Source organism: Cyprinus carpio, chromosome B7 (assembly GCF_018340385.1).
Source record: "Cyprinus carpio isolate SPL01 chromosome B7, ASM1834038v1, whole genome shotgun sequence".
In the NCBI taxonomy this organism is placed as follows: Eukaryota; Metazoa; Chordata; class Actinopteri; order Cypriniformes; family Cyprinidae; genus Cyprinus; species Cyprinus carpio.
The window spans coordinates 6,102,058-6,174,146 of NC_056603.1; the positions used below are offsets into that span (position 1 = coordinate 6,102,058).

The window sequence follows — 72,089 nt, forward strand, 5'->3', positions numbered from 1 at the left end:
AATTCAGAAAAACCGAGTTAGAGATATTTTAATTAGCCTACCTTACCTTACATTTGGTAACGATGGATGTCAAAGTGTCCACAGGCATATGATATCGTGTTCCTGCTGTGGACTAAGTGAGGTTCGTGAATTAATGGCCTATTCATCTTTTTAAAAGCATTTTATATTGTTAAAGCATGTTTTAGTTACCTAAAGTCTAAGTTTCTCTCATCTGACCTGTCTATCATCTAACGGTCGTTCTCTTTTCGCGCGCTTTGCCTCTCTCTCTTTCTCCTCTAGCGACATCCAGCGGATATGACGTGAAACGCAGCCGCTGTCATGTGGGCTGTGTCTTCAACTCTTTCTGTCTCACTTACGAGCTAAGTGACATATTTCAGTGTTTGCAAGTTCGTGTGTTTCTTTTTATATATATAAAAAACTCAGTTAATTTTATTGTAGCCGACTATTCCATTAACAGCGACAAAGAATGATCGTGACAAACGACTTAAAATATTTATATTCTATTTGATTTTAGTAAGAAATATTCGTGCGTTATCGTATTATTTTAACTTGGTTGAGACATTATTCTTTTTTTTTTTTTTTTGTATCTGCGTACGCAGTGACACGAGAGTTTGTGTCGCGTGGGTAAAGTTGCGCGAGGAGCTCCAGTGCTCATGAATCACGATGTGATGAACACGGAGGATCGTTTAATGATATCAAACTCATCATATCACATGAACAAGGATCATCTCATCAGCTCAAACACATCATCACAAGCCCCGGTGCCGCCGAACGGATCAAACGATGCTCAACCGTGAGCTGAATTCACCAACACGATGATGATGATGATGATGGACGCAGAGGTGAAGAATTATTAACGGAGAAGGTAAAGTTATTCACTCATCTAGAGTCTTTTTCTGTCATCATTTGACACTAGTTAAAAATAATTACCATGATTTGGGCGTGTACCATGGTAATACCTTGTTTTAAGATAAAATGTGTCATGGTATTATTTGAAGCATCTATAGTCTTATATCTGGTATTTTTGGAGTACCATGTTGGTCATAATTTAATACCATGGTATCTCCACAGTACTTTCAGGACAGGTAGGTGAATGGATAAAAAGTACTTAAGTATTACCATGCGTTTTTGTTTGGATGTGTACCAGAGATATTCTTTGAATTACTGTAGTACTGTATATAAATATGATCATCATTCAGTACCGTGGTATTACAATCTGATACCATCAGTGTCACATGATACTGTATTTTTAGGAATAGGTGGATATTGCTAAGAAATCACAAGCAAAAGTACTTATCTGCACATGTACCATGGTAATATCATGTTATACTTTGAAGCAACCTGAGGTACCATATTAATACCATGGTAGCCTATATGGTATCCATTCAGTACCATGCTATTATTGTATGATACATTACTGTACTGATGCATTTGCCACCACAGTAATGTCAAGAGATGCAGGACAGGTAAGTGAATGGATAAAAGGACTAACAAAAAGTACTTAAGTATTACTATGCTTTATTTTGAATGTGTACCATGATATTCTTTGAATTGCTATGGTACATAATATAGCCATCATTCAGGATTAAGGTATTACTGTCAGATACCATCAGTTTTACATGGTACTGTCACCTGAAAGTATTACCATGCTTTTTTGCACATGTACCATGGTAATACCATGTTATTCTTTAAGGCATCTTGGGGTACCACATAAATACCATGTTATTTAAGGTAAGATATTTTCCATGTGAAGCCATAATGTACCGTATATAATTACATCAAACACAGTGAATCACAATATAGGTAGAATTTTGATTCAAACCAGCCTGTGAAGTTGTAAATAGGATATTTAATGCAGACTGTCAGAACATAGCTATTAAGTATAATCAGTGATTATAGTCTGTGTTTTGGTTTGATGCAGGTGGCAAAAATTGTTTGTTTCTCTACAGTGATTCTGGGTGGTCCGTCTGCTTGTTTTTTATAGACTATTTCTACAACGATTCAGATTTCTTTTTAACTGAAGAGTTTGGATGAGAGCACTCTCTAAAATGTCTTAAGTATGTATTCTTTTGGTTTGGAAAACATCCTTTTTTAGCATGTACAGTAAAGGTTTGTTGCCTGGTGGTAGTTAGACACAAAAACCACCGCGGCTCTGAGCATCTTTGGCTGCGGGGGTGGCAGTGTGAAAAGTGTGGTGGTGAGCCTCCTGGGAGAAACACACACACACACATATACAAGCAGTCTGTTCACACTTGCAGTTGCTTTGTTCGCAGCACATTGACTGATGGATGAAACTCTTGTTTTTCCAGTGCTATAATGATCAGTCTATTAGAATGATGTAATTTGTGCTGTCATGTCATAATCACTCATTGTGGAAACAATATATATATATATATATATATATATATATATATATATATATATATATATATATATATATATATATATATATCCTGTTTTGTCACTGATATGCATGCATAACGCCCTCACCATTATTAGTTTAGGAAGAACTCAAACCCATTTGCCTTTCTTTCCCTTTTTTCATTAAATGCAATTTCCTCCTCACATGACAAATTAGCAAGCACAGACAGTAGCGCATGGTGCTTGCAATGCCGGGATTTATAGGGAATGCATTTGATTTAAAAGAATAGTTCATCCAAGAATGGGAAATTGCAGAAAATTGTATTCACCCCTAGGTTATCAAAGATGTAGATGAGTTTGTTTCTTCATCAGGACAGATTTGGAGAAATTTAGCATTACATCACTTTCTCAGCAATGGATGCTCTGCAGTGAATGGGTGCCGTCAGAATGAGAGTCCAAACAGCTGATAAAAACATCACAATAATCCACAAGTAATCCACACCACTCCAGTCCATCAGTTAACGTCTTGTGAAGTGAAGATGCATGTTTGTAAGAAACAAATATGTTATAAAGATGTTTTAACTTCAAACTGTCCCTTTTGGTTAAAATACGAGTCTGTAATCCATAATAACACTTCCTCCAGTGAAAAAGTCTCCTATTGTCCTCACACATCAAAATCCATCCTCTTATTTGGTTAGAACAGTTTTTGTTTGTAAACGGTGCTTAATCAGTGCATATTTCTCTCCTGATTCAGACGTTTTTCCCTGGAGGAAAAAATGTTATGGATTGAGAACTTGTGTTTTAGCTGGAAGCAACAATTTAAAGTCAAAACGTCTTAATGGTGGATTTGTTTCTTATATACACATTGCTTTTCACTTCTCAAGACATTAACTGATGGACTGGAGTGGTGTGGATTACTTGTGGATTATTGTGATGTTTTTATCTGCTGTTTGGACTCTCATTCTGACGGCACCCATTCACTGCAGAGCATCCATTTGCTGAACAAGTCATGTAATGTTACATTTGTCCAAATCTGATGAAGAAACAAACTCATCTACATCTTGGACAGGACTGGTCCAAATACCATTTTTTGAGCTTCGAAGCTTCGGTAGTAATCAACGGCAATTATTCAGAGCTTCGGAGGGAGGGGGCCAAATATATTCTTCTTTCAGCACCGTGTCTACACCGGACGCCGCGCTGCGCCAAAATACAATAGAACCTATTATGCTGTCTACACTGGCGTGGCGGGATAAATTCCGGACAGTAAACTGCTGCTGCATTCTATTTATGACGTACTGAAACAAATCTCAAATGATTTTCAACAGTCGCTTTGTCGCGTCCAGTGCAGACAGACTTTAGCTGTTGCAGCGCGGCACAACATGACAACTGTAGCGTCCGGTGACACGTGACACGTTCCGAATTAATAATGCGAATTAATAACGAAAGCGGCGCGCCTCACGCGGGTAGGGCTTTTATGCGCCGAGAACGGACACTGAACTAGTGATTCAAAACAGGTCTGTTAAGAGCAATCCTTTTAACATATGCAAATTATTATTAGGCTGGGCTACTTTACGTTTTTTATGGCTGCCGTATTCGCAAGTATTTTCCAAGCAAATTATCTGCACGGTTTTATCATGTGTAAAATTAACTTTACTGATTAACATGGCGTATAAAAGCAAGTCGTTTTTTTTTTACACCAATACACTATAGGCATACTTCTTATAGAAATAAGCTGATTTTCCGGACTTGATGTGCTGTTGTGGTAGGCCAGTTTCAAATCGCATATTTGGCACACTGCCTTTCTTGTCCTCACTCAATTTAAAGTGCTCCCACACAGCTGAGGTCTTCGGCATGTTTGTTTTCTCTTCCAGATGAACTGAATCATGACGTTCACTCATGGGCGATTCATATTCCAGCACGAATGAGAACCGTTTCGCGGGGGATGCCAGGGGTTGGGGGGAAAAAAGAATATTCAAATCTCAAAATTGAAAATCGAATGCCAGCCCACCGAACGAATATCAGAATAATCGAATATTCTGGTCCAGCCCTAATCTTGGATGACCCGAGGGTGCATAAAAATGAGTGAAAATAAGACTATTTGGTGGAGGGAAAGATTTTCAGTACTGACTTAAGTTTCGATCTATTCTTCGATCTATTCTTCACACAAAATATGGTTTCAGAAACGTTTCTAAACTTCTGCTCGATGTGTTCAGACGTGGCGAGAGCTCCTGTGGCAGAATGATTACACGTCTGAATGAGCTCGCAGTCACCAGCTCCCTGCTTTAGGACAATATAAACTGCCCTCATCCAACTGTGTTTCTGCATGTGGAGAGCCCTTCACCAGCCACCCGTGTGTGCTTACATGAGTCATTCACTCCATCACACCACAGCAGAACTTTCCATTGCTGTGAGCTCCTCAACTTTATTGTATGGAAGCATAGTTTGTTTTTCCACTGTGAATTAAAAAAAATTACTCATGTTTTTCTTTCCTATTTTCTTTTTTTTTTTTTTTTTTTACAAATAAAAACATTATTATTATTATGTTTATATTTTGTATTATGTGTTATTATTATTATTATTATTATTATTATTAGTTATTATTTTTCTATTTATTTTACTATAGCATTGCAATAGAATATTGTGAAAGTATGTTATCTTGTTTATTACAAAGATAAATAAAAATAAAGTATATTAAATATGATAAATTAATATATAATTTTATTAACTAATACTAATTCAATGTCATTTTGTTAAATATAAACAACTATTATTATTATCATTATTCATTAATCATTTATGTCTGTTTAACAAGATCAAATTAAATTTTTAATTTTAAAATATTGTGAAATTACATGATATCATACATGATATGAAATATAAATAAATATTTAGTATAATAAATATAACAAATAAATAAATATTTTGTCATATATTATTATATTTATTTTGTTTTATATTATTATTTTGATTTTTTTTTACAAATATATTATTATATATTGTTTATTTTTAAATTAAAAGGTGTTTCATGCCTTTTAGTGCCAAGAGATGTGTAAATAAATGTACTTTGTTTTGTATATATTTTTTCACCATATTCAAATAACTATAATTAACCAGTTCAAATATTTTACTGTAGAATTTATTTGTTGTTGATTTTTTTTCATTAACTTTACTAAAACATTTCAAGGAACTGCAAAGTTATTGCTCAGAGCTTGTATGTTTTGAGATTTAACTGAATTTAAGTTCATGTTTGAGTTCATATTGATCTCTCTGATGTTTAATTGCATAATGTGGTCTTGATAGGGTTGAGATTTCCTCTGAATCTCTGTGAGACACGCGTGAGAAAGACTGAGGTCTTTTTCTCTTGAGAAAACACGTGATACTCAATATACTCAAATGACTGGGTCTTCGTCCTAATCATGGTCATTTTAATAGCCCTTCATCTGTGTGTCATTTTTGTTTGCGTGCATCTGACTGTAAACTCCATTTCTCTTCTCTCACTTCCGTCATCCTGTTTAATAAAGGCTAGCTTTATATTCAAGCTCCTCAGTGGGCAGCTGGCATTAGGACCCCTGATTTCACACATCCCACCTCATCTTATCCGTCACTTTAGGCCTGTTTTAGACACAAGCTCAATCCGCTTCGGCTGCGCTGTGTCATCATTCATCAGCCGCTTAAATAGAATATGACAGCATCGCTGCGCTAATAATGACAGTCACATTCAGACACATTTCACTCAAATGACATGTGAACATTGACAGATTTTAACGGTTAATAGTACTCTCTAACAACTGAATCAGACTGAATGAGATGAGTTTAATTGAGTTAAGTTGAGGTGAGATTAATTATATTGAAGGGATAGTTCACCCAAACAACTTTGGACCCATTTGACTTTCATTATATTGAAAAGAAACACCTAAACTTTTTTTTTCAAAATATTTCAAAACATTTCTATTAGAAGAAGTCAGATGAATTTGGAAATGAACATGAAGGTTTATTTTTGGGGGTGAACTATCCCTTTAAATGATTGAGTTTAATTTCATTTAAAGGGGTCATATGATGCTGCTCAAAAGAACATTATTTTGTGTATTTGGTGTAATGAAATGTGTTTATGCAGTTTTAGGTCAAAAAATGCATTATTTTCCACGTACTGTACATTATTGTTTCTCCTCTATGCCCCGCCTTCTGAAACGTGTCGATTTTCACAAGGCTTATCTCTCTGAAAAGCGAGGGGTGCTGTGATTGGCCAGCTATCCAGCATGTTGTGATTGGCCGAATGCCTCAAGCGTGAGACGGAAATGTTATGCCTCTTAACATATTGTGAAGCCTTGTCCAGTCGGAGCGACGAGACATAAACATAAAACCCATTATAAACGTGATATAAACATGATTTCTAGTCGTGTTTTCTTTTGGGAGGCAAAAACAGTAGTTTTGCTTTCTCAACGAAACATCGTCACACACCGCGGCCTTGAGTGAGCAGAGGCCGGAGGTCTAGAGTGAGCCGTGGCTGGCTTGAGGCGGATTCTAAGAAGCAACGTACCTTGGTCTTGCAGCAACCACATGTGACGTGGACATCTGGGCAGCGTTATGCAAATCTTACCACATACTGACGTAGATATGTGGGGATGTGGACGAGTCTCAACTTTTATAAAGAATATCTCTTTGGTTTTGAGACTCTAGTCTTTGCAACTTCACAGATCTTCTTTATTCACCAAGAGCTTGTAACACTCCAAAGAGAAAGGACAATTTGAAATCGCATCATATGACCCCTTTAAAGTTGCTGAAATGAATTTAATGAACATTTCAAATGAACATTTAATTGAGCTGACTGAATTAAAATGAACTGAATTCAGATTAAATTAATGAACTATTTCCTTTTTTATAAGAAAATGTTTCAACTTAAAAACTTAAGTTTAGTTGCTGCCTTAAAAATGTTTAAGTATAATCAGTTTAGTTGTAAACTTAAATTTATAAACTTAAATTATTCCAGACTGATTTATATGTATAAATTTGATTTGATTATATAGCAGCAGCATGAGTCTGTTATATATTTATATTGTATACATTTGCGTTACAAAAATTAATTCGAAAAATATAATTTAACTTTAAAGTGTTTTTTGCAATATGCATTGTTTAAAAGCTTTGCAGAAAGTCACACACACACACACACATAAAATTATGTATTATATATATAATATATTGATATTTTTAAGCAACATATTATGTATAACGTAAGACATCACAATTCAGATTAAATTATTTTCTTGATATTAGCAGTGGTGTATATATATATATATATATATATATATATATATATATATATATATATATATATATATATATATATATATATATATATAATTTTTGTTTTAATAATATGCATTGTTTTTACGGCAAACACTTTTCTGGTGGCAGATGAGATTGTGGATGATTCAGTATGACGTCTGTGCTCTGCATGCTCCACATTTCCTTCTCAAAATCTTCCCCTCCACCATCATAGGTGGCTGGATCTCATCTGAAACGTTCTCCGTTTGAGCTCCTTTATTCTGACAGCTGCTGCTGCTCATTTTCCAGCTGAAGATGCAGCACTCTCCTCCTCTGCAGGGCTTCCTGTCTCTCTCCCTCCATCTCTCCTCACTTCCTCCAGTCGTTCTCTCTCTCGTTTCTGTCCCTGGAGATGTTTCTCAACAGGCTTTTGCTGCGACTCGTGTTTGGTCTCCCACACGCTTCTGCTTCATGAAACCACCTCTCTGAGTCTCTCCAAGTCCTCATCCTCTCTTTCTCTTCATCTCTGTGCTTGTTACTGGAATTGTTGAGAGCTGTCTTGCAGAAGTGCAGCAGTCTGTCTGACAGACTGTCCTCATGTCACTGAAGTTCAGTTCTTCATCTACGCAGAGCAGCTGAAATGACCACCTGCTCCACGGCTCGCTCATTTCATGTTTTTTCCCCAGTGGCCTTGGATATTTAATTTGAGGAATGTATTAATTTCATTGGATTCCAAAAACTCAATCTGACCTGTTCTCAGAATTTTTATTTTGCTGTAACTCTCAAATCTCATTTACAGTCAAACTTCTTTAAAGAGACAGTACATTTTTTTTTAAATAAAAATCTGTATTTTACTCACCCTCGGGTCATCCAAGATGTAGATGAGTTTGTTCTTCATCAGATTTGGAGAAATTTAGCATAGCTGTCTCAGCAATGGATGCTCTGCAGTGAATGGGTGCCGTCAGAATGAGAGTCTAAACAGCTGATAAAAACAACACAATAATCCACAAGTAATCCACACCACTCCAGTCCATCAGTTAACGTCTTGAGAAGACAAAAGCTGTGTGTTTGTAAGAAACAAATCCATCATTAAAGAGTTTTTAAATTTAAACCATTACTTCTGGCCAAAATAGAGGATCCACTGGTCAGCAAGTGATGTAATGCTACATTTCTCCAAATCTGAGAAGATTTTCAGCAATTTTTCTTTTTTGGGTGAACTATTCCTTTGAAAAAAGCTAATGTTTTGTAGTAAATCAACAATTCTTCTATTTAATGCACTTAATGAGCTTTTGCATATACTGTAAGTATTATAAACTCGTGAACAGTTCAGATCTATTTAATATCTTTCCTAAGAACCCCGGTAATCTCACGTCCATTCGCCGTAGATATCTAAACAATGTCTCAGACGATGAGCAATAAAAACCCTCTGCGTATTCAAAAGACAGTGATTCTTAAAACTGCTTTTTTATGTGCTCATTTAAAACTTCCTTGATTCGTAATTATAATCTTCCTGAACTCAGACTCAAAAATAGCATCAAGAAAAAAAAAAGGTTCTTCATGAGGAGAAAGCGACTCACTGCTGAAATCGAACTCACCTCCCTCATCTCCTATTCTTTCTCTGCTTCTCTTCCTGTGTTTCTCCCTGTGTGACGCTTAATTGCATAACTCTGTGTGTAGGCTGCTCTGGGCTTTATGTAAGGAGGCCTACGCTGCAATCGGACATCATCTGTCTCTCCTTGGATGTTATCTGGTTAGGGTTTGCAGTTTGGAGGTTACTGACCTATCAGTTTTGTGTGCTGATGGCACTCGCTCTCAGATTCTCTTGCAGTGGGTTAGTGCTTGTGTCTGTGGGTGGTAAAGTCATGATGTGATGTTTATGTAATAAACCCTCTCCATAAACCTCAGATGGGTGTTAGAGGTCTACAACATACACATGGAATAAACAAAGCAGGACTGAGATATAATAGCTGGCATTGTGCTGCTGAATGGAGCGTCTGGTATGTTCGGATACCGTTCACACCATTGAGCCGTTTTCGTCACAATTTCCAGTCAAGGCTGCGTTTAGCCAGAGGAGAATGTGATTTATTGTACACTCTTAAAAATAAAGGTGCTTAAAGGTTCTTCACAGCGATGCCATAGAAGAACCATTCAGTCAAAGATTCCTTAAAGAACCATCTCTTTCTCATCTTTTAAAATCTGAAGAACCTTCTTTCGCCACAAAGAACATTTTGTGAAACAGAAAGGTTCTTCAGATGTTAAAGGTTCTTTATGGAACCATTTAGACTAAAAGGTTCTTCTGTGGCATCTTGAAGCACCTTTATTTTTAAAGGGGTCATATGATGCTGCTAAAAAGAACATTATTTTGTGTATTTGGTGTAATGAACTGTGTTTATGTGATTTAAGGTTAAAAAAAAAAACATTATTTTCCACATACTGTACATTATTGTTTCTCCTCTATGCCCCGCCCTCTGAAACGCATGGATTTTAACAAGGCTCATCGCTCTGAAAAGTAAGGTGTGCTGTGATTGGCCAGCTATCCAGCGCGTTGTGATTGGCCGAATGCCTTAAGCGTGAGACAACATATTGTGAAGCCTTGTCCGGCCAGAGCGACGAAACATAAACATAAAACCCATTATAAACGTGATATAAACATGATTTCTAGTCGTGTTTTCTTTTGGAAGTCAAAAACAAAGTAGTTTTGCTTTCTCAACGGAACAACGTCACACACCGCGGCCTTGAGTGAGCAGAGGCCGGAGGCCTAGAGTGAGCCGCGGGCGGCTTGAGAACGGTGCGGCAGGCGGATTCTACGAAGGAGCATACCTTGGTCTTGCAGCAACCACATATGACGACCCCGGGCTGGACGCAGATTCGTCCACAGGTGAAAGCCGATTCAGCAATCCACAGTGCAAAGTTGATGTATTTCCTCAGCGACCAGCACGGATCTTTTGGAAGGCCAAACAAAGTAGTTTTGCCTTCACAGTGAAACACACAGCGTCTATACGACATGGCGGCGACGGCAACAACAATACTACAACAAGAATAAAAGGGACACCTTCTTTCTTTGCGTGAACATCTGGGCGGCGTTGTGCAAATCTTCCCACATACTGACGTATGATATGTGGGGGCGTGTTAGAACGAGCCGTTTCAGTGGGGTGTTAACTTTTATAAAGAATATCTCTTTGGATTTGAGACTTTAGTCTTTGCAACTTCACAAATCTTCTTTATTCACCAAGAGCTTGTAACACTCCATAGAGAAAGGAAAATTCACTCGTGTCTGTGAAAGAAAACTCTTCTGCTCACCAAGGCTACATTCATTTGATCAAAAATACAATAAAAACAGTTAAATTTAGATTAAGAAATTTAGATTAAATTTAGATTAGATTTCTAAATTTAGATTAAATTTAGTTAGAATTAAAAAAAGCTGCTTTCTATTTGAATATATTGTAGAATGTAATTTATTCCTGTGATCAAAGCTGAATTTTCAGCATCATTACTCCAGTCTTTAGTGTCACATGTTCCCTCAGTAATAATTCTAATATGCTGATTTGCTGCTCAGGAACCATTTCTGATTATTATCAATGTTGAAAACAGTTGTGCTGCTTCATAATTTTGTAGAAACAGTGATGCATTTTTTCAGGATTTTTCGATGAATATGAGGTTAAATAAGAAACATAATTTATTAGTAATATAATTTTTTTAGGTCAATTTAATTAATCCTTGCTGAATATTGGCTTGTGACACACTATTTCCCTGTTTAATACTGTTGTCACGAGTGCTGCTACTGTGAGGGAACACGGAGCGTGGAACGAAGAGGCCAGGTGAACATCAAGGAATTTATTCACATCACGGGGAAATCACACGTAGCACAAGGAGTAGACATCAACAATACCGGACAAAGGAATTGGGAACTGAACACTCTTTAAATACACAGACAAATGGGACTACAGCCTAGACAAACCTGGGATCAATGGAATAACATAGGAAACACCTGGAATTAAATCAATCAACACAATGGGGACAGGAACACACACAAAACACGGGACAGAGTCTGACATCACGACCCCCTCCGGAAGCTGTGACCTCACGCCACATAACATCCAATGACGAGGGGGGCTGGGCACTCTGGAGGTCCCTCAGGACATACACGGGACAGTGAACTGTACCCATTCAGGGCACCATGCCAGATTTGGGGACTCGGGAGGCCATGGCGGAGCAGCCTCCTAGGCCACGGCCCCAGCCCCCACATCGGCCTCTACGGCTGGCAGCCTCCTGGGCCACGGCCCACCCCCCACCCACCCCCCCCCCCCCCCGAAAAAAAAATAATTGTAGAAATTAACTGGGCAGTTCTCGGGGCCTGGAGCCCTCCCTGGGCTTAACGGGGGATCAGGAACCCTCCCTGGGCTCAACTCAGGAACAGGAGCCCCTCCTGGGCTTAACTCGGGATCTGAAGCCCCTCCTGAGCTTAACTCGGGATTGGGAGTCCTTCCTGGGCTTGACTGGGGATCGGGAGCCCTTCCTGGGCTTTGCTCTGGGGCTGGACCGACACTGGAGCGAACTCTGGGTCCTGGTCTGACACCCTTCTCCTCACCCCTAGTCTTCTGGATCTTGGGGGGGGATGGGGGGGGGCGTGGTCTGGGCCAACACTGGAGCAAACTCTAGGGCCTGGGCCGACACTGGAGCGAACTCTGGAAGGCGCTTACGAGGAGTAGGCACTGGAGGGAGCTCTGGAAGGTGTTTTTGAGGAGCAGGCGCTGGAGTGAGCTTTGGGACTTGCAGGCTTGCCATATTAACGTCTTTTTGGCTTGCCACATGAACAACTGGCATGCTTGGGTGAGCCGCAGACGGCGGGCTTGACTTGGGAACGACCGGCGAATTTGACTTGGAAACTACCGGCTGACTAGACTCAGGAACTGCCGGCGGAGGGGTTCCAGATCGGGATCAGAGTCTCTCCAGACACCAGATGACTGTCTCCTTCCAGTTGAGGTTGCTGTTGTCTGGGAGCTCCTTGGGATGATGGAACATCGTCCCAACACCGATCTGGAATAAGGTCGCAAGGGTTTCCCCCTCGAGGGAGCTGGCCAGGGTGAGGGGCACAAACGCCCTCGCGAAGACGACAGGGTCTGGGCTCGCTTGTGCCACTGTGATAAATAAGGCTCGTTCCTCCATTTGGGGATGTGGAGGAACTCATGGAACAAACGGGGAAAACAAAACACTTGAAAAAACGGGGAAAAAAAGATGCAGAGAAAAAGGTGCTGCTTACTTTTGGTCCGGTATTCTGTCACAAGTGCTGCTACTGTGAGGGAACACGGAGCATGGAACAAGGTGACCAGGAGATCAGGAGAACCTAAACAAGGAATTTATTCACATCATGGGGAATCACACATAGCACGAGGAGTAGACATCAACAATACTGGACAAAGGAATTGGGAACTGAACACTCTTTAAATACACAGACAAATGGGACTAAAGACTAGACACACCTATATATATATATATAACATTTTAAATATTTAGATATTTTCTATAATTTACTGTACAATAGAATATGTCATTCTGAGACTAAATATTAATAAATAAATATTTTACTGTAAAAAATGTTTTTCTTGGCACAAAGAACAAGAATTTGGACAGTAGATTATGATGCAGTGATATTTGCTTGGCCGTCAGATTTTTTCTTTGCCAGAACGTTCAAGCCCAGTACATTTTCACTGTAATAAAGCTCAATTAAAGCACAAAGCCAGTTTTGAAAGATAAATGGTATACATGTTAATTAATTAATTAATTTACTGTGATACTATCAGTCTTCTATTCAAGCTGATATGATGATTTGATGTGATAATTAATTCCTGACAGTTTCAGGCACAAATAGCACCATTTGCTGAGAATGACCGATAAAGAAAACCAACACATTGAATTTGTTAATGTAACACTGTCAAACTATGTGTGTTTGTGTGCTTAGCAAACCTCTCTGTATTGAGATTCTTGATGCACGAATGCAATTACATGCACATTTCTGCTTTTGAAAGCTGCAAAACCAGTGTATGTAGATTGTGCTCGTGCCATTTACAGAAGCAGATCATATTACTAAACCTAAACCTCACAGTTTCAGCAGTTGCACACTGTTGCATGGTTACTTTTATGTCATCGCTGGCCTTTATTCATTGTGAAGCGAATAAAACACCGACGGCAGCTGAATCTACCTGTCTGATGGTGTTTGAGGAGGGGACGTGGGCTTCAAAAACGAGATAAAAATATCGCAAAGAGCCCTGATTGTGCCAGAGAGCTCTCTGACACCGCTAGAGAGGGAAAGGGCAAGAGGATCAGGAATTAAAAAACATCCTCTCTACTTTGCCAACAGTTCCTCGCCGTTTTAAGCGCAGTCTGTCTTGTGCGCGAGCGTGTTTGGGGTGAGTAGGTGTCTGTGGATGAGTGGGACTGCCTGGTAGGACGTGTAGGCATCTGTTGCCATGACAACCATCTGCTGTTATGCATAAGCATCCTCTCGGGCTGCCCACACAGTGTCATCGCAACGATATTTAGAGAGAGCGAGCGTTTGAAGCAGTGACTGCCGCACGGCTCATTGTCTGTGTGTTTCATGTAGGCCCAGACAGAACCTGCAGAGTTTTTCCACAGTTTCTCTGCAGGTAGAAAGTGTTAAACTGTGCAGAGAGAACTGCAGAGCACATTTGCATTAGTGTTATAGTGTTTGGTGTAATGCATTACTAAGCAATTGAGGACTGTAATTTAATCACTTTTCCCTTTAAAAAGTAATTGGATTACTCATATTTTTACTCATACTGTAATTTAACTACAGTTACTTCTGATGTAATTGCATTAAATAAGTGACCCTGGAGCACAAAACAAGTCTTAAATAGCACCAGTATATTTGTAGCAATAGCCAACAATACATTGTATGGGTCAAAATTATAGATTTTTATTTTTGGCCAAAAATCATTAGGATATTAAGTAAAGATCGTGTTCATTGAAGATATTTAGTGAATTTCCTCTCGTAAATATATCAAAATGTAATTTTTGATTAGTAAAATGCATGGCTAAGAACTTCAGTTTCAAAATTTAATTTAATGTAACCTTCTCCCTTTAAATTCTCTGGTCCGTTCACTAATAATGTATGCAGTTTTATTGGCCTTAACTACTATGTACTTACATAAAAAAATAAGTACAGTGTACTTATTGTGTTAATATTGTATTACAAAACACTTTTGCTGCCATTGAGGTGGGATACGGGTAAAGTTAGGGACAGGTTTGGTGGTGTGGGTAGGTTTAAGAGTGGGTTTAGGTGTAAGGGTTTAGTAGTGTAAGTTATAAATGTAATTACAGAAATTAGTTACAGATGTATTCACATGCAGGTATTTTTAAAATTATAAGTACAATGTAAAAACATGTATGTACACAATAAGTGCATATTAAATAATTCATTTAAATGTAAGTACATAATAGTTAAGGCCACCCAATATAAAGTGGGACCTACATAATTTATTTGAGAGAATTAAAAGACCAGTTTCATGTCTATCGTTGCATCTGAGGCTGATATGGAGTTTAGAAATAATTAGTAGAAAGGAATGCGATACTTTTTAGAGAGAGTAATTAGTAATCTAATTGCAATGTTAAAGATGTAATTAGTAGCTAGTAAATAATTACTTTTTAGAGTAACTTACTCAACACTGATTATAAGTATAATATGTTGGTCACATTTTACAGTACAGTCCCTTTAGTTAATGATATTGACGTGAACTAATAATGAACATTTTTTTCTACAGTATTTATCAATCTTTGTGAACATAAGTTAAAAAAAACTTAATAAATTAATAAAAATTACAACTGTTCATTGATTGTTCATATTTGCTCAGGTCCATTAAATAATATTAAAAGATACAACTTTTAATGGAAGACAAAAAAAGTTCATTAATAATTTAAAATAAATTTTAAATATACATTTTTCACTGTTCATGATAACTAATGTATTGAACAAATAGAGCCAATATATTAAATAAACAGAATTTTGTGAATGAAGGACTTTCCGTGAAGTTTTTGCGTGTTTGTTGACCCCTGTCCCCTGTGTTATAGATGGACGCGAGGAGTTTGAGTGTTTTGGATCGTCTTCTCCTCACACACTCCATATGGTTGCAGCTGTCAATCAACCCTGACTCCGCCCACCAGATCCTGCAACGAGAGATAGTTGGGGTGAGGGAATTTCAACTGCCTCAATCAAATCATCATGTTTTATCACTGTTATTCACAACCTAAAGTCATAATTACAGTAATCATTCAGTGATGTACCTCAGTATAACCTTTGACTGCATAACAATGTCCAGTATGATGGGTGTAATTTGCAACAATCAACTAATTACACTTCAGATAAACACTGAACTACAGACAGCCTGCTGCATTACCTTCATATATAGTCATTTTATTTTAAGTGTTGTTTTCTTGTACTTGGTGCTGAATTTTCAATACTGTTTTATTCCATTATATATCAACTGTATTGTTATATAAAGTATAGTAATTGAACATATGTACAACATCATCTAATGAGAGTTAATAAATGCTGTATATCCCCTATTCGTCCACAGACGTTTCTGGTGTGTAAGTGTAGTGCCTCCCACAGGAAGGTTTTGTGTGTGCGGCTGCAGGAGGGAGGAGTGTCACAGTATCCTATCCGTGAGGAAGACTCCAGTGAGTTCAACATGTCACAGCTTTTAAACTAAGCTAATGGTATTTTCTATCCCCTGAACCTAGCAAACAATCATTTGGTCTCCCATACTGTTTATTTGTTGTTGTATTGTGCTGTGAAGCTTCTATTATCGTTAAGCAAATTATAGACTACTTAAAATCCACAACTGGTACTTTAACTTGCAATATAAGAGATTATTTTGTCTATGCATGATTATCTGACATGCATTTTATTTACTATTTCCCAATAAGACAAGCATGCACAATTTCAATATCCAAAAAAAAGGGTTTTATGCCTTGTAGCAATTTTCTATCTTAAATATTTGCATCTTCTTTTACACTGTTTAGCATTTTCTCTTGAAAGTTCTGCCCTAAGCTTCCCTGATCTCTGCAGACTAGTGGCATTTTACACCATCAGCAGGTAACACACATCAAACATTATAGGAAAATGATTCATGTAAATTAAACAAGTGTTTTATCTATAATGTAATTTCTGCTCTTTATTTATGTGCTCAACAGAGATGTATTGCCTTTCCCACTTGAGCTCCCAGATGCAATTATACAGGCCACAACACACACCCAGCTGGAAAGCATTTCGCATTTGGGTTTAGGTAAGAATGCATGTTTATCACGACCATTTCCACCCCTCTTTCTGACCTTTAAAACTAAACCTGCCATTTTTTCTGATGTACCTTTAACACTTATATGTAAACACCCACTTAGCATCCTTAACACCCTCTTGCAACCAGCTGCAGCGCTTTTCTGTGTTTATGCCCACCTGCGGGTGTGCAGTTTTGTCCTCTATAGTTTTTAATTTTCCCATCCATGTTTCAGTAACAGCCTCTTTGCAGAGTTAGTGTTTCCTTTTGACACCATCACAAAATCTGTTGAGATGTACTGCTCAAACTCAGGGATAATTGTTTGGTACTGGGAGCAAGAGTGACTCGACAACATTTGGCAAACTTTCCCAACAACTTACCCTTACTTTTAGTTACCAACTGACAAATACCACATGCCTAAGCAATTCCAACAAGCATGCCAAATAGCATCCTTATTACCATACCAAAACAGGGCAGGTCACGTTTCACAAAACAGATATAGCAAAAGGATGTTATGTTTTCATGATACATTGAAGGCTTTAGTTTTGATAGATACTAAAATATGACACATATGCTTTGAAATACTGTCTTTTCTTTCTAAATTCCACTCTTTGCAATCTTCCATGGCTTTTTCAGAGTTCTGGAGCTCTCAGACGTCTCCTGGCCTTCCTAATGGCCCCCCTCCGCCCTCAGCGCCCCACCGGACATTCAGATTGATCAGTCCATGTTTTGTAAACCCCCTGTTCCTTCAGCCTCCCCAACCCAGCAGAACCGCCTCACACAAACGCCACCGCTTTAAACGCAGCCTCAGGGTCCGTGTGTCCAATGAAACCTCTCTCAGCTTGTCGGGTGGAGAATCAGACCTAACCCAAGGGGAGACACATGGACAGAATTCCAACCAGGGTGGCCCAAGACGAACGGGAGGGTTAAGTGTGCTTAGGAGGACCCCTGCACTTACTCCCACTTCAGAAGAGGAAGATGAACAGATGTTGGGACAGATACCACCTGTAAGTTTATGTACCCTTGGCTGACTGAAATTTTGCAGAGTGACTCATGTTTCGCTTTCAACATTCCTGTTGGTCTTGGGACAACGTTAACGGTTACTGTTGCTCAAGGCTGGGTTTCAGACACGGTTGCCCAACCCTTTGTCTTTGAGGTCCATTTTCTAGTTTTGTTAAAATACACCTGCCAGGAAGTTTCTAGTGCTTCTCAAACCTGTCCTGGGGGCCCCCAGCCACTGAATATTTGTATTTAAAGACCTTGATTAGCTGGATAGAGTGTCTAATTAGAGCTAGAGCTAAACTCTCCTTAAGCCCAAAACACACTGCACAATTTTAGCAATCCTATAAGATCCCTGCATGTCACACTGTGTGACATGGATCTAATAAACTTGGCTACGAGTGTATAGACTGTACGATGATGACACTCGTACAATGAAATGCACATTTCTATAGAAGAAGAAAACGTCATCAGCATGCGCTAGTGGTAAACAAAAAGAGCATGATAAGTCAAACTTAATGATTGAGTTTCGATTACGCGTATACGCGTTTTGGGGTATTTCCCTCCTGATAACCCCGAAAAGAACTTAAATTACACTTTCAGTTTTGATCGTACAGAGAAGAGCAATACATCAATCGAATCTGTAAAGGGTCTACTTTTTTTTGTATACAGACATAATAACAACAAAACTTGGTGCACTTATAAAATAAAGATAACAAACAAGGAGTGCTGTCTGCAGCCTTTGTCTGCGCTGATCTTCAGTTACAAATGCGTCATTAAAAGGAACTGTAACTCAGTGAATACTCAACGAAGAGACATGAAGAGATATCTATAGAAAGCCTGACATGTCTACTTTTAAACGAAACAGAGTGCTGCTGAAAACAAATATTCTGTGATAAAGTAATCCATATGAAAACAACCCGATGTCCGTTTTTCACGTCTTCCTTCATTATCTTCTAATGCGACCACGCCTCCGCGCCGAGCGCGCCTTTGAGATTCAAATGTTTCACTGAAGCGCGCGGCTTTTGAATACGCCCCACACCACAGAAGACAACAACGCAGCGAGATTTGGTTCTTCAAGTTTTTTTTTTATTTTACTGTTTGCTTTGCGATGAGAGAATAAAGACATAATTCACCCCAAAAAGATGTGATGTGGTTGCGGATTTGAGATTTGGATTTCCTCAGAAAAAAGAATGAAGCACTTTATTCAGCAGAGATCATAAACATGAGTAAGTCTCCTTTTATTGATTTATATACTTGTACTAGTTTTCACATAACGTGTAAACATTTTACTAGTTAGACTTTTTTCCAAAGACTTTTTCCAAACTATAATTCCTGACTAAAGTATAATCAAGTGAAATATATGAAGTTTCATAACAATATACACTACTATACCATTCAAAAGCTTGATGTACATAATATAAATGTAACAATAAATGTAACTGTAACAAATGTAACAATCATTGCTGTTCTTTCAATTTATCCCCCCTAAAAAACCTAAAAAAAATATTCTCAGCTCGTTTTCAACATAAAATAACATTAATAATAATAATAATAATAATAATAATAATAATAATAATAATAATGATAATAATAACAATAAATGTTTTTTAGTAGAAAATAAGATTGTTAAAAGGATTTCTGAAGGATTGTGTGACTGGAGTAATGATGCAAAAAATTAAGTTTGAAAGTCAGCTTTGATTGTTCCTAATAAACTGTTTAACTGCACTCACAAGTGAATATTAAATTATGTTGTGGGATATTAAATATATTCTAAATAAACTACAAACATAAAAGTATATACATTTATTTTGTCCTCACATTCTTTCTTGTAACTCATCCCTCTCAGTGACCACAGCTGACTGAATGGCTCATTATGCAGCTCATTATGCAGGCCGTTTGTCTTCTCAGGTGTGAATTCATGATAGTTTGACGCCTACTCGCATATGACTTTTACCACAAAAAGTGTCTTAGAAAATTAAATCAATATATTGTTTTCTGTAAGTGAGTAAACAAGATGATTTCACATCATTTAGAAAAAAAAAATTCTAGGCTACAAGCTCCATTCTCTCCAAATTCCTGGGAACCAATTTTCTATATGTGTTTTATTGCCTTATTCAAGTGATTTAACATTTTTAGTTTTTTCACTAACCACGCATAACATTTTTTTTCTCAAAAACACAATCATGTACATACATGCTGCTCACATATTATTATAGCCCAGTGTGTGCTGATTACAGTGAGATTAGACTTTAGCCATTTAGATATTTATAAGAAACTGAAAAAAAGCACAAATGTCAGGGCATGACAAAACTTCTCCAGGCCCCAAAATACCCTTAGACTCCAGAGGGAGTCAAAGTTGTATTTTTATGTGTGCTGAAAAATAAAGTGGAAGCGGTGAAAGAGGAAGGTTTAAGAGCTTGAGGTAACCAATTTTATGTTTTTAGTGCCATGTCGCATTGATTTCATGTCACAATTTTATTGGCTGGTCAGTAAACGTGGATCATACCAGCAAACACACTGTGCGATGATCATGCTATATCGTAGGCTGTCTTTGGTCGCAAGACCGTGAAAACGGCCATTTTTGAACCTCTCTCACTGTACGATACAGGACCACCGATTAGGAACCACAATCACAGAAATCATCATGATTGTTTCACGATGCCAATCTTTCATCTGGGACAGCCAAAAACCGTGCAGTGTGTTTATGGCTTTAGCTCTAGAATCTTTAATCCTGCCCTTGGCCCTCCCAGGATTACACACACCTGGATAAATAAGAGTGATGGGTCCCCAGGACCAGGAGTGAAAAACCACTGGATTAAATCACAGTCCCCATGCAACTGTGCAGTAGTTAGCGCGGGTGGAAAGAGGCTTGCACAAATATAACCGTTACTGCTTAACTGCCTCCTACAAACAATATAATGATATTCCACATACTGTGCCTACACTGCACTTATGGTTCTGGAAGGTCATGATCATGATGTGTGTTTGAAACTGTTTCCCTAGTGCCAAGTTCTAAAAATAACATTGTTTTTTTTTACCTTACCCCCCCCCCACATCATGTGGTTCTATAGAGTAATTCCTTACCCCAGCAAGGCAACACTGACCTCAACAAAGATACTGAAGATGGTGAGGTGTGTCTGGCTTTGGAAAGGACTCGAGCTCCTTCCCTTGCTGAACTGGACAGCAATAGTTCCTTCAGCAGTCTGGAGGAGGAGGAAGCACAGGCAGACCTTGCCCACCAATGGCCACCTGCCGCACGTGGTACCCGGTTTCCCTCAGCAAACCCCACATCAACTCTGCGCCGCATGACTGCCGCCTTTGTTTGCGTGTTCGCTCCTGAGCGCCGAGTTGCCAGATTGGTGGACGAACTCTCGTGTGACAAGCGCTCCACATTTGGGTCACTGGTGCAGGACTTTTTAGAGAAGCAGAGGCAGGAGATGGAGGCCTCAAAACATAGTTCTGCTGTGGAGCTGCTTCAGGGGATGAGAAGATTTCTGTCCCAAGCCAAAAGTCTCCTTCTGGAAGCAGGAGAAATAGAACCTCCAATTGAGACACTGGTGCCTGAGAACGAGAAAGGTAAGGAGACATCACTTGAGGTTTAATCAGTGACCCAGTGTTGATGCATTACTTCCTGTAGCTCAGATAGCAGAACAGATGCTTACAATGCCAAGGTCACGAGTTAAATTTCCAGTGAACTTTACTAGCTGGTAAGAGCTGCACAAGTAAACCTCACTCCCCTCATTTTAAAAGGCGCACTAGCGAGTGACGCTAGACGCTGTGGTCTGTAACATACTTGTTAACATGCCTGCCTCCCATGCCAGCTACCTGGGTTCAAGTCCCACTCAGAGAAAGGCTGTTAGGACCAGAGTGGTTACATTGGTGCCGTGACCCGGATGAGGTTTAGGGGGTCAGTGTAAAGATGGCTATAGACTGTGGCCTGTAATGTCCTTGTTAGCGCGCCCGCCTCCCATATCGGTGTTCTGGGTTTGAGTCCTGGTGACCTAGGTTCGAGTCCTGCTCGGAGTAAGGTGGTTAAGACCAGAGGGATTACATTGGTGCCCTGACCCGGATGGAAGTGAGGTTTAGGGGGTCAGGGTAAAGATGGCTTTAGACTGTGGCCTTTAACGTCCTTGTTAGCATGCCTGCCTCCCATATCGGCGACCTGGGTTCGAGTCCTGGTGACCTAGGTTTGAGTCCTGTTTAGAGTAAGGTGGTTAGGACCGGAGGGGCTCCATTGGTGCCGTGACCCGGATGGGAGTGAGGTTTAAGGGTCTGAGTGTAAAGACCGCTATAGGCTGCGGTCTTTAACATCCTTGTTAGCGTGCCTGCCTGCCATACCAACGACCTAGGATCGAGTCCAGCTTGGAGCGGGGTGGTTAGGACTGAAGGGGTTACACTTGTGTGCAATATTAGTCAAACCTCCAAGTTTTCGGTTACCAGACCAGCAACCACTAGGCCAGGGGTTCTCAACTCTGGCCCTCGAGGACTACTTTCCTGCAGAGTTTACCTACAACCTTTATCAAACTCTTCTAGTAATTCTAGTAAACTTTCTAGTAATTCTGAAGATGTTTATTAGATTGTTCAGGTGTGTTTGATTAGGGTTGGAGCTAAACTCTGCAGGAAAGTGGACCTTAAGGGCCAGAGTTGAGAACCCCTGCACTAGGGGGTAAGAGTTGAGATTTTATGGTGTAATATGTTATAGAATTTTGATGATGGTTGTTCTGTTTACTTTTAATTAAAGAAAATGTGAGTAAGTTGGCAGGACATTGCTAGAAAGTTGCCTGGATGTTCTGAGTGGTTTGTAGATGGTCATCCCTATGATAGTCTCATCTTTAAATTTGTCTGAAGTCCCTCTTTTAATATCTTTTTATTGTCTTTATATGAGTATTTGCTCATTTTAATGTCTGTCAGGTGGAATCTGAAGGTCTGATTGTTCATGAAAGTAAACAATCAACAAGAAGCATTATGCATCATTCAAGTTCTGTTTACAGCACAAATGGTGCAGTTAAGTTAATTTTAATGAAGGTAAGTTTAATACACAAGGATGCACTAGGAGTTTGTTCAAATCATTAACCCTAAGCATGAGCAATATTAATTGTGATGTTTGACTTGGCAAACACCACAAAGGCTTTTACAGGAAGTAAATGACTCAACGCTATGAATTGCATCATGGAAACCAATCAGTAGGTTTTAAAAACTCTAAAACCACTGGAGTGGATAAAAGATGTGATTGGTTTCCTAGAATCCTTTGAAATAATGAATTTCTGGGAAATAGCATTAATGTTTGAATTGCAATGTTACATGTAGCTTTTATTAGCACAGCTGTAACATAGTTTTTTTGTGAGATGATGACTCCCGTTCTGTGATCCACTTATATATATTTCCAAAAATGTTCCTTGCAGAGTTTCTGTAGGAAAATGTGTTATCGTTAATGCAGCATGCTAACTTCTGGCAGCACAGCAGAGTTTAAGACACAAGTTTAAGTTACTGTAGCTATATTTTTATACTGCAGAACAATTACATCAGTCAAATAAGAACATCCAATCCTTTGTAAGCCTGCATAGCTGGGATTATGAGCTGATTATGAGGTATCTCCCCCAAATCAAAGCAAGAAATCTAAAAGCTGGCCACATCCCTGGAGATGGATGCTGTTTCAGATGTTGGTGGAGGCATTCGCATTTTCCACTTTGCATTTATCATTAGCACATGGCACATTCCCACGCATACTTCAGGAAGCGTGTGGAGAGAGAGAGATGATATAGAAGGAGGGATGGGGAGGAGATTTTGCTCAGTGCACAGATTTTCTTGTTTGCTATAATGTGTCTGGCTCTTTCTTCTTCTGTACAAACATTAATTTGCTATTGAACAGAGCTTATTTATTTTCATTAAGCTTGTTCAGTGGCTATGTGCCTTTGTGTTTACTACGAAGGACATAACCGTGTTTAAATAGAGCTAAAGGAAAAACGTGCACGTTCCAAATAGCTTTAGGCAAACATGAGTAGGCCAGTATGCAATCTGTGCCATATTTTCTCATTTTATGCAAAATCAGTGTAAAACGTAAGCATTCATTTTGGTTGATCAAAGCATTATTAAATTAGAAATGAATATATGAAGAAATATTCTGGGTTCAATAAAAGATATGCTCTGTTGGCAGCATTGACGGAAAAATTTGCATGCATAGTAATGCATTTACAGTATTAATCTACAGGCCAAGGCCATGCACCACAATACACATTACGATACAGACTATTTTCTAAAGTATAGCAACAATGTTTTGTGAGAAATTCATTTAAAATCACTAACCTTGTCTATTAAAAGCTACATCCAATATTTCAATCCCTGACAAGGCCATACAAAGCCAGCAAACACTGTAAGTGGCACACAAAGAGACCAGAAAAGAGTCTGTTATCATTCAGAAATATCCACCCACAGTATTTCACAGGAACAATTTACTTTACAGCTTTAAATAACACCATGTGCTTTACCAACAATAAAAGATGCATATTTCCTGTCATGTGACCCACAGATCTTGCCCTGGAAAAGGCTTTGTTTGGCTGCGTGTTGAAGCCGTTGAAGGTTCAGTTGCAGCAGGCGCTAGTTTCTCTTCACACTAAGGACGGCTCCTTACAGAAGATCACCGACAGCTTGCTGGCCAACCAGGAGGGGGCACTGGAGCGCCTGGCTGTACGAGTCAGCGTCCTGGACGTTCGCGGCATGGACAGAGCGAAGGCAAAGCTCACACTGATGCAGCGCAGCCATTCGCCCATTGACAAGGTGCTGCTTCTGCTGCAGGTGTGCAAGAGCGTTTACAAAGCCATGGGAACACAACCTGGTGAGCAAAGATTTAGATACTGGTTTGTCATCTTTAGGGCAACTTTCGCTGTTTCAATGTTAATTTAAAGGGGTCACGAACTGCCTCTGTTTTTTATTTTGAACTGTTCTGTGAGGTCAACTTATAATGATATCAAGAATTTGTATTTAAGGATTTAAAAGAAATTGGCTATTTTCTGTATTTTCTGTCTGTCCTGTTTTTGACACCCTCATCAGAATGCTCTGTTTGAATAGGCGTGGCGTATTCAGACTCGGAAGTAAACACCCACTGCTTTGATTGGCTAACAGTTGTGTATGATTGACAGCCACATCCTTCACAGATGGACGCTGCAGTGATTTAGGTTAAAAATGCATTAAATGCTCATTTCAAACAATCTGTTTAACAGACAATGCAATAGTGATCACTTAATGAAACAGTTACTCACACTTGTGTTGAGACATTACTGTCTGATCCATATAGTTGCACAGCATCGTCTTTTAGTTTAGATCTTTCTGAAAATCCTGTGTCGAATCATGCCTTGTTTTTAAATGAATACATGGTAAAATGAAGTGAACAAAGGACCAAGTTCTTACTGACGTGGTCTGGATCTTCATTAAAAATAAAGTTCATTTCCTGTTTCCTAACGTTGGGATCAGAAGGAAGGCAATGCAAACACTGTTTTTCCACAATTTGGCACTGCAAAGCATCTTGTTGTTTTCGGAGCATCTTTATTGTTTGGTTTCTGCATAGACCTGCGATTGTCTCTCTCATTATTTACACTACATGTGCGAATCGGTGGGCGGAGCTAAACAGGCAGTGATGTAGAAGCAGGCTTTGATCTTTTTGAATAGGTGCTTATCCACACTATTACATCATAGTTGCAAACTGCCTTCAATATAAGCTGTTTTTAGACTAACGAGAAAGTTTTCTGAAACATACAGGATGTTTTTATACTACAGTGACATCTTTCTTATATGTCAAAAGATCAAGGGAATGGTGGTTTCTTAGTTCATGACCCCTTTAAGGCTTATTTCTTCTTTGCAGATCAGGACGTGGGGTCTGAGGACTTCCTACCAGCGCTGTCCTATGTGCTAATTCAATGTAATATCCCGCAACTGCTGCTGGAGACGGAGTACATGATGGAGCTGCTTGAGCCATCATGGCTGACAGGAGAAGGTAAAGGAGAACTCGCCTCAAAAATCAACACATACAGACTCTGTTAAAATCCACTTTTGTTAGACTAACGGATCCAATCAGCAGACGGCACTTTTATGCTACCGTGTAAGATCATTTGTTAGATAACAGGTACTGCATGCATCCTTCACAGAATCCCGGACTGCGAGGAACAGAATCAAAGGGATATTCAAAGGCAATTATAAATATGCAAATTTACATTAATTACAGAGAAATGTCAATCAAAATGGTTTTATTTAAAAATTAACCAGCTCTAAAGACCATAAAACTCATGATTTTTACAATAAAACACAAAACTTTCAAGACAGACCTACCATGAGCTCCGAGCTGCAAGTGGGTGTGATTTCCACATCATTTATCATTTATCTTCATCAACTTCAATAGCCATACTCCCAGTGAAGAACTACACTACCTGAACAGAGCAACAGCAATCAAAAGTTGCTGTTACCATGGAAACCCAGCAGTGAACACACACTTCCATAAAGTCTTATGAATTATGTAATCCAGTTGATCTACCTACGCTTTAATACTAGTTATGTATTCTCTTTATGGATTTAGATTTTCTTAGATTTGGAAGTTTTCATTGTTGATGATGCCGAACTGAGGAGTTTTTATGTCTTTTTTGTTTGTAGGTGGATACTATTTGACGAGTGTGTATGCCAGCCTATGTCTGATCCAGAGCAAGCCTGGGGCCACGCCCACCTGCAGTCTGACCAATGAGGCTCAAGAGTACTTGAGGGAGTGGAGCAAGAGGCGGGGCCAAGAAGCCAAGACCCAGAAAGACAATCAGCTGAAACAGGTTGAAACCATAGACTGCATATATTTTTTCACACACACACACACACACACACACACACACACACACACACACACACACACACACACACACACACACACATGTATATATATATATAGAGAGAGAGAGAGAGAGAATTTCCTCTTTTACATTTTATATTTAGTTATTTATTGTTGTGGATTTGTCTTCTGTGCAGTCAAAGTAATTTTTAAAGGGATGGTAGATCCAAAACAACTGACTTGTAATAATATTTTATAATATAGTAGTCAACATTTGAAGTGGATCAAAAAAGTTCATCAAAACGCATTTTGGTTTTAGTTTTTAGGACAACTTTGATGAAAGGTTTTGATCCACTTCAAATGCTGACTAGTATATAAAGGGACATATTTGTGATTAGAACAGACTGTTCACCAGGAAATAATGTAAGACAGGTCTTGATTTCTGTCAGAGGTTTGATTGGATTTTAAAGCAGTGAAACATGTAGGGTAACATTTATAAATTATTTTTCCCCCTGCCCACACAGGATTGATTACATCAGCCAAAATTTCAAAAATCAGCCATTTTTTATTTTTTCCTTTTAAATAGTGTGAACAGTTTAATCATGCACACTGAAACTGTATTAAGTCTTTAAAACAGTTGGTTGATTGTTTATTTATTTAATAGTTTAATAGTTCATGCAAAAATGGAAATATGCTGAAAATGTACGCCCCTCCAGGCCCTCCAAGATGTAGATGAGTTTGTTTCTTCATCATAGTTGGAGAAATATAGCATTACAACACTAGCTCATCAGTGGATCCTCTGCAGTGAATGGGTGCCGTCAGAATGAGAGTCCAAACAGCAGATAAAAACAACTTAATAATCCACAAGTAATCCACACCACTCCAGTCCATCAGTTAACATCTTGTGAAGTGAAAGATGTGTGTTTGTAAGAAACAAATCCACCATTAAGGCATTTTTAACTTTAAACTATTTGTTACAGCTAAAATATGTGTCAATAATATTGCTTTCTCCAGTGGTCTGAATCAGGAGAAAAATATATGCCCAAATCAGGCACCGTTTACAAGCCAAAACAGTTCATAACAAATATGTTGATGGATTTTGATGTAAGTGGACTTTTGAGATGGACTTTATCACTGGATGATGCATTATCATAGAATATGGACTCGTATATTAGCCATTAAATGTCTTAATGATAAATTTATTTCCTACAAACATGCATAATTGCTGGACTGGAGTGGTGTGTATTGCTTGTGGATTATTGTGATGTTTTTATCAGCTGTTTGGACTCTCATTCTGACGGCACCCATTCACTGCAGAGCATCCATTAGTGAGCAAGTGATGTAATGCTACATTTCTCATCATTTTCATCTTGTGAACTATTCCTTTAGCTATGTGTGTTTGTTTTTGTTGTTTCCTGCCGGAGTGCAGAGGTTTGTGCGAGTGTTATTCCAGGACGACAGTCGTAGTGGAGTGCGAACACTCCTCTGGAAGACGGGGGAAAATGTCGAGGCTTTATCCCAAACCTGCGCCGGTCTGTTCGGCGTGACGGAGCCGCAGCACTACTGTCTGTTCTGGAGGAGTGAAGGGGAAATGCGTCCTCTACCGGCCCACGTTCAGCCCCATCACCTGGGCATGCATGAGGGAGCGTCGCTGTCCTACCTCCGCTCCGATCACGACTTCAGCAAGATGCGCAGACTGACCAGAGGAGGCGCTGTAGATCTAGGCGAGTCGGTGTGCGAGGAGTGAAGAGACGCAGGTGCACAATGTGACTTTTACATTTATATTTGTTGTCACGTTGGTGGCAAGAGGATTATGGATGTCACACAGTATTTGAATGCTGTATATGTGTTCAGTTCTATGGATGATGGTGATTATTTTCGTGTGTTTGGGTGTGTTGTGTGTAATCAGAAAGCACAATAGCATTTTGAATTAATCGAAGCAAGATACTTGGTAATAATGCAAAAAGCAATATCTGCCAAACAGGAGATCTGGAAACGCTGTCCAGCGATCTGAGATTCAGCGGTCACTTATCAATTGGCTTGCAGAGGTGTGCATTGCAGGGTAATACCAAAGTGTTGACTATAAACAAAAAAATCTAAATAAAAATGAGTTAAGTTTAAACAATACATCATATATGTGCACTGAGTAATGGCACTGTGTCTGCACTGGACGCATGTAGCATGCTGCATTGAATCACTGGAGCTGTTTACACTGGACGAGCCTGACGCCATGCACCTTCAGTTCATGCTTTCATTCGTTTTTATTACATATGAAATTTTTAAAAATTTTTTATGTTATTTTATGTGTATTGATTTTTATTAATTTTATCAAATTCTATATTGGTGCCCATAAGGCCACATAAAAATCTGGAATTTATTTATTTAATTATTTTGACGTGAGATTTTACCCTAAAAAAGAACAAAAAAATCAAACATTTTGATTTTCGTTTGAAGCTCCATTGCAGCTCGAGATCTCAAATGCATCAACTTCACTGAAATGCTGATTCATTTATTTTTAATGAATGCATTTTAGCAAATTAGAAAAATAGGCAAGTATGATTATTTCATATGTAACATCTATTTCATAAATCCATTTTTATACCAGTTATTTTTTGTTAAAATATGTAGTTATATGTTTACCATTCGAAAAGGTAAAGGTGTTTTTAATGTTTTATCTCTTCTGCTCACCAAGGCTGCATTTATTTGATCAAAAATACAGTAAAAACAGTAATGTTGTGAAATATTATTATAATTTAAAATAACTGTTTTCTATGTTAATATATATTAAAGTGTAATTTATTTCTGTGATGTGCAGCTGAATTTTCAGCATCATTACTCCAGTCTTCAGAGTCACATGATCCTTCAGAAGTCATACTAATATGATGATTTGCTGCTCAAGAAACATTTCTGATTATTATCAATGTTGAAAACTGATTCATATTTTTGTGGAAACCTTTTTAATTTCTCAGAATTCTTTGATAAATAGCAAGTTAAAAAGAACAGCCTTTATTTGAGACATAAGTGTCTTTAGTGTCACTTATGATCAATTTAATGCATCTTTGTAGTAATTTCTTAAAAAAAAAAAAGTCTCACAGACCCCAAACTTTTAAACAATTGTTGTTGTATATACAGTAACTATATATATATAGTTGGAAACAAAGTTATTCACACATTCTGCGCTTGCTGAACTTGTAACATTGACCTATATTGTATATGTATGTATGTTTCGTTATGAGATGACGTGCAGCTTCAGCACCTCCAGTGTGGACAGCGACACGCTTCCAGTGTGAATACAGTGTGATTCTGGAGTGTGTTGTGAGTTTTACAAGGTTTACTTGAACTGCACTGGCTATTTTGTTCGCTGAACATTATTAACTGATCACCGTGGACTTGCTCACTGAATCACCACTGGCCTGATATTTGTGTTTATTTGACTTTTCCTTCATATTCTTCAGAAAGCAGACCATTTCATTGTGTGAAGGATGTAGTGAACATGTGGCATTATGATCATTTGTGAATACTCATGTAAATAGACTCCAAAGAAGCAGCTGGTTGTGTTTTGCAGACGTGTTCAGCACTAATATTGTAAGCTGTGGCGCTCGCTGAATGTGCGGCTCTGGTTTCAGCTCACTCATAAAACTGTCAGGAGCTGCCCACAATTCAGCTCATACTGGGAAGCAAATTTTGTTAAGTCAGGATGAATTTCCCTCTCAGACTGAGGAGAGGAATGTGATTCTCAAAATGGCCATCAAGTGTCAAGCTTGGGTGTTTCATAGGCAGGTTTTAGTTTTAAACCCGGGTCATATGCATGAAACGGTGCCGTTTGTGCCTGAAAAATGCCTGATTTTTACAAAAGATTTTATCGTTTTTGAACCAGAAATAATACCCCATTTAAATTACTATTACCCCAAAAATAAAACATGGTCACTGCCTTACACAGCATTTAATATTACTGTTACTATAAAAAAGCTGTTTGGACTGTAATTTCTAGACTTATAATTTGAATAAATAATTCTAGTAGTATCACTAGTTTTGTGTGCCTTACAATATTAAAAAAATATAAAAAATAAAAAATTACAAATTCATTTTTAAATGAATGCAAATATAATTTAAAATGCAATCACATAATTTTTTGCATTTTAATTGAATTAATTTTTACTTTTTTATTTATTTTTGGGACATTTTTGCACTGCTGTTCAACTCCAAGTAAAATATATTGTTTGTATGTGTGTGTGTGTGTGTGTGTGTGTATGTGTGTGTGTGTGTGTGTGAAGAGTTAGTTTGCAAAAACAGATAACTGTTTTTAAAAATGTTCAAAAATCATGATTGTTTTTTGTTTGTTTGTTTGTTTTTTATCCTGCATTGCAATTAATATCAAACTGCCTTGTTTTTTTTTGTTTTTTTTTAAATAATAGTAACTACAAAATACAGCTAACACAATCAAAACATGACAACACAATAAAAAACATGATTTATGAAAATGAATCAAAACTAGTAATCTGTTTTTGCTAATAAACTCATATAGCTATATGTATATTTCTTTGTATTACTAATATTTTTTCAGGCTTGAACATCAGTGTCAAAATGTCTGATATTTTGGTTCATTTTAGTTAATTCTAACACTATATAACCGATGAAAATGTAATGGTGATGTATGGGAATAATATGCAAATATTTCATTTTTGAATGATTTTCCTTCGCATGCAGCAGAGTTCAGTCCATCACTGGATGTGTAGAGACACACACACGGCAGCGTTTCCTGCGAATCTCCCGCCAAACGCTCTCTCGCCGCTTTCACTCTGACTCTGAATGTGACGTTGTAATGCTTTCTTTCTACAGTGAACTGTGCAACTATAATGTAATGCTTATTCTATGATTCACGGGGCTCTGGTTATGACTTCAGTTCAGCTTTGATGCTTTTTATTGCTGGATCAGTTGAACTCGTGGCCGATGCATGCGTTCGTTTGTGATGCGGTTCATTGTGATGCATGGATGAACAATATGCTTCATATGGCATCATCACGCTCAGATTAATTTCTCTGAATGTTTACTGCCTAGGGAACGGTGCTGTACGCTTGTTCACTGACATGCAGTATTAAACATACAGTATTATGAATGCAAACGCCTGACATCTGTCTCTCTGGAGCCGCTGGTTGGATTATGGATTATTATGGATTATTGTTTGCTGTTTTATACACTCACATTAACCTCAGCATTAGTAAGTTTGTAGTCTTTGTAGTCCACTAGATGGCAACAGCAACTTACAGTAGTATAATGTAGTAGTTTTGCAGCTCTTTTTCTGATTTGAGTTATATTTGGTGGATTGGTTGGAAAAATAACAATAAGAAATATTCATTTTCAACAAATGACTTTTATTGTTCTATTTTAATATGTAAAAAAAAAAAAATGTTTAGGCAGGTCAAACTTTTCTCTCAATGTCTTTAGTTTCAATTTGCCATTTATTTAATTACATTTCTTTACATGATGTGATTTAAATTTATACTTCAAGGTCAGAATTGGCTTGGATAAAAGTCTCAAGTCTCCAGATAGTTAAATCTGACAAAACAATAACTGGTTTAAAATTAAAAACTAATAAAGAAAAATATTTTATTTGTTATTTCCAAAACATAACATTTTGTGTCTTAGTTTGGTTTTGCTTAGTTTATATTCATTTTAGGTATTTTCATCTTAGAGAGAGAGAGAGAGAGCTTAAATTTTTATTTCAGTATTAGTTTAATTTTTAATTTATGTAATTCAAGTTTTTTTTCTTATATTTTTTTTTAGGTTTAACCTTTTCATCTAATATTTATATTTTATTTCAACTTCATTCAAAATGTTTAAATGTATACTTTGATGACAAATTTGCTTGGTCGAAAGTCTCCAGGAGTTAGTTAAATCTGAAGAAATCGAAAGAAAAACAGTTCATAAATAGAGTAAAAATGCTTTATTTTTATTTTTAAAATTATAAAGTTTGGTGTTTTAGTTTAGTAAGACAGCAGTAATAATATTTTGTCTTATTTGAAATAATCAATATGGTAAGAAGTCTAAAGTATGAGGGTTATTTTAGTATTATTGAGATATTATTATAGTTTTTATTCATATTTTGAATTAGTTTTTATATTATATTATCTGTTTTAATTTTAGTTTATCTTTGTCATTTTTATTATTATTTTTCAAATATATTTGTTTCCATTCATTTTAGTTATTTTAGTACATGAAGATCAACTAAATGAAAATGAGAAATGTTGACTTAGCAACAGTTTTTTTTTTCCAGTAGAGTTTATTTTAATTCAAGTAATGACAAATTTTTTGTCGTTTTAGTTTCAGTTCACTATAATAACCCAATGAGTATTTATTTGATCATTATTTTGATAGCTAGGTAGTGTTTGAGCTCTACATTAAAACCTGTAACCAGCCTTATATGAACTCCTCAGATGTCTGCAGTGATAAAGCGTCTCATCTCAGCGCTCCTCCCAGTTTGTCCAGCACCTTCAGGCCTCTCTCCTCGTACTCGGCTCTCGAGAGCCAGAAGGACTCCTTGTCTTTCATGATGTTGGCCAGCACCGCTCCTCCCATGAACACCATGTGTTTGCGCTGCGGAGGGTCTTCGATGCGGATCTTAAATTTCTGTGGGAGAGAAAGTTGTTGGAGAATGTCAAATTCAGCTCGATTGGAGCAAAATAAATTACGACTAATACAAGTGTTCAGTTTGTGACATATAGCCTGCATCTTTACATTCATTTACATTATCTATAGCTTCATTTACATGTCAGCAGCAGCTCTCTCTCTTGCTTTTCTAAGGCCTTTGTGATGTAAAACTGCTCACCTGGGGCCTCATGTATGAATGTTTTGTACACACTAATTGAGTTTTTGAAACATCCATACACTAGAGATCAACCAATCATGGATTCTGCAATAATTACAGTCATCGAAAAAAGCTAATTCCCAATTAATCAGTCAAAAGTTTTTAAAAACTAGATATTGAACTGAATAAGGTGAATCTTTATATTATTGCGTTATTATTTTAGGAGGTAAATTAATTTGAAAAGAAAAATTGCATGAGATGAGACATTTTGAGACATATCTTCAATTAATTAAATTTTTTTTTTTACAATATTTTCAATTGGCTTTTTTAGATTGACAGTTTTTCATTTTAATTATAGTTTAAGTTTTAGTCATTTTGTTGTGCTTTTATGATTTTATTAATATTTGTATTTTAAATATTTTTATATAATTATGTTGTTTATTTTAGATTTACATTTCGCATTTTAAGTACTTTAACTTATTTCAGGTGTCAACATTTCTACTTTTTTAAAGAAAATTTTGAATTTAAGATTTAAATCTAAAGTTTTTTTTTTTTTTACTTTTTAAAATAGTTTTTCATCTAATATTTATATTTTTTTATACACCTTTATTTCAATTACTACGACTGCGTTTTAATGCCATGTTAAAAAAATTGCAAAATCTAAGATTACGAGATTAAAGTCGTTATATTTCAAGAATAAAGTCGAAATTACGAGAATAAAGTCGAAATATTACGAGAATAAAGTCGAAATATTACAACAAAGTCTAAATGTTTAGAGAATAAAGTTGAAATATTACAACAAAGTCTAAATGTTTTGAGAATAAATTTATTCTTGAAATATTACGACTTTAATCTTGTAGTCTGAGATATTTTATTTTATTTTTACGTGGCACTAAAACGGCATCATAAATTACCATTTTTTACATTTTTTTTACAATGTCAACATTGTAGCCCACCGGCATTTAGTTTTTGTCTCGTTTTAAGCTTTTAGGTTTATGCTTAAAATAAGGAAAAATATATATATTTCTAATGGGAAAATAACACAAATAAGCTTAAAATGAAGTTGAACATTATTCTGCTTCTCACGTAAATTGATCTTGTTTCTATGGACAAACATACAGAAATCCTAGCATATAAATGAGCAGCATTAGCATTGTAACAGCTTACAGAAAGTTTCTCAGTGTCTCCCTTCAGCACTCTCTCCAGATACAGCTGCTTGATCTCGCGCTCCAAACGGGAAGGAAGTCCCGGGTACATGGTGCTTCCTCCAGACAGGACGATGTGCTTGTAGAACTCCGACTTCAGATGGACGGTAAGACGTGAAGGAAAAATCCAGATGCAGAAACATCTGTGACATGCTGAAAATGACCTCAGAAAAGTGCTTCGGTTGTTTTTAACCTGAAATATTCCTTTAAAAACTAGCTGTGCTGAGTAAAGTCTCTCCGGAAGGTCTTGGATAAAAATATCCCCTAACTTTTGCAATTGCAGAACAAATCTGTCCAATTACTGACCATACGTCAAGTCAACTTTTGCACAGGGTCAAGCATTAAGGGTCTAATTGAGGATGATGCTGTTGAATTATTCTGACCTGGTGTCAATGTCTGCTGCCTGGATGGTGTTGAAGAGCAGCTCGGCCACACCAACACCCTCCACGTTAATGAGATGAGGCTGGAAAAGAGCCTCTGGCGCACCAAACCTCTCGCCTCCCACCATTATCGTCCGCCCGTCTGGTAACTGCACACAGAAAAGGTCAGTCAAATGTTTATTTTCTGTAAAGAGGCCAGTCAAGTTTAAATACACATGCATGAAAAACTTATAGCAGCTCTCTGGTGCCCCCTATTTGCAGATACATAGAGTACAAAAAAGTATTTGAAAAACGAACAAAAAGACAAAGATACAAGACCAGATTTAATGAGGGAAAAAACTACAATCCCATGAAGCATTATAACTGAAATAACTGCAGTAAAAACTATGGTGAAATACGAAACTTTTAATTTAAAGTTGTTGATTTCATCTATAGAAACAATATTTTACATTTATTACCAAATATCAGTATATATACTACTATTTTTTGCGTAAGTATTGTGAGAGCGTAGAGAGACCAGCTTGATTTCATAATTTGTGGTGCATCATGGGAGTGGGTGGAGCTAAAGAGCTCTTGGCGACTCTCTGATTGGTGGAATTCTTGCACAGCATCATGGGTAATGTAGTTTTCACCACAAATTTCAGTGTTTAACGGGGATATTTTGGAAAAAATAAGTTGAAATAATACAAAAACATATACCATTGACTAACAGATACGCAGCTCACAACAGGTCTGTCTTTAAATATTTATAAGTTATCATTAAAAATAAGTTTCCCTAATAGAAATCGATGGTTTAATTGGAAATCTCAACTGGAAAGTTAAAGTAATATGCACTATATCTGTGATTCTCAGTTAGTTTTGCCTTAGGACATATTTGAAATGGAGCAGCAATATAGTATCAAGCTTAGCCTATTTTTGTTCATGGTTTGCGAGGGCATTTCCTAGAATATCTTTATTTTCATCAAGTGTAAGTGTATTTTGTGTGTTTTTAAGTGTCTTACTGTGTAGGACTCCACCAAGACGCTGGTCTCGTTGGCCAGTTTCTGTTCCTGCTCAATGTTGTAGCCAACAAAACACAGTTTCTCCTTCATCATCCGCACCGTCTCGAAGTCCGCCGTGTGGTTGAAGGCGTAGCCTCGCAGAAGCAGCAGCTGCACGGATGAATATATAATGGATGAAAGATGTATTTTTGCTAACACTCGGCATATGTTGGTGATACCTGATGTAGTTTGAACTCTTTAAAAATAAAACAATAATTCTAGATTCTAGTTTTAATCCATTTTAAGATCATTAGATAGCAAAATGGACAGTTTAATGAAACGTCTCAGGTAGAAGTTAAACTCGAAGGCATCTGTGAATTAATGCTGATTACAGTAATGCATTTACAATGCAAGTCAAGAGTCCTGACATTAATAAGTCACAGTTTCAGCACAACTGTTTTCTTGATCAGCAATCAGCATATTAGAATGATTTCTGAAGATCATGTGACACTGAAGACTGGAGTAATGATGCTTAAAATACAGTTTTGATCACAGCAATAATAAAGCAATAATCCCCGTGAAGCTGTGGTTTACAGTGAATATATAACAGCTAAGGGGCGTTGTTAGGCACGAGGTGAAGTGGAGTTAGCTGTTATAAATTGACTGTAAACCACGGCTTCATGGGGATTATTGCATTTATAAAACAGTTATTCCATATACATAGTAAGGTTTCACAGAATAAATCAGAGCAAATAAAGTGTAATGATATTAAAAACAGTATTCTTCCACCAAACAATGTAGTTCCTCAAAAACAGTTGGAGTTGCAACAAAGTGGTTGCACAGAAGTAAACAAAGGTGTATGTTTGTACAGTAATTTACAACAGCTTCGAACGCGGCTCAACCAATCAGAATCAAGGACCGGAACTCTCCGTTTTATAATGTCTCTTTAAACATGTACTGAACCGGTAACATTGCACTAAAGCGGTCATCCTCAGTTTCCATGGTGAGAACAGAAAAGTGGAAAGGAAGGTGTCACCTTAATCAGATAGCGTGTGATGTCTCGTCCTGCGATGTCTAAGCGGCGCGTGAGGTGAGGCAGAGAGAAGCCCTCATAAACAGGACAGATGTGAGTCACACCGTCTCCCGAATCGATCACCACACCGGTCAACAAACCTGCCACACAGACACAGCATACACTCAGGGTTCCCAAGTCTGTGATTTTCACAATTGGACCCCTTTTAAATGGTTGTTGCGAGTTGATTTTTTGGTTGGTTACATATTACAAGTTACCCTATTTAAAATGTATTAAGTAGTGTGACTACATTAATAAAGTAACTGATTACTTTTTGATTAATTTTCTAAATTTCTAACAAATGTTTTCAACTGTTAATCATTTTTGATCATTTTCAATTCAATTCAATTCAAGTTTATTTGTATAGCGCTTTTTACGATACAAATCATTGCAAAGCAACTTTACAGAAAATTAAGTTTCTACAATATTTAGTAGTAGGTTATCAGTGGTGACTGTCAGTTTATGTGCATACGGCAGAAATGTTCAGAAAAATCAATAAAAGACGTAAACAAACAGATGATTAACAATATTAACAGCAATTATGCAATCAAACTTATAGCAAAGTGTGGTCATTTAAAGCAGGCAGGGTTCAAAGTCCTTCTTCACTTGAATTAATATTAAAATAATTAAATTTTAAAACAGAGTGGTTAAATTCTGACGATTCTGAGGTTAAATACAGATTTAAAATCATTACAAGAAACCATTTAATAGCTAGGATATACTGTTTTTGAAATCAAATCTTTGCACAGTTATGAAAGGAAACACTGACATCTAACAAAGCCTTGGGAAAAAAAAAGAATTAATCTTAAAAAAATAAAGCATAAACTTAAACCCAAATAGGAAATAAAACAGTTAAGCATGTGTCCCAAACTCCTGAAACATTGGTGTCTTATATTTTAAAGCAGTTGATGCAATTTGGGAAAATATTCAGATGTAACCCAATTTGTAATTGTTAACAATTTCATAAATATCTCTAATTTAATTACACATTTTTTTCTAGTCTAGCCCCAAAACTAGACATATTGCATATTTGACTGAAATGTTTATATTGATATTTTTTTGTCATTTTTATTTGTAATGATTTTTTTTTGAGGGAGGGTACCATTCTGTCTTTGGGCTTCTTTGAAAACAGGCTGATTGTGAGTGATTTTTCAAATCCCACCTTTTAAATAAAACAGACAATCGCTGATTGATAAAGTTATCGTGTCACTGCAGCTGCTGTTAAAAGCTCCGGTTGCCATTTAAGCATGATTTAAACAGTCAGCTCAGACGCGCGCTTAGGACTGCACATGTGCAATGGCTGGATCAACCCGAAGATTGTTTAACGCTAATTGAGCTTAAAGCGTTAGTTCACCCAAAAATGAAAATTCTGTCATTAATTACTCAGCATCATGTCATTCCAAACCCGTAAGACCTTCGTTTATCTTTGGAACACAAATTAAGATATTTCTGATGAAATCCAAGAGCTTTCTGATCAAGGCCCAGAAACGTAGTAAGGACATCGTTAAAATAGTCCATGTGACATCAGGGGTTCAACCGTAATTTTACGGAGCTACGAGAATACTTTTTGTATGCAAAGAAAACGAAAATAACAATTTTATTTAGCAATACTTCTTCAGTCATGATGCATGCGGGAGCTCTCCTCTAAATGTAAACTAATGTAAACACGCGCATTCATTGTTTACATACAGGAAAATCATGCGCATGCATTGTGATACCCTCCAAAATGGCACTCTAGGGTGACTCGGAGGAAAAGAATTGTTGAATGAAGTTATTTTAGTTTTCTTTTCGCACAAAAAGTATTGTTGTAGCTTCATAAAATTACGGTTGAAGCCCCTGATGTCACGTGGACTATTTTAACGATGTGCTTTCTGGGCCTTGATCGTGTTAGTAACCTACCCTTGCTGTCTATTGAGGGTCAGAAAGCTCTCGGATTTCATCAAAAATATTGGTGTTCCAAAGATGAACGAAGGTCTTGTGGGTTTGGAACGGCATGAGGATGAGTAATTAATGACCGAATTTTCATTTTTGGGTGAACTAACCCTTTAAGAAACTATATTTATGGGGAAGTTGTCTTGCTGATTTCAAATATGTTATTTAAACATTTAAATAACAATACTTTCATAACTTGTAAATTTATCGTTTTTTGAGACAATGAATATTTCCAATTCAACTAAACTACTAAACCTATTTTTTAATCTTCTGCTTGCTTTTTAAAAATGAAACAATAAGGCATCATTACGTATTCTAATGAGGAAGTGGTGGTTTAGGGTGATTGGGTTAATTTGGGCTAGTTTTGTTTTGCAGACCTGGCAACCCTTTCCCATCATTCAGCAGCACATTTAATGTGTTCACAGGTCTGTTTTTTACCCTGAGCGTAGAGAGTCAGCACGGCCTGAATGGCGATGTAGATGCCGTGGAACTTGTAGGTCTCAAACATGACCTCGGCGATCTTCTGTCGGTTCTTCAGCGGGTTCAAGGGCGGCTCCGTCAGCAGGACCTTACAGTCGGGAGGGTTGATGTTGAGCCGCTGCGGGCCGAATGTGTGATCCCACAGGTGCAGCATGTCCTCCCAGCGGCGGACTATCCCGTTCTCCATGGGGTACGAGACCTCCAGCATGGAGCGGCATTCACTCGCCTCTTCACCAACCATCAGATCCTGAAGAAGAGCCGAACAGTGTTGACTTTAGTACTGAACGAGTCAAAAACAATAACAAATGAATAAAGCATTGAGGGTACTGAATTTTTACTTTAATAAAAAAATATTTTTATCCAGTCCATTTAAAAATGCATCTGTGTATTAAATTAATTAAATACTCTGCCAATTTAAAGATGGAGTATGGTTTTTCTGCAGCAAAAATAATGAATCTGACACAACTCTAATAATCTGGTGTTTAATGTCAACAGTCTTGAAATTTTTTAAAAGAAAATTGTTTTGTTATTTATCTGAAAAATATAAACTTATATTAGAATAATAGATATGACAGTGCATATTACATTTTTGTGATTATTGAAATGTTTGAGAGTACAAAGGATATGTTATAGCATTAAATAATATTGAATAAGCCACTTAAATGTACAATAAAATATATTAAAACGAGGAATGGAATTATTCTAAATAATGATAAATCTATAACAAATCAGAGATGTTTTTATTTCTATCATGTTAAATGACAATGTGTTTCAGTGTAATTTATTTATACTATATTAGCATTATATGTTTATTAATATTTTGAATTCTTTTATATTTTAATATTTTCAGGTTGTATTTTAGTTCAAGTTTTAGTAGTTTTATGATCTTTTGAAATTTTTATTGTTTGTTTTTTTAAGTATTTTCTAATTTTATTTATTTTTATTTATTTTAACAGTTTTATTTCAATGTAATTGTATTGTTTTAGATGTGTTTACTTCACTACTTGGCATTACAACATTTTAAAATATCATTAATTTCTTCATATAATATTTTTTATATTTTTATTTCAGCTTTATTTATTTTTTTTTTTTTTTTATTATTTTTTTTTTTTTTTAATTTTTTGGCTGTATAACTCACCTTGATCTCTATATTCCCAACTTTTGTATCTGACCGAATGATGGGACGTCCCACCAGGGCTGGGAAGATGTGATCGGGAAAATTGGAGCCAGCAAAACCACACTTGACAAACTGCAGACATTATGTGAGAAGATGTCAAGTGAGTCAAGTAGAAACTAAAACTCAGTTCTCTTATACCTGTTTTAGGTTTGTAAGGTCATGCCGCAGATATCACACTGAATTATCTGAGGTTAGCTTGTTTTGAAGAACTGCAACTTCTCTGCTTTCACTAAACTGTTTTAAAGAGACTAGCTCATGACGTAGAGAAGCACAACACTACTGACAAGCTTCAAAGTTTAAAGCACTTCCTCATTTGTGACCAATAACTGTGTATCTTTTCCCCTGCCACCTTTTAAGGTGAAGTGAACAGTGTTTCTGGCCAGACGTGTTCAGACAGATTTCAGCAATGCAACAACACGTCAGGCATGCAATGCAGTCACTATCAAGCCATGGGGAAAAAAAAAAAAGTTTCTGAAATCTTATGTGTTTTAAAGTTTAGTTAAGAATGTTAGAAGAAGCTTTTAAAATGGCAAAATATTTAGTTTCTTCAACATTCATTTCAACACAAATAGTGTTGATGTTCAGTCCTGTGCATCAGTATCCAGTATTTAAATCAGTGATATTCTATAGAAGCAGATATATTTTTTACATAGTGTTTTAACCCCATTATAATGACTCGTGTATCTCTTACCCCCGTCCCATTGTCACAGACGACCACTTTCCTCCCGCCGCTGTCCATGCTGTTTCAGATGAGCTGCAGGGACTGAGGATGCAGACGCTCGTCAGTCTCAGTCTGGCTGTTTTGTGAAGTGAGGTCAGATTTAAAGGGGCTGGTTTACCTGAGGAACACTGCAACTCCGCCTTCACTGCAAGCGGTCAGATCCCTGAAGAAAAACATCTTATCTTGCACAGTTACACTCTAGACATGTAATCTAATGGAAAAGCAATGAACAAATCTTCGAGTAAAACCTGTTAATTACTGAACTGCCAATTATCTTATCACACAGTAGATATATTATATCTTGAAAAATATGTAAATAAGAGAAATGATACATTAAGAAAGCAGTATGTATACAGAAATGAAATCCTTGCAAATTTTAACTTGCAGAGTTGAACTCTATGTGATTTAATGGAAAAATATTGCATAAACCTTATAGTAAAACTTGTTGACGGCTGAACTGTAAGTTACCTTGTCATACAATAAAATGTAACATTTTAAAAGATAATACATGTCATTTAAAATTTAAAATTATCCTTATAATTGAGAAAACATTTAGTCTATTTAACAAAGCAACTTTTACAGTAAAAGAGTTTAAAGAAGAAAAACACTCTAAAAATGTGTAATTTAATGGATTTTTTTCTCCAAAAAGTTTTATAGTAAAAACTGTTAATTGTTGAATTTATCATACAGTACTTGTATTTATTTATGAATTATTATGCATTATATTTTATAAGACAGTAGATATTTAAATTACTGTAAAATATAACCTTATAACTGAGAAAATGTAAACGTAAAAGCAATAAAAAATACTTATACAGTAAAATATTAAACTTTATGAAAAAAATGGCTATGATTTGGCTTATAATTCATAGGTGAAAATATATTATATTTAGAAATGCAATACATATACTTTTAGAATAAAATATTGTTCTTTTTTATACAAGTATGGATCAGAAGATCCGAATTTCTTTTGTGTTTTACAGAAAGTCGTAAAGGTTTGTAATGACATGACGGTAATGAAATTATGATAGTATTTTAATTTATTCCTTCAAATGGTGATTTAGGTTTTGTAAAGCTGTATTATTTGAACGGGTCATTTAGTTAATTGTTCACTTGTTTTACCAGCTGTTCAGCATCTACAATTCACACTTTGAGTCTCTTCAAAAATAATTTCATTTATTTCAAAATTGCAAACAACAGACAAAATGAAGACAAGACAGTCGAGTTCTTCGTGTGACTTTGGTGAGTATGGGTGTGGAAGTGATAAACGACGGACGATCATACAGTTTGATGAGTGTAGGCACATAAAAAGCTGAGTGACGCTGTTCACTGAAATGAAATGTACAGCATGTTGATGTGTCATTTGTGAGATGTTAATATAGAAACCTGTTCGGCTGTTGTTTTTGCAGCACCATTTGGTGGCTCAGAAATTCACAGCAAGGTTAGCAGCATTAATATTCCATAACATGTGAGTTAATCTATGTTCATCATGATTATTTTCCTGTGTAAAACAGTTCAATGGACCTAAATCCTCATTTAACACAAGCACTGACACAGCCTACACTATATTCTTATGAAAACATACAGCAGCAAGTTACTTCTACCTTGTCTCTTTTTTTTTTTTGGACAAGCAGCTCAAACCGTTTCATGTTTGTAGTGCTATGAAAGGCCTGGCTGGACGATCTAGACTAGTCTTTAAATACAAAATTTGCATAATATATGTCCTTCTGTGTGATATGTCTCTCATTTTGTGCCACCTGAGTATTAGAATGATTGAAAAAGCCAATGAACCTGAACAGACTGATTTGGCACGTGCCTTTTAAGAGGTCCAGTCTTAAAATCGTAGCTCCTCTTTGGTCAGGGACGGACCAAACACAAAAAAGGGAGTAACTGAGGACTTCGTCCTTTTTAGTGGGATTCATAACAGCCAATCGAGCTGATTCCTCAGTCTGTCCTTTAAGTGCATGTCTAAGCAGCAGTCCTCTGCCCTCCAGACGCTTCAAATCTCATGTGTTTCCAGTGCAGGCGTTCTTCACGACTCAAAGTCGCTGTCGCTGCTGACGGATATGTCTGGTGTGGAGGCCCCGGTCCCCGCGGCCCCGTGCCCGAGCTGCAGTCGCTGTTCTCCCCTGGGCTCCCGGGACGATGCGGTGAGGAGCCCTGGAGGTGCGTGTTGTGCTCCGAGGAGCATTCTGGAGAGCTTCCAGAGGGAAGGAGGGAGGAATCTTGCTGCAGCCTGGGGGAAAAAAGAGTGCGGTAGATGGAGATTTACTCTTGAGATGCAAATCAACATAGATATATTTAAAGCTCCTACACTCTTAAAGGGGGGAAAAAAAGGTTATTTTTAAGAAATGTTCACTGAAGGGCTCTTTGGGAAACCAAAAAATGGTTCTTTTATGGCATTACTGTGAAAAAACACATTTTGGAACCTTTATATTTGAAGAGATAGTTCACCCAAAAATTTTAATTCTGTCATTAATTACTCACCCTCATGTCGTTTCAAACCCGTACGACCTTCAGAACACAAATTAAGATATTTCTGATGAAATCCGAGAGCTCTCTGATCCTCCATAGACAGCAAGGATCCTTACATGATAAAGGCTCAGAAACGTAGCAAGGAGATCGTTAAAATAATCCATGTGAGCTATGAGAATACTTTTTGCGTGTGAAGAAAACAAAAATAACGACTTTATTCAACAATTCGTCTCCTCCGCGTACCGCTATAAACGTATGCACAATGTACGCTGTTTACGTTTAGAACAAAGTGTAAACAATGTAAACTGCGTTTCCGCGTACATACGTTGTTTACGCATGTGATACCCTCTAAAATGGCTTTATAGGGTGACGTGGAGGAGACAAATTGTTGAATAAAGTCGTTATTTTTGTTTTCTTTGCAAACAAAACAGTCTTGTAGCTTCGTAAAATTACAGTTGAACCACTGATGTCAAATGTTATTTTAACAATCTCTTTGCTACGTTTCTGAGCCTTGAACGTGTAAGGATCCTTGCTGTCTGTGGAGGGTCAGAGAGCTCTCGGATTTCATCAAAAATATCTTAATTTGTGTTCTGAAGATGAACGAAGGTTGTACTGGTTTTGATAGACATAAGGGTGAATAATTAATGAGAGAATTTTCATTTTTTGGGTGAACTATCCCTTTAAATATAAAGGTTCCAAAAGGGGGGTTTTCACTGTGATGCCATAGAAGAACCATTTTTGGTTTCCCAAAGGGCCCTTCAGGAAACATTTCTTAAAAAAAAATTTTTTTTTCCTTCATGTGAAGAACATTTTAAAAGCCTAAAAAAAATAATAATAATAATAATAATATAAATAATAAAACATTTTTCCACTATAAAGAAACTTTTGTGGAATAGAATAGTTCCATGGCTCTTCATGGAGCCATTGATGCCAAAAAAGAACCTTTATTTTTAAGAGTGTAAAAGGACCATAAGGCAAGTGTAACCATGGACCATGTAACTTGTGCACTTTATTAACCCTTCTGAAGCTATACAATATTTGGTGTCAGAAACGCACCCAAATTTAACTATATAGTCATATGCATACTTTTATAGTGCTTTTGACCTAATATTAATTAATGGACCTGAGTAAACATGAATTAGCAAAGAACAGTTTAACACTTGTATTAATTAACATTAACAAAGATTAAAAATACTGCAACAAATCTATTGCTCACTGTTAGTTAATATTAGTTAATGCATTAATTAACATTAAATAATGAACATGATTGTAAAGTGTTACCATTATTTTTATATGAGCTGTTCATATTACTGTAAGCTTTATTTAATACCATGTAATGTCTTGTGCATTTACGTTGTTAGTATTTTTAGTATATTTAATACATTATTATAGTATTTATTAAAAGTTTGAATAAGCTTTAATTTATGTATGCATATATAATTTATATTTACTCAAGTTTTAGTATTTTATAATGTGCTTTTTTCCATTTTTATTGGGTTTGGGTTTTTTATATTTCTAATATAGCCTTAATTTCAGTTGTAGTTATAATGTCATTTTCGAACATTAAGTAATTGCAGTTAGTTGTTGAGGCAACATTTCTCATTTATGTGTGTTTTTATTTCTACTTAATATTCGTATTTTGCTTTATTTAAGCCATATTTTGAATAATGAAAATGATTTGAATAGATTTGGCAAACATTAACAATACCAAATAAGCAATGAAATACAAACTGGCAAATAGAAGTTTCAAGACAAATCTTAATTAATCATGTTGTCTTGTTGTTTATTTCTCCGCCATTCATTTTTACAGTGTAGCTGTAACAGACTATGTTTGTTTGTGTACCTGTTTTTAGCAGACGCCGCTCTGTCCCGCTGTCTTCTGTTTTTGAACCAATTGCCCACCTGAGTGGGTGTGAGTCCTGTGGCCTGGGCCAGGTGACGCTTTCTGGAGGGGTTTGGATAGGGATCCTGCAGGTACCATTCTCTCAGGAGGCTACGGGTTCGCTCCTGAAAACACAAAACCAAGACCGCTGTCACTAAGTCCAGAAAATGACAGTGACTTCAAAGTTACAGCATCGTTCAAATTTTTTTTGTTTTTTTATATTTTTAAAGAAGTCTTTTCTGCTCATCAAAGCTGCATTTATTTGATCAGATATACAGTAAAGCAGTGAAATATTATTACAATTTAAAATAACAGTTTTCTATTTGAATATATTTTAAAATGTAATTTATTCTGTGATCAAAGCTGTATTTTCAGCATCATTACTCCAGTCTTCAGTGTCACATGATCCTTCAGAAATCATTCTGATATGCTGATTTACTGCTCAAGAAAGTATTATCAATGTTGAAAATGGTTGTGCTGCTTAATTTTTTTTTTGTGTAAACTTAATAGAAATCTTTTTAAAACATTATAAAAGTCTTTACTATCACTTTAGATCAATTCGATACATCCCTGCTGAATAAATTTTTTTTTTTCACTTACTGTATACTGACTCCAAACATTTAAATGCTAGAGTAGACTGAATCACAAATTCAATCTATTTTTTTTTCAGCTAATTTTTTTATTTTCCAAGAATGTTTCTAATTTTTTTTGCATAAATCATCAGATTTTTGTGCACATTTTCAGAAATTACCTGTAAGAACCTATTTGTGACCCTGGACCACAAAACCAGTCATAGGGGTAAATATTTTTGAAAATAGGATCTATACATAATCTGAAAGTTGAATAAATAAGCTTTCCATTGATGTATGGTTTGTTAGGATCAGACAATATTTGGCCGAGATACAACTATTTGAAAATCTGGAATCTGAGGGTGCAAAAAAATCTAAATATTGAGAAATCATCTTTAAAGTTGTCCAAATGAAGTTCTTAGCAATGCATATTACTAATGATAAATTAAGTTTTTTATATATTTACGGTAGGAAATTTACAAAATATCTTCATGGAACATAAGCTTTACTTAATATCCTAATGATTTTTGGCATAAAAGAAAAATTGATAATTTTGACCCATACAGTGTATTGTTGGCTATTGCTACAAATATTGTTGATGTGCTTATTACTGGTTGTTTGATGCTGGGTGGTATTTTTTGGTGATTATTGTTTTTTTTTAGCTTGAGATGGATAACAGCATTATATCTAATTAAAGCACATTTAAAATAATCAGTCTGCAGGGTAGGATGTATTTATAGATCACTATAACCTGGAGAAACACTGTTATCTGGGTGCTAAAGAGGATCACTCTCATTACACTGGCAAAAAAAAAAATGCGAGTAACATCTAAATTAACCAGTGTTATTCATCTAAAAAAATCAGCTTTCCTTCATACGTACTGTTTATAGTGTTGATTTGTTGCAATTAGCTTCACATTATACACTCGTAGTCGTGCAACAGTTGATATTTCATCATGACGTCCTTGGAAATCCAAGCTGAGAAGGGCAGAAGTTGTTATTAGGCTTAAAGCACTGTTCTGGGATCAGGCCTTCTGAAGTCAATCCCGGTTTGTGTGTTAAGGCGCTAGCGCTCATATACCGTCTGCTGCAGTGATTACGCTTCATTGCCAGCATTTCCTGCACCTTTGTGAAGTGAACGGGCTCGCAGACCACTTTATAATCCACTTTCCGTTTCAATTCACATTGGGCCGGTCTGCAAAAACAATCTCGGACTCGGGGAATCGTTATGAGGGCTTTGCAGAGCAGTTTAGCTGTGAGTTAATCTGGAGCAGGGTGAAAAGGTAGAAAGTCATCATGGGGAATGAGAGCTTAAATGCCACAGGTGGTCCTCGGCTCAAGAGGCTTAAGAAGCGCCGGGAGAGTCTCTCATGCTGTCAGAGCTGCTGTGTTTGCATTGTGGTGTGGAGAATGAAGCGCAATTAAACCCTCATTTGTTTGCACTGCCACTGTTTAAATACACTTTAAAAGTGAAAATGTAGAGCTATTTCTATTCGGTCAGGCCCTCGAAATGACTTTGTTTGTCACATTCAATTATATTTTCACCTGGAATTGAGCCAGGAAAAGTAGCACTTTTTTTTTTAGATGACGAAACATTTTAGTGCACAAACAATCAGATACAAAGCCTGATTCATGCACACTTTGTTTTTAAGTATTTTTCAGCATGCTTTTGTAGACTTTAAGTCACATTGTAAAAAGTGGCTTAGAAATATCTGTGCATAATTAAATCAGCTTACACTATCAATCAAGAGTTTGAATTTTAAATTTCTTATGACCTTAAAAACCTTTCAGAAGGTTTGAGTCGACACTTGAAATGAGTTTTGTAGACCAATATATTTTGTGCATATGAATTTCTTTAGAAAACTACAAATGTAATTGAAATGCATGAATTGAGAGCAGAAAGTTCTTCTGTGTAAAGGCTGATGGATATGTTTGAAAGTGTTACAACTTCAAAGAAGATGTAGTTTGTATTTATGGTCACGGCACAAGCCTCATCTTTCCATCTGTGATGCTTCAAAGCTTTTATAACCAATATTAATCAAAAAATGTTGCAAGTAGTAGTAAGGAGTGGGCGTGTCCGAAATATCCTTCCTTCAGTCTTTATAACTTTACACTAAAATACTTAAATATAACAACCCAGCATGTTGGGTAAAAAAAAAAACATTAACCCAAGATAACACAACATGTGTACTGTCCAATATTCACCCAGCGCTGGGTTGCCAAATAACCCAAGTTGGGTGAAGCATTTTTTAGAGTGATAGTGACTCCCCAACAGCACAGCGAAGTTTGGCATGTTTCCCGTGTGTCTCACCTTAAAGCAGTGCGTCTTCTGCTCTCCGTCCCAGATGGTCCGAGGAAGGGGGAACTTCTTCCGGATGCGGTACTTCTCCACCGGGCCCAGGGGCCTCCCCCGCAGGCGCTCCGCCTCGCGGTAGTGCGCGTCCAGCCACAGGTCCTGCAGCTTGGCGTGGGACTCCCGAGTGAAGCGGTGGCTCTGCAGGATCTGATAGAGAGCCTCGAAGTTCCCGCCGTGGAAGGCGACGAGAGCGCGGGCGCGCATCACCGACTCGTGCCGGTTGAGCAGCTCTCCGGCGGAACCGGGCACCGCGGCGGGCAGCGACCAGAGGAAGCGACCCAAGCGCTCCATATCTCCAGTCTCCTCCAGATTCTCGCAGACTCGAGCCACCTGCTCAGGTGTGAACAGCGGCAGAGGAAACATGGCTATGTTTAAGGGATGCGTTTGGCGCGTCTGTTTATATCACCATTGCGCGCAAGTTTAGCTTTACACTCACTCCAGGATGCACCCGTTATATAACGCACCGCTAAAGCGACCGACTTCCCGGTAGGATCTGGGGGGAATCGCGGAACGGCGGTGTCTTCCAGTTCTAGTAAAGGAGGAGCGGCAGAAGTCAAGCCTATTTATAGAGAGATTGAATTAGCATCTTTGCTTGTTTTGAGGAGGATTAAGCGCCGCTCGGCGGGGGGCTGCTCGCGGAGGGACGGACGGGATGATCGGGTTGTTTGACTAACTGTGGAGCACATTAACTGTCTCAGACTTATTTCATTCTGCTGGATGAATGGAAACCTGATGCAGCCAGTGAAACCAGTTCTGGTTTATGTAACACATGCTAATGCTCAGCGATGTGAGACTTTAGTGATATTATTAACGCTATTTTAACTATACACTCTTAAAAATGTATTTTGCTGGTGTTGATTGTTCCTTGAACATCCATGGAACCTCTCCATTCCACAAACTGTTCTTTACAGTGGAAAAAGATTCTTAAAAAGTTCCTAACACTAAGAAAAGTGGTTCTTTTAAGGAACTGTTTGCTTCTTTGAGAAACCAAAGGTGGTTCTTCTGTGGCGTTGCTGTGAAAACCCACTTCTGAAACCTTTTAGTATATTAGTGGTTATGAAAGGTTAAGTATATTATGAAACCTTTCAAAGGTTTGTAAATGCACCTTACTGTTCTTATTTTAGATATCAATGATCTTGTAGGATGCAGAAATATATCAATTTCATTCTTGCATGCACTATTCACGTCTGATTTATTTGAAAGTTAAAAAAATTTAAACTCATGTCTTATGTTAAAATGTTTGCTTGTATAAGGATATGATGACTTTGCAGTGAATTTTTGTAATTGTACACATGATGCATTTTCTTAAAAATAAGTTGCATTTATAATAATTTAGCATATTTTTTTTTATATATGAAGTCTATCAAACAAGTTGCAGATCATTTCTGGTTGAGTTAAGATGGCATGTTAGAGGTAAAATACAAATAAATAAAAAATTTTTTTACAAAAATATTAACAATAATAATAATAATAAATAAATGTTAATTAAAAATAACAAATATTTAACAGAAATGTTAGTCATTCAAAATATATTTATAAGTGTTCTTTATAAATATTATAAATATTCTGTCTATCTTTGTAAAAAAAAAAAAAGCTACATTTAAAAAATTAATAGAAACCTAATTTAAAAATCTAAATAGTTATAAAAATGTTATTCTGTGCCAAAACTAGAATTGAGAAAAATGTCCTTAACATTTTTTTGCTTGAGTTTTTTGCTCGAACTGATGTAGATTTTCACACTTTCCTCTGAATAGTTGAGCCAGTTCTGATTTATTATTTTATTTTATTTTATTTTATTTTATTTTATTTTATTTTATTTTATTACAGTTCTGCATTTTTCCATATAGGACAGAAAGATGCACTAATCTCAGCGAATCTCTCTTTTGTTTGGGTTGCTCAGGCGCTGTATGTGATAAATGTACCAGAGGCCTTTGGTGTTGTCATACCGTCTTTAATTGGGATTTGATCGGAGCGAGGCGCTTAGGCCGTGGAAATCACGATCACATGCCGCTCCGAGGAGACGTTTCGAGATGCATGTTGCCTAAATGGCTTCAGAATCCACCACAATCCCGACTGACTAATACCTCTTTAATTAATCTGGACGCGGTTGCACCGTCTCCTCTGTGACCCTGGAGCAGCTCTGAGCGCCTGATGCCCAACAGCACCTTATTACAATAATATCCCCCTCCAGATCTTCTGGACATTAATCAGGCCGGCACAAGACAATTTTACTATTAATCCGGTTTAGCATAAGCATCTGTCAACAAATTGGTTAAACAAACCTGCAACTATACCTTACTGCTGAAATATGTTTCATTACACATTTTTTTTTTTTACAAATTATATTACTTAATGTTAATAAATGAATATCTGACATCAGCTGTGACTATATATATATATATATATATATATATATATATATATATATTATATATATATATATATATATATTATATATATATATATATATATAGCAAGGTGAATAATATATATTTAAAGTTTATTAAAACATATTGCATTTATTCTCCCTATATATGATTTTTTTTAAAATACACACACAGTGACATCTTATAAAATGATGAACTTATAATACTAATACTACTAATACTGCATACTAATTTAAAATATATATAATGTCACAATAATATCATACTTTGAGGATTTTCTGTATTTAGACAGAAAACACAAGAAAATATAATATATAGGAAACAGATCATTTCAAATTTACATAGACATGTCAAATAATTAATTTGACATGACAGAGTCATTATTAAGGAGACAGACCTAAAGTATAGATATAGACACAATCTCCTTTATTTTATACTGTTATATGCATTTTGTTTTCCAGTCAACATACATTAATATAGCGACAGAATTTATGCATTATTTAGCAATCTTTGTTTGATAAAATGTTTCAAATATTTGAAATTTGTTTTAGATCACTTTTTTAGTTCCAGTTTTGTGGAAAGACCATTCTGGGGTTCATAATCACTGTTACATTTCTGAAGAAAGCGTTCACTTCATCGGTCTTCTTTGACATCAGAATGGATTTTTTCTTTTTTTATGTTCAGACCTTCTGGTGTTCTGATTGGAATCTTTCAGTGAAACACAGTATTGTGTGTGGAGCATATGGCTCATAACCGGTCTTAATCGTGCTCTCGGGGCAAATGATGCTAAATCTTCATACGGACTGCTCAGTAAAGGTTGCAGTCAGGTGAAGGTCGAGATTTGGAGGCTCTTATCTGATCTGTCTAGATCTACATTGATCTGTCATTATGGGGGGATTTGTGCATGTGTTCTGAAAGTTTGTTTTCATGAAGCACAAAAGCCTTTGTTATTCCATTAACATCTGTTACCTGTAATAAAACACAGCTAATACACCCTTAGAAGACATTAATAATGATCTCATTAATAATAATTAAATAGGAATACTCAAAGTCCTGTTATTATTATTATCATCATCATCATTATTATCATCATGTATTATTTAATATATATTATATATATATATATATATATATATATATATATATATATATATATATGTATGTATTGTTATTTTATATATATATTATATATATATATATATATATATAATCTATATATATATATATATATAATATTAAATAATACATTTACAACAATTAATTATATAAATAATTATTATTATTATATGAGCTGATTTTAGCCATTTCAATTTTACAAATTTTATAATTAAAATTAAAAACATTAAAGTGATCAAATTAACAGCAAAAGACAGAAGGGGAGAAATGAGCTCAGTGAAGATCATTTTCTCTATTAATCTGACTCTCAGACACACACACACACCCCCACACAGACAGACACACACACACACACACACACACACACACACACACACACACACACACACACACACACACACACACACACACACACACACACAAACAACTGTTTAAGAAATGTAAAATGTACTTCCCCATATTTTTTGACTGAATTGAATTGATTCAGATGCTCTAAGGTGATTAAGTTAATGTTATTGTTTTTTCACAAGTGGTTTTAAAACATTAAATATATTAAATTTAAATCATTTAGAAGTAATAGGTATATTATCTTCAATTAATAATTAGCTGTTATTTCTGTCATTATTTTTTAATATTAAAATATGACATTTAAATAAATTAAAATTATAAATTAAAACCAAATTTTATTTAACATGCAAAACCTTTAAAAAAGTAAATATTACACTGAAATCAATAAAACGTAAAAGGTGGATTACCAAAAAAATGAATAATGCTGAATAATTCTGAATAATTTTATTTTTATCCTGCAACCCAAACTAGACCAAACAGATTGCAGTTCCTACAGACAGATTTAAAAATGACTAAATCAATCAAATGCTAATTGTATGCACAATATGCTTATTAATTATCTGGTCTTTGTTTATATGGGTTATGATCGGATAAGATCGGATAATGTATGAAGTGTCTCTTCACATTATTTCCAGTCTTTGCCATGGAACCCCACTTGGCATAATTAATTAGGCTTAAATTGGGCTCCTTAACGTGGCCAGCGGGCAGAAGCCGCGGGTGGGATGGAGAATTACCTCGGCCTAGAAACCCACACAAACACACTTAACAAGTAAATGGGTGGAGAACTAATTAGTGTTATCTGCTTATCATGGAGCACCTCATTTACCCAAGACAAGAGCGACACACAATCACAAAAATGTGCTTAAGGGCTGAAACACACACACACACACACACACACACACACACACACACACACACACACACACTAATACTCTATTGCAAACAGCTAATTACAAACTCGTTTGCAAATCAATGCCACACTGTTGCCGTATCCCCTCCTCCCTTACACACAAAACACACTAAACAAACGGCTCCACTTCCCTGTGTGTCGTTGTGGAGTGGAGGAGGAAAGATCAACTGTTTTCCAATCAGCAGAATAGGAAGAGTACAAACACACACACGCTTGTTTCTCTATCATGCTGACTTGAGTTGTGTGTGTTTTTGTTAAATATATATAAACATACAGTGCCCTCCATAAGTATTGGAACAGTAAAGACAAAATTGCTTTCTCTGCTGTGGAGTCAAGACATTTGCAAATATGATTAAAAGATAAATATTTGACAAAACTACAGAATGTCACATTTTATTATTAGGTCTTTTGACACATACATGTTTTACTAAATAAAAAGGACAGCACTTTTAGAGTTCATCCAACTATTTGATGTGAGCATACTGTAAGTACTGGAACAGTTGAATTTAAGGCAGATGTAAAAGATAAAAAGCTAATATTTAGTTGCAGATCCCTTGCATGCAATCAGAGCAGTGAGTCTGTGACTCATAGACATCACCAGACTCTTGGTCTTATGCTTTGAAATGCTTTTCTCCAGCCTTTAATGCAGCCAATTCCAACTGTTGCTTGTTTTGGGGAGTTTCTGTCTTTAGTCTCCTCTTCAGCTGGTGAAATTAATGTTCAATCAGATTTAAATCTGGAGATTGATTTGGGTAATCTAAGACTTTCCATTTCTTTGCCCTGATAAAGCCCTTGACTGAACATTGTTCTGATTCAATATGAAGTGCTTTCTAATGAGTTTGGTGGCATTTTCTTGAATTTTGGTAGCCAAGATGATTTTGTACCCTTCCAAATTCATTCTGCTACTGCCATCATACATTAAGTCATCATTAAAATGAAGAGGTCCTGTTCTAGAGACACCCATGGGTGCCCATGCCATGACACTAGCTCCACCAAGCTTTACAGATGAGGTTGTGTGCTTAGGATCATTTGCAGTTCCCTTTTTCCTTCCCACTTTTGCTTTCCAATCACTTAGATAAAGGTTAATCTTTGTCTCATCGGTCCATCAACTCAGTTCCACAACTCTACTGGCTCACATTTGTGAAGAACCTTGCCTTTCTATTTTTGGTGCTGATCACAGGTTTCGATCTTGCTGTGTAGCTTCTGTAATTCTGTGTCAAATTCTCCTGCGGACTGTAGATTGTCAGAGCATCACCCCAGTTTTTTGGAGGTTGTTGGTGATTTTACAGACATGTATTTTTAGGGTTCATTTTCACAGCTTTTATGATTTGTCTGTCATCAACTACTGTTGTTTTTCTCAGTCGATCAGGTCGTCGTTAGTTGCTGATGTCGCCGGTAGTTTCCAAACTCTTGATTTCTCCATGCCCTTTCTTTTTCCTGTAGTTCTATTTGACTTCCTCTTTTCTTTCAGCATCCAAATTGCTTGCTTTTCTTTCAGAGTCGGCTTCCTCGTATTCATTCCTGGTTTGTGTGTGTCATCATCGAATGCAAGACTTAGAATGCAGAAGCAATGGATATAACTGATGAGACACATTCCCTGCTTTTAATATCTGAAGAATTAATGCAACAGGACACAGCTGAACACTTAGAAAGACATGTGAGGCAACTGATCCAATACTTCTGCTCACATCAGATAGGGAGATGAAACTCCAAAAGTGCTGATCTTCTTAGCTGGTAAAACATCTTTGTGTTGAATCAACCAATAATAAAATGTGACATTCTGTAGTTTTGTCTCATATTCATCTTTTAATCATATCTACAGATTTATATATATATATATATATATATATATATATATATATATATATATATATATATATATATATATATATATAGGCATTATATATTATATATTATTATATTATTAATATAATAAGTTATTTTAGGGCATTAAGCTGTTTAATTTACTGGGGAGCTAATTGTATTTTTATTTCTTTATTTGTATTTTTATATGACTTAATACAAAATACTATAATATTTAGGAATTTGTAGGACGTTTTATTAAGTTGTTTTACTCATTGGGTAACTATTTGCATTTTTATATATTTTAAAATTCTATATATACATTTTAATATAATATAATGTTTAGTTTAACGTGAATTTACATCTTAATGTGATATGAAGATTTTCAGGACTTGTAAGGTTGTGAAGTTTATTGTTGGTTTGATTTGGGAAAGTATTCAGCATTCGATTTCAGTATCTGGTCACAAACTTACCTTCTGACCTTTGACCTTTCATACTGCTTATTCACAAGTGTTTATTCACAATTTAAAGTTTAAGAAGTTCTTAACTTGATTGATTATTAAAGAAAATTATTTCAAACTGCCCCTTTTGATCAATAAAGCCCAAATATGTGTGTGTAGTAATGCATTTACAATTAAAGTTTACCCATAAGAAGTGAAATAAATTACATCTTAAAATGTATTCAAATAGAGAACAGTTTTTTTTTTTAAATTGTAATAATACTTACTATATTTTTGGTTATTAAATGTAGCCTTGGTGAGCAGAAGAGATGTCTTTCAAAAACAACAAAATACAGTGTAAATCTGTCTCACAACCACTTAAAAAGATCAATAAACAAAAGTGATGATATAGAACAGACAGATGTTATGATTGTCTTCTCTTGACCTCTATAGTGATACCTGATCATAACAGCACTTATGGTTTGCAGGATTAATTGGAGCTCAGGAATAAATGATTTGAATGATATAACAGGTGTTACTGGAGTTGTTTAGGAATCCTGCAGGGCTCATCCTGATGGCTTATTCTCACCTAATACTTTAATACTCATTAAGGCCTGCCTCTGTGACTTCCAGCATCACCCAGATCTGCTCACAAGCCCCGCCCACATGACCTGTCCGTCACAGAACGGCAAAAAAATGACAATGTTAAACTCTTGACTATATATGAGTCCAGAATGCAGCACTGTGTTAAAGTCTTTTATTCTGTTCAGCACAAGAGTTAAGTGTACGTTTCGGTTTTCTGCTGTTTAAGGAATGTCACTTTAACATCTGCATAAACTTACAGTAATAGAATGTTTAAAAATGATTCAAAATATGCCAAATCTGTCTGCCAGTGACATCAGTATGACCTACTAATACCTAATGATGTTTCCTCCTTTCTGTCTCTCTCTGCTCTGCTTTTATTCTTCTTTTCTCAATAATTTTTACTCTTGCTGCTGTTTCTTCAGCTGTCAAGCTTCAAATTCAAAAAAGAAAAAAAAGAGAAAAAAATCAGCTCTAGAAATAAAGGGCTACATTCACTCATAATATTTTTTTTTAATGTGGCAGTATTGTTCTATTAGTATTGTTTTATTGTCAGTTTCTCAGTAACTCGTGTGTTGTGTGTGAGAGAAAGAGATGAATGAAGGTGTATATTGTTATAAATGCAACTGCATCATTCTGTGTGTATTTAAAGCAGTACTCTTCGTTCACTTGATCCAGCTCTACTCTAAAGTGTTTTCATTTAAGCGTTGCGTCATTTACTGAAGTGTGCACCTGGGCGTCCATCTGTGTTTGTGTAAAATCCAATGAAGCGCAGGCTATAATGCTGCTGGACTGCTCTCCTGTGTCACTCCTGCTGTTTTAGTGTCGTCTTTCATTAGAGCTGCCCTACACATGATCACAGTATTAGCAGGATCGGTTTAAAACACCGGAAGCCAAAGCATCCAACGACACATGTCTCACTGCCCCACTGATGACAGACAGCTTACCTTCTCTCAGAGCTGCCTTTGATTAGGTGAGATGAGTGTGGACCTCATGTTGTACAAGAATAATGAACCGTAAGGGAGGTTATAGAATTTGATAGATAGATAGATAGATAGATAGATAGATAGATAGATAGATAGATAGATAGATAGATAGATAGATATGATACTATAGATATGATACAATGTACTGGATAGACAGACAGACAGATAGATAGACAGTCAGATAGATAGATAGATAGATAGATAGATAGATAGATAGATAGATAGATAGATAGATAAATATATATACAGTAGACAGACAGACAGACAGACAGACAGACAGACAGACAGACAGACAGATAGATAGATAGATAGATAGATAGATAGATAGATAGATAGATAGATAGATAGATAGATAGATAGATATGATACAATATATTGGCTAGTAAGATAGGTAGGAATTTGTACTGATATATAGATAGATAGATAGATAGATAGATAGATAGATAGATAGATAGATAGATAGATAGATAGATAGATAGATAGATATATTGGACAGACAGACAGACAGACAGACAGACAGACAGACAGATAGATAGATAGATAGATAGATAGATAGATAGATAGATAGATAGATAGATAGATATGATACAATATATTGGACAGACAGACAGACAACATAGATAGATAGATAGAGATAGATAGATAGATAGATAGATAGATAGATAGATAGATAGATAGATAGATAGATAGATAGATAGATAGATATGATACAATATATTGGACAGACAGACAGACAGACAGACAGACAGATAGATAGATAGATAGATAGATAGATAGATAGATAGATAGATAGATAGATAGATAGATAGATAGATAGATAGATAGATTGGACAGACAGACAGACAGACAGACAGACAGATAGATAGATATGATACAATATATTGGACAGAGAGACAGACAGACAGACAGACAGATAGATAGATAGATAGATAGATAGATAGATAGATAGATAGATAGATAGATAGATAGATAGATAGATAGATAGATAGATAGATATGATAGAATGTATTAGAGAGAGAGACAGAGGGACAGACAGATAGATAGATAGATAGATAGATAGATAGATAGATAGATAGATAGATAGATAGATAGATAGATAGATAGATAGATAGATAGATAGATATGATACAATATATTGGACAGACAGACAGACAGACAGACATACAGACAGATAGATAGATAGATAGATAGATAGATAGATAGATAGATAGATAGATAGATAGATAGATAGATAGATAGATAGATATATGGACAGACAGTAAGACAGACAGACAGACAGACAGACAGACAGACAGACAGACAGACAGATAGATAGATAGATAGATAGATAGATAGATAGATAGATAGATAGATAGATAGATACAATATATTGGATAGATAGATAGATAGATAGATAGATAGATAGATAGATAGATAGATAGATAGATAGATAGATAGATACAATATATTGGACAGATAGACAGATAGATAGATAGATAGATAGATAGATAGATAGATAGATAGATACAATATATTGGACAGATAGATAGATAGATAGATAGATAGATAGATAGATAGATAGATAGATAGATAGATAGATAGATAGATAGATAGATAGATAGATAGATAGATAGATAGATATATTGGACAGACAGACAGACAGACAGACAGACAGATAGATAGATAGATAGATAGATAGATAGATAGATAGATAGATACAATATATTGGACAGACAGACAGACAGACAGACAGACAGACAGACAGATAGATAGATAGATAGATAGATAGATAGATAGATAGATAGATAGATAGATAGATAGATAGATAGATAGATAGATAGATAGATAGATAGATAGATAGAATAGAATATATTGGACAGACAGACAGATAGATAGATAGATAGATAGATAGATAGATAGATAGATAGATAGATAGATAGATAGATAGATAGATAGATAGATAGATAGATATATTGGACAGACAGACAGACAGACAGACAGACAGACAGACAGACAGATAGACAGATAGATAGATAGATAGATAGATAGATAGATAGATAGATAGATAGATAGATAGATAGATAGATAGATAGATAGATAGATAGATAGATAGATAGATAGATACAATATATTGGACAGACAGACAGACAGACAGATAGACAGATAGATAGATAGATAGATAGATAGATAGATAGATAGATAGATAGATAGATAGATAGATAGATAGATAGATATAGATAGAACAACAGACAGAGAAATAGATAGATAGATAGATAGATAGATAGATAGATAGATTGGACAGACAGACAGACAGACAGACAGACAGATAGATAGATAGATAGATAGATAGATAGATAGATAGATAGATAGATAGATAGATAGATAGATAGATAGATAGATAGATAGATAGATAGATAGATAGATAGATAGATACAATATATTGGACATAAAAAACTGAATTATGGTATATTGGTTGGTGGATAGATAGATAGATAGATAGATAGATAGATAGATAGATAGATAGATAGATAGATAGATAGATAGATAGATAGATAGATAGATACAATATATTGGACAGACAGACAGATAGATAGATAGCGATCGATCAATCGATCGATCGATCGATCGATCGATCGATAGATAGATAGATAGATATGATACAATATATTGGATAGACAGACAGACAGACAGACAGACAGACAGATAGATAGATAGATAGATAGATAGATAGATAGATAGATAGATAGATAGATAGATAGATAGATAGATAGATAGATAGATAGATAGATAGATATGATGTGATACAATATATTGGACAGACACACAGACAGACAGACATACAGACAGATAGATAGATAGATAGATAGATAGATAGATAGATAGATAGATAGATAGATAGATAGATAGATAGATAGATAGATAGATAGATATGATACAATATATTGGATAGACAGACAGACAGACAGACAGATAGACAGATAGATAGATAGATAGATAGATAGACGGACGGACAGATAGATAGATAGACATTATTTTTCACATGCAAGTGACTAGTCCATTTGTAGTCAATCAGAAATGATCTGCAGCTGTTTGCAACAAACTCTTTGCAAAAATACTCGTCTTAACTAAAGGGGTTTGTTGAAACTGATCACTGGGCTTTGTTTTTGTAGTCGACAGCCACCTGTGCTTCATCTAGCAGCAACTGGCATCAGCCTCTCACCCCAATCTGTGTTTACTGGAGTCAGTAACAAAATCTGCTCACTCTCGTGAGTTGCGTGTGATGAGAAACAAATCAGTCAACCGGACAGAGATGCTCGGCCCAAACCCCCTCACGAGGCCCAGCTGTCTGAGCCTCCCCTTCTCTCCCGGCTCAGGGCGGCTAATCTCAGGCCTGCCTCCCTCCTGCTAGCGCTGCTGCTAATTGCTTGTGTCATAAAGCTCTGTGACCCAAATAAGCCTTGCTCCCCAAATCTGCTGGGATAAGCCTCACTTTACCTCACCAAACCTGCTTAATAAAACGTCTTATCCACACCAACCCCTCAACCATCATGCCTTCTGCTTCCTCTCCCACATTTCTTTAGGCAAGAGGAGAGAGAGAACAAGAGGCTCAATGCAAAAATGTACAGAACATACAAACAGAGATGAGAGACGTTATACATTTCAGAGACATCACAGAAGAAACGTTGAGCTGTTCTGTAAATAGCTTTGGATTAAAGAATCAGTCTGACCAAGATATAGATGGGTTTGTTTTATCACCAGAACAGATTTGGAGAAATTTAGCATTATGTCACTTGCTCAGTAATGGATTATCTGCAGTGAATGGGTGCCGTCAGAATGAGAGTCCAAACAGCTGATAAAAATATCATAATGATTCACACCACTCCAGTCCATCAGTTAACATCTGGAGAAGTGAAAAGCTGTGTGTTTGTGATGTTTTCAACTTCAAAATGTTGCATCTGTTTTGACATTATCTAAAACAACCAAAATGACAGCTTTCTCAAGTTAAAGACTGTTAGTTGTATATACTGTATTCCCCAATATCTGTACTCTTGATAAAAAGGCTGTATACAGAATAGTTTCAATCTGATATGGAATAACAGATGAAAAGAAAGGCATCAACAGCGAAGTCAGATACATTTTGGCATCCTGAGTAACCATAGCAACTAATTATTTCAAACAGTGTGAACAATCCAAATAGAATTTCTGAACTGTATTGTAATTACGGTAATTCCAACATGACATGAAAGTGACATTTTACTTTGGGAAGTTCATAAATAGAATTGTAAACAACTGATGTAATCAGCATAAATAGCTAGCTATTGTAATTTGTGAATGCAAAACTGTTATTCCAAGCTAACAAAAATATGGTCTAAGAATGTTTTGCAGATGTTTCCATTAACCTTTTTCCGAATGTTCTCATAACATTAAAGACCGGATAATGTAGAATGAACATCCTACCGTTACTCGTTACTGCCAGGACCTTTGCTAGCTTATAACTTTGAGAGAAACTTTCCTGTTAGCTGGGTTGTCAGTATTGTGCTACAAAACATTTTGCATCTCCAGTAACATTTGTGTCTTTACAATCAATTAAATGATACAAAACTGAATAATTAAGAACGGTGCCAAACTAATCTAGTCTAACTTATATGAATCGTATGTCATAATGAAGAGCAGCAGTTTACTTCAGTGGTTGTTACATCATGTTTAGCAGCAGAAGTGAACTGAAATAACCTCGGTTCGTTTGCGTTCTCCTCCGCATGGGGTTACTGATGTGTGTAAATGCTCTGTTCAGCCAGAATCAAGACAGATCTAATCAGAGGTGAAGAGCAGCTAAACCTTATAATGACACACAGACACACAGACACCAGTTCACACGAACACAAGGTGGCACAGCAGACACGGGCCTCACTTTGACTCAAATCAAACAGGTCCACCCGATTTTCTGCTCTCTAATCATGATTACACACAATCCTTTAGTTAAAGTTACCCATAACTCTCCTCAACAGTCCTCTCAGCCAGTCAGAATGTCAAGAAATCTGTTGTAAGTGACCATTTCCTGTATTATTTCCTTGGTCTTAAAATGTACAAAAAAAGTTGGTTTGTTATTAATTTGCATTCCCTTACGAAAAAGAAGTTTATTCAAGTGTGCTATTAGTATACTTCTTTTAAACTAAAAATAGGAAATTATGCTTTTAGTTTACTTTTTATGTACTTCTCAGAAATGGGCTTTATGTACTTCTCAGAAATATACTTAAAATGGTATTTAAGTATACTTGACTTATACTTACAAAGAGTTTAAATATACTTGAACTATACTTAAGTATACTTAATAAAATAAACTTGAAGTATACTACTTTTTGGTAAGGGTTGCTAACACAAACACTAAAAAATCACTTTCAGGAAGGACTGACCCAGAAGCTGAAGAAAAAATAGCGGCTTCACCTGCCGTAGCTGTTATGTGAGTAGGTTTGGGCAAAACACTGACAGGTTTTTATTGTAATTTGTATTTTTTAACAACATATCACAGATTATAGGCATGAAACAGGTGGAGGGTATGGTTGTCTCCAGCCTCACACTTTACTCCCCCTACTGGTTCAGTTATAAAATGACACTCTAGTGTAGGCTTCAGACTAATAATAAACTCAAATATGCCTATGCAATCCACCTTATTTTTAATGTAAGAGCGCGCGCGGTCGTGTCATTGGCTTCCAGGATTTACTGTTGCACAAAACAACTCGCTGTTGGTAACTGGTATTTCTTATCAAATTATATTGTCATATGACGTCTTTAATGTATTGTCTTAATTATAAAGAGGCTACACAGGTTTGTAGCACAAATAGTTTTTCTGTTTAGGCTGCTGCATTCAGTTGTTCTTCTAATTATAGTGTTAAATGAATAAGTCTTGCACAGTCACAGAAAATAGTGAATATCAGAAAAAAAAGAAAAAAATTGGATAGAAAGGAGTCAAAGTGTAAAAATGTGAGTGAAGATTGCATCATTTATTATTATTATTATTATTACCTATTTTTGTGGCCTTGGTCTATCTGTTCGCATCCGCTTTTTGCTTAAGCTCCCAGATTTTACATCAACACATTATCAAAATTGTTACAAATAAACCAAAATTGTACTTAAAGTCAAACATAAAATGTTACAACAAGACCCAACAATACACAAAATAGCAGTGTTTAGTTTCTTAATGTCTCTCAGCTTACATTCATTGTATTAAACAGTCCAGACTGTAGTTCTGTCTCACTTCATTTTGTCAATAAATTGTAATGATGGCATTGAAATTACTGCACATCCAATTACTGTTTTTTTTTTTTTTAGGCACAAATATATCTGTCACTTGGTAGAAACTACTGAAATTAAGACAGATGCCAATTAAATATCGCGTGTCTAATTTTGCTAGTTTCTACGAAGTGCCAGATGCATTTACACCAAAATGCATTGAGTTTGACTGGACTTGACCCCAACAAAAACTAAATATATATATATATGCTATATTAAGTGTTTTCTCCTCCCTTATAAAAGTTGATAAGTCTGTTTAATGATCTAAACATTGCACAATTATATTCTTAAATTCAGTTTAGTTTTTCCTTGCTGTAAATCACTCTAGAATAGACCTACAGTGTCGTATTATCAGAAACAAACGTATAATGTGCAGTAATTCATCAGCTATTGAAGATAAACTGAAAGAGACCAACACAAATGTTGTAGATTTATTATAACTAGATACAAAACAAACAAGTCAATAATAATAATAAAAACAAAAACTTCATTCATCGTTCAACAAAAACTAAAACTGTAAGTTAATTTTATAAAACACTTTACAATCTTTTTTTTCCCTACAGTATCACAACAAGGTTTCTGGATTGAAAGTGTTTTTCCAGTGTCACAACATTCATGCATCCATTACTACACAACACTAAATAACCAAAATCTTGCTTTTATGACAAATAATAATAATAATAATAATAATAATAATAATTGGCAAAATAATATTACTAATGTAAAAATAAACTCTTTCGATATCAGGCAAGATTTTCACATCAGAAAAAAAAATTCGAAAAATAATATAAAGTAAAATAAAATGGATTTTATTTTCCCAAAACAAAGGACAATATATACAAGCCCCATTCAGTGTAAAACACTACATATCTTGTAGTTGTTGTAAATATCTGACACATACAGTATTGCCTGTTCAGTCTAATAATCTGCGGTCACTACGACTGTACATTCCTACATTAATCTAGTGTTGCTCAATTGTCATCTACCCCTAATCCACAGTATAATTAAAACACTAATATGATTTTCAGACGCCGCTCCCTGCGTGTGTGTGTAATATCATCAGGCTCTGTGAGCGTCTTTAGAGTTGTTATTAGCATAAAGGTGGCCTATCGACCTTAATATGTTAATAGCTTTACAACTAATCTCTGGGTCTTTACAAGACCTTGTCTCGTCAGAAACTCAAACACGCGTCACAACATGAGACAGAGAACTGTGTATCTACTGGCAAATCGTTTCTCAGATTAAGGCAATAACTGTTTTTTCATGCAGGGGCCAGTTTTGAGATTTTAGGCTATTTGTTTTTTCATAACCTGTTGTTTCAGACTACTTGAAAGAAAACATTTGTTTTATTCCAATCAATATATTTGTGTCTGTAGATTTCCATTCAAATACTTGTTTTAGGGGGTTTTTCTCGACTTCAGCAGCACTTACACCAAATCTTACAGTTTTTTCTTAGTGATATATATATATATATATTTTATATATATATATATATTTTTTTATTTTATTTTATATAATTTGTTTTTAATATTTCAACAAAAGGAAACAATTATGAACCTAACTTTAGCAAATTAGTGTATATTTAATTAGATAATGACATTGGCCCATTTTAGAAAACTTGAAAAAATACATTGAAAACCTCCGAAAAGTAAGAAGAAAAACAGCATAAAAATCAAATAAATAAATAAATAAGTTACCTTTGAAGACATTGTACCTTGCTCTCAAATTTCAAAGCAGTCACAAATGTAATGAAAACAAAAAGGACCATCTTTATTGTTTCTCTTTTTAAAAGCGTGAAGGATCATGTCTTCAGCTTACTGAGAAAATAATGAGCATTCAAGAGCGTCTCCTTTGACTGTAGAGTTTTTGATGCTTGAAATGAGCGGAGATACAAACAGCTTCATGTTTCAGTTTTGTGTACCTATGATTCTCTCATGAAGTCAGGATTAGCTGTGATCTCTCTCATCTCTCAGCAGCGGCGAGGCGAGTTCGGATACTTGGCCTTCAGGCTCTCCTTGAAGCTGCGGAAGAGCATGCGGTTCTTGCGGTTCTCCTCGTCCTTTCTGCTGTGAAACTCTCCCTGGACCTTAAACCCTCTGTGCACCACAAACGCATTGCTCAGCACAGAGAAGCGGTAGCCGGCGATGTGAAGCTCACAGGCCTGAAGAGAAGAGAGAAATCAGTCCATAGGTAACGGAGTAAATTAATGAATAACAAAATATATATATATTTTACACCACAAGAGGGTTGTGAACTCAGTCTACTTTCTATTCACAGTCTACAAAATATTATATGTATATAATATATATATGAGTATATGAATTTACAAAATTGTATAATTCATGTATTAAATACTTAATAAAAAATGTAATTAAATATTTTCACAGCATACATATACGTTTTGGAGGTTAAAATGCATACAAACTGCAACAATAATTAATATTAATTATTTTATTATATAAATTATAAATATATGGCATTCTGGAAACATCATATAATATGTTTAGGTTATTATATTAATTATTTTAGAAGTTATTACATGTATATACAATAATAAAAATAATTTTATAGTTGTATAATTTGATACTCTTATTATCACAGTATAGCCTAATGTACATACACACATACAAGTGTGTGTGGATGCTGTGAAAAAAAATATTATTATTATATTTATTTACTTTTTTATGCATTATAATATATATTATTATATATCAATTGCTTTTTTTGGTTTTAATTGCTTCTAATGTCCTGTATTGTATGCATCTGCCGAATGAACATATTAATATATAAATAATATAATGCAAATATTGTATTATATTATTATATTAAGAATATCATAATATTATATTACAACATGAATTGTGTGTAAATAGACACACATATATACATATACAGGGGCTGGTCATATAATTAGAATATCATCAAAAAGTTGATTTATTTCATTAATTCCATTCAAAAAGTGAAACTTGTATATTATATTCATTCATTAAATACAGACTGATATATTTCAAATGTTTATTTCTTTTAATTTTGATGATTATAACTGACAACTAAGGAAAATCCCAAATTCAGTATCTCAGAAAATTTGAATATAACCTTAAGACCAATACAAAGAAAGGATTTTTAGAAATCTTGGCCAACTGAAAAGTATGAACATGAAAAGTATGAGCATGTACAGCACTCAATACTTAGTTGGGGCTCCTTTTGCCTGAATTACTGCAGCAATGCGGCATGGCATGGAGTCGATCAGTCCGTAGCACTGCTCAGGTGTTATGAGAGCCCAGGTTGCTCTGATAGTGGCCTTCAGCTCTTCTGCATTCTTGGGTCTGGCATATCGCATCTTCCTCTCCACAATAACCATAGATTTTCTATGGGGTTAAGGTCAGGCGAGTTTGCTGGCCAATTAAGAACAGGGATACCATGGTCCTTAAACCAGGTAATGGTAGCTTTGGCACTGTGTGCAGGTGCCAAGTCCTGTTGGAAAATGATATCTGCTTCTCCATAAAGTTGGTCAGCAGCAGGAAGCATGAAGTGCTCTAAAACTTCCTGGTATACGGCTGCGTTGACCTTGGACCTCAGAAAACACAGTGGACCAACACCAGCGGATGACATGGCACCCCAAACCATCACTGACTGTGGAAACTTTACACTGGACATCAAGCAACGTGGATTGTGTGCCTCTCCTCTCTTCAACCAGACTCTGGGACCCTAATTTTTAAAGGAAATGCAAGATTTACTTTAGGGGGGGCCGGTGCCACCCCTGGCCACCACGTAGGTACGGTCCTTTTTGAAGCGAGACGCTTCTGAGGCTGTCTGTTGTTCAAGAGTGTCTTGACACAAGGAATGCGACAGCTGAAATACATGTCGTGCATACGTCTGTGCGTAATGGTTCTTGAAACACTGACTCCAGCTGCAGTCCACTCTTTGTGAATCTCCCCCACATTTTTGAATGGGTTTTGTTTAACAATCCTCTCCAGGGTGCGGTTATCCCTATTGCTTGTATACATTTTTTCTACCACATCTTTTCCTTCCCTTCGCCTCTCTATTAATGTGCTTGGACACAGAGCTCTGTGAACAGCCAGCCTCTTTTGCAATGACCTTTTGTGTCTTGCCCTCCTTGTGCAAGTTGTCAATGGTCGTCTTTTGGACAACTGTCAGGTCAGCAGTCTTCCCCATGATTGTGTAACCTACAGAACTAGACTGAGAGACCATTTAAAGGCTTTGCAGGTGTTTTGAGTTAATTAGCTGATTAGAGTGTGGCACCAGGTGTCTTCAATAATGAACCTTTTCACAATATTCTAATTTTCTGAGATACTGAATTTGTGATTTTCCTTAGTTGTCAGTTATAAACATCAAAATTAAAAGAAATAAACATTTGAAATATATCAGTCTGTGTGTAATGAATAAATATAATATACAAGTTTCACTTTTTGAATGGAATTAGTGAAATAAAACAACTGTTTGATGATATTCTAATTATATGACCAGCACCTGTACATATACATCTTTAAAGTTGTCCAAATGAAGTTCTTAGCAATGCATATTACTTAACAAAAATTAAGTTTTGATATATTTACAGTAGTAAATTTACAAAATATCTTTATGGAACATGATCTTTACTTAATATCCTAATGATTTTTGGCATAAAATAAAAATCAGTAATTTTGACCCAAACAATGTATTTTTGGCTATTACTACAAATATACCCCAGTGACTTAAGAGTGCTTTTGTGCTCCAGGGTCAGATATATATATATTTACCCCAGTGACTATATATATATATATATATATATATATATATATATATGCGGCTACAGCTAGCTACCTTCTTGTTTGTTAACACACACACACACACACACACATACACATATATATATATATATGTGTGTGTGTGCGAACAAGAAGTTAGCTAGCCGCACACTAAGTCCAACTGAATTTGGATTTGACTTATTGTACAATGCAATTTATAAAATAAAAATGTTTTGCTAGATTTCTCAGTCTGTAGTGGACTCCGAGTGCGGCCTGCTACCTTCTTGTTCGTTTTCAAGTATCCCCTTGGCTCTACGCACCTGCAGTAAAAAGATTTATTTTTTTCTATTTGGAGTGCTACAATTTTTCTTTAGTGTGTGTGTGTGTTAAAACATGATTTATTTTGCATGATTTTGCGTTTGGTGAATTGATTGGTCGCGTATACACTTCCTGCAGGGGTCCACCTCTCCATCCCTCACCTGACTGATGCGGTTGAAGCCGTACTGCCTGAAGTTCTCGTCGTAGAGAGGAACGGTTCGAGCGCCGATGTAGAAAGGCTCCCACGGATCGGCCCAGTTTATAGTGTACGCCACCTCCAGCGGCCCGGAGCCCCTGCTGGCCAGATTGACCCACTGCGAGTAATTCGTAGAAGCCTGACAGCGAGGGCAAAGCTCGTCGTAAAACGGCCGCACCTCGCCCACCTGATAGAGCTGCACCAGCTCCGCCTTCGTCGCAGGCATCTTACGAGTGTGTCTGATCTCGAACGCAGGGAGCACGAGGACCTCGTCCGCGGCCGGTTCACGCCTCATCAGCATGGTCACGAACTGGTGGTGCAGACTAGCGCTGGGGAGCATGTCGATATCGATGACCAGGATGTAAGCGGCGTCTGTGCCACTGCGGGCCACATTGCGAAGAAGGTTATTGGGGTACGACACATTGTTCCCAATGGCGTAGTTTTTATACTTGTTTCTGTTCGATTCGAGCTTGGCGAAGACGCCGGAGCAGCCCATCTCCTCCAGACCGGAGAAATGCTCTCGATCCTGGTCTGGGAAACTCGCCATTTCACCTGAGAGGCAAACCAGATGGAAGTCCACCAGCGCTTGAACCTGTGGGCAAAACAGGCTGAGGGCGTACACGAACGCCGTGGCGAACTTGACATCTTGGCCGTTGGCGAATATCGCGACGGATAGCGGATTCTTCCAGCGCTCCAACAAAGAGCTCAAATGGTGAAGATTGTTGATGGTCGTATGCGTGGCCAGAGCCAGCTGGTGCGATCTGGGATCCGCTCCTGGCTTCTGATTGGTCGAGAAGTCGCTTTTGATCAGGTTCTTATAGACGCGGTACTGTCCGCTCCCATCGAAGATCCCGCCTGTGGATAAAGAGTACCGGAGATGTTCCCGCCTGGGGTTCTTCTCTCCTTGGTTTGCGCTCTTTCTGGAGCCGAAGAGCTCAGAATACTTGTAGAGCTGCTGTTTGCCGTGCAACTTTGAGAGGAAAGACAGATATAAAAGCTGCAACAGTGCGACAATGAGAAGGGCACTGAGCACCACCTTAAACACGGAGCATTTTTTAGAGAAATGCATTACAATCACTAGCACCTTTAGGTCAATGCTAATGGAATAAAGATCAGTAAGGGTTTGCCAGCTATGCAGCCCTCGTGCATGCAGCAGCCGGCTTTGCACTGGTTTGCATTGCAGCCAGATGTAGTGCAGGTCAGTTTAAACTTGCATGTTCGGATGCATGCATTGAAAAGACGCCTGTGAACAGTAGTAGAGAAACGCGTTCGTGAGGAGCGCGCGCACTGCGCATGGCGGCGCATGCTTGTTTACTCTTCCGGTTAACGTTACCGTAAACACCGTACAACGTGCTCGGCTCGCTACTTGTGCTCTGGCATACCTGTTTCGACTCCATTAACACTTCCTGCTAGTAACAGCCAGGAGAAACACTAGTAAACACTTAGTAGATGTATACAGTGGATGTGTACACAATCAAAATGATCCTGTACATGCACATGTATGTATCAGACGAGGTGGCCGAGTGGTTAAGGCGATGGACTGCTAATCCATTGTGCTCTGCACGCGTGGGTTCGAATCCCATCCTCGTCGGGAATCGTTTTTTATTTATCTCGGTTAAAATGACAGACCGGAAGTCTTGTAGTTCTAGGGTATTACGCGCTAAATGTGCTCAGCGAGCGCTAATCATGAACTAAAATGATGTTTTTGCACATGGTGCCATAGTAATGTTCAGGGTTAAATAATAAAATATGCACTAATCTAATAAAAATATTTTAAACATAATATTGTAATATACAACTGTGATCTTGAGACGGTGTTTGTGAGACTTTGGAGCCCCCTACAGGTAAGCGAGCGGAACTTCCTGTCGTAAAAATCGACATTGTTACAGTAGCAAGCTGTGCACGTGCGTTTGTTGCTGCCGTAAAGCGATCGGTCCTTTCGCCGAATCAAACTCGCATTTAAAATAAATACATAAATAAATAACTTGTATACAGCTACTTTGAAGTGTCCCCCACATACCGTAGTATATGCATATGATAATAATTCGGTATCATGGTATATATTGTAAAATATTCCATAAAAGCAACAAAAGTTATACAATTACTGTCACACGTAAGTCACTTTCAAAACAAATAATAATAATTTACAGTATAGGGCTGCATAATTACATTTATTATTTTCTCGCATATTGCGATCAGAATTTAAACCGTGATATAAACATTTAATCTAAACAAAGATTAAATTAACTTTAAATTGGACTCAAACCTCTTTTTTGTCCACATTATATTCAGTCATTTTTAGAAACCCAGTCAGTTTGTATAATAACAGATATGAAAATCTATAACACATGAAGACAAATACATTATTATTGAAATAAATTTCACTTTACACTCTAAATTAATCACTAAATTGGCAACACAATGCTTTGTGAAGTGTCGTGAATTTATTGACAAAACAAAACACACAACGCTGTGAACACATCGTGCTGAGAATGGACTTATGCATTTTTTAATTCAATAACCAAAACCACCACAAAAACAAACGAACATAAAAGGCTCCGTCCTCAGGCGTTACATTTGGTGATAAGCGACGGAGTCCAGCTGCGCCTCAACCTAGCTCTGCACGACGTTGTGCACTTCCTTTCGCCGGAACAAACTAGATTTAAAAGAGACATAAATAAGCACTATACAGTATGTCCCCAAATCGTTTTTAGAAATTTCGGGTATCATGAGACAACCGTTCGGAAACTGCCAACCACCCCCCTTCTAAAAAATATATACAAGATATGAATAATTTTCATCTACATAACCTAAATGATTTAAAAGACATAAATTACTCGGTTTGGACTCAAAGGTATATGAACCCAGTCAGTTTGTATAATAACAGATATGAAAATCTATAACACATGAAGACAAATACATTATTATTGAAATAAATTTCACTTTACACTCTAAATTAATCACTAAATTGGCAACACATGCTTTTGTGAAGTGTGTGAATTTATTGACAAACAAAACACACAACGCTGTGAACACATCGTGCTGACTTATGCATTTTTAATTCAATAACCAAAACAACCACAAAAACAAAACGAACATAAAAGGCTCCGTCCTCAGGCGTACAGTGGTGATAAGCGACGGAGTCCAGCTGCGCTCAACACTCACTCCGCTCCAGACATCACTCAACACTACATCTGCCCAAAGCAGAAGAAAGAGAAAGCCAAGCCACTCAAACCGTTC

The 72,089-nt window shown here is 36.4% G+C and overlaps 4 protein-coding genes, 1 long non-coding RNA gene, 1 other non-coding gene and 1 pseudogene across 7 annotated transcripts in view; 3 read left to right on the forward strand and 4 right to left on the reverse strand.

The window, feature by feature from the left end:
• Nucleotides 1-339: 339 nt before the first annotated feature.
• On the forward strand, nt 340-28,970 carry LOC122137796 (ras and Rab interactor 3-like). Its single transcript, XM_042726750.1, has 11 exons — nt 340-865; nt 15,709-15,825; nt 16,215-16,317; nt 16,663-16,735; nt 16,834-16,925; nt 17,550-17,920; nt 20,987-21,491; nt 24,442-24,747; nt 25,771-25,902; nt 26,553-26,719; nt 28,145-28,970. The coding sequence occupies exons 2-11, from the start codon at nt 15,709-15,711 to the stop codon at nt 28,460-28,462; spliced, it is 2,184 nt and encodes a 727-aa protein (XP_042582684.1). The 5' UTR covers nt 340-865; the 3' UTR covers nt 28,463-28,970.
• Nucleotides 28,971-30,732: 1,762 nt separating this feature from the next.
• Nucleotides 30,733-41,549, reverse strand: LOC122137799 (actin-related protein 2-like). The gene is made up of 8 exons (XM_042726777.1): nt 41,438-41,549; nt 40,708-40,818; nt 39,528-39,816; nt 37,122-37,258; nt 36,107-36,256; nt 35,109-35,254; nt 34,688-34,820; nt 30,733-33,342 (listed from the first exon to the last, which is right to left on the reverse strand). The coding sequence occupies exons 1-8, from the start codon at nt 41,483-41,485 to the stop codon at nt 33,172-33,174; spliced, it is 1,185 nt and encodes a 394-aa protein (XP_042582711.1). The 5' UTR covers nt 41,486-41,549; the 3' UTR covers nt 30,733-33,171.
• A 904-nt stretch (nt 41,550-42,453) lies between these two features.
• On the reverse strand, nt 42,454-49,111 carry LOC122137803 (annotated as a pseudogene).
• On the forward strand, nt 43,480-49,921 carry LOC122137813. Of its 2 annotated transcripts, none has more exons than XR_006155079.1 (3): nt 43,480-43,617; nt 45,799-45,916; nt 48,738-49,921. It is a non-coding gene; the product is annotated as an uncharacterized LOC122137813 (long non-coding RNA). The 2 variants fall into 2 exon arrangements; XR_006155080.1 differs by having other exon boundaries at nt 43,498-43,617; nt 45,796-45,916.
• Nucleotides 49,922-65,177: 15,256 nt separating this feature from the next.
• Nucleotides 65,178-70,361, reverse strand: LOC109058476 (beta-1,4-glucuronyltransferase 1-like). The gene is made up of 2 exons (XM_019075673.2): nt 68,815-70,361; nt 65,178-65,748 (listed from the first exon to the last, which is right to left on the reverse strand). Exons 1-2 carry the CDS (start codon nt 69,916-69,918, stop codon nt 65,557-65,559), a joined length of 1,296 nt encoding a protein of 431 aa, XP_018931218.2. The 5' UTR covers nt 69,919-70,361; the 3' UTR covers nt 65,178-65,556.
• On the forward strand, nt 70,359-70,440 carry trnas-gcu. The gene has a single exon. It is a non-coding gene; the product is annotated as a tRNA-Ser (tRNA).
• A 1,446-nt stretch (nt 70,441-71,886) lies between these two features.
• The window catches only part of LOC109058477 (prefoldin subunit 2-like), a 2,076-nt gene continuing 1,873 nt past the window's right edge, over nt 71,887-72,089 (reverse strand). Inside the window, exon 4 of the mRNA XM_019075674.2 lies at nt 71,887-72,089. This exon is cut by the window's right edge and continues 417 nt beyond it. The gene's annotated coding sequence lies outside the window, so the exon portion shown is untranslated.

Coding starts and splice junctions, on each gene's coding strand:
- LOC122137799 (XM_042726777.1), bottom strand. CDS start 41,485: ATGGACAGCGGCGGGAGGAAAGTGGTCGTCTGTGACAATGGGACGGGG. Junction 40,819..41,437: donor TCTGTGACAATGGGACGGGG/GTAAGAGATACA, acceptor TAATGTCTGCAG/TTTGTCAAGTGTGGTTTTGC. Junction 35,255..36,106: donor TCTTGGTGGAGTCCTACACA/GTAAGACACTTA, acceptor TTCTGTGTGCAG/TTACCAGACGGGCGGACGAT.
- LOC122137796 (XM_042726750.1), top strand. CDS start 15,709: ATGGACGCGAGGAGTTTGAGTGTTTTGGATCGTCTTCTCCTCACACAC. Junction 16,318..16,662: donor TATCCGTGAGGAAGACTCCA/GTGAGTTCAACA, acceptor TACACTGTTTAG/CATTTTCTCTTGAAAGTTCT. Junction 16,736..16,833: donor GCATTTTACACCATCAGCAG/GTAACACACATC, acceptor TGTGCTCAACAG/AGATGTATTGCCTTTCCCAC.
- LOC109058476 (XM_019075673.2), bottom strand. CDS start 69,918: ATGCATTTCTCTAAAAAATGCTCCGTGTTTAAGGTGGTGCTCAGTGCC. Junction 65,749..68,814: donor GCTTCAACCGCATCAGTCAG/GTGAGGGATGGA, acceptor TCTTCTCTTCAG/GCCTGTGAGCTTCACATCGC.